General features: G+C 40.8%; 1 protein-coding gene across 1 annotated transcript; it reads left to right on the top strand.

The window, feature by feature from the left end:
* The first annotated feature begins 14,279 nt into the window (after positions 1 to 14,279).
* Positions 14,280 to 38,812, top strand: ugt8 (UDP glycosyltransferase 8). Its single transcript, XM_031302760.2, has 6 exons — positions 14,280 to 14,515; positions 19,426 to 20,258; positions 26,620 to 26,762; positions 31,949 to 32,025; positions 35,071 to 35,290; positions 35,506 to 38,812. The coding sequence occupies exons 2-6, from the start codon at positions 19,428 to 19,430 to the stop codon at positions 35,885 to 35,887; spliced, it is 1,653 nt and encodes a 550-aa protein (XP_031158620.1). The 5' UTR covers positions 14,280 to 14,515; positions 19,426 to 19,427; the 3' UTR covers positions 35,888 to 38,812.
* The last annotated feature ends 33,277 nt before the right edge of the window (positions 38,813 to 72,089 follow it).

The following is a 72,089-nucleotide window of genomic DNA, read 5'->3' on the forward strand; positions in this document are numbered from 1 at the left end:
GTGAGTCACCTGGGTCCACCTGAGCCGCTGGCTGGGTCACATGCGTAAGTGTGACAGGCATGAAAAATGAGAGATAGAAAAAGCCTATTACATATCAAACATGTATAAAAAAAGACAGCACCTGCCCTTATCTTTGGAAATTAAAGAGAATATTGCTCCTGCTTTTGTCTTACTCTCTGACATCAACGATATCAAGGGTTCTAATTCAGAGAAAAATCATGCATGCATGTGTGCAGCATGGTGGCAAACCACTCATTTAAGCTGGTGTGTGAGTATTTTCTCTGGTGCATTATGTTGACCTTGTTGTTTTTGCAGTATAGCTTCTGAACAAAAAGCCTGTTTCTCATAATGTATGTGTGTGTGCATGCATACATGCTTAATTTTGTGTAGGCCTATCTGTTTGTGTGAGTGAGTGCAAGTGCAAGCATTTGCAAATCACTGCTGCTTGTGTGGAGCCATTTGTTGTTATCTGTGGTTAGAGGCAAGATATCCTTCTAACAAAACACTCCACCTAAAACCTACATTACATTAGTATACCGAAAGACTAAGACAGACTTTTTACATTGAATTCTACTAATTTCTGTCATTTGTGACATTCATTCCAAAATAAAAGCAGTGATTTCAACAGTATTGTATCTATCTTCAAATATACTGAAAGGGTGATGTCTAATTAGTATAAGGATTCTATGTGCGAGTGGAATGCACAAGTAATTCTTTGCAGCAACTTAACCTGGCCAGGGGTGGTTCTACGTAGAGATTTGGGGCTTTATTCTGAAACATATACATGAATCTAGGGACTGGCGTCTATTGTTATTATTATTTCCATTACTCCAAACACACAGCTAACTGTCAATACACAGCTCTTGCCTTCTGTAACAAATGAACAAACCAAATATATTTTAAACAATGGAACTCATTCTAGACTGTAATGAATTGCTATTGTATTTCACCTTAGTCAAATACTTCAGGTCTCATACCTTATAGAACTATAAATTCAGCAAAGTAAAATTTGCATCTGTTAGATTTTATGGCAAAATAAATGGTCCTTCCAGGTTTAAATACTCCATCCACTTTGTATTTGACATAAGAGCTAACAAATGAACGTGGTAAATATTAGCTGCCACTGAATGAACAAACTGGGTAATGTTATGCATTAATGCACACCTGCGTGACTGTGCCATCCGGCGGCCCACGTTGTTTGGGATCCCGGATAGGGCCAGTCACTCTGGTTCGTTGCCACTACCTTGTGGCAGGTGTTTATTACTCCAAACAAAAAGCACATCCAGGTCTGACTGCTGTGGACCATCTCCCTCATACCTGCCCATAATTAGTCCCCTTCCGGCGAATCAGTGGTGCCCCTCGGACAGCTATGTGCATTTGTGTTTCGCAGAGCGAGGCCTTGGCTATCTCTGCTAAGCAGGTAATGCTATCGCGAAAACCCCCACTCACTGGCAATGATCCTCCCAGTATCTTTAGTGTATTTACGGTCTCAGTGGCGCGGGTGATGAACGTGTGACAAACACCACAACGGGCCCCGTGACGCTTCTTGGACACAAAAAGAAAACGAGGAGCGCATGATCACAGCGCATGATCTCAAACCAATGAGGGTGCCTATAGGGAGAAAATGTGGGGGTGGGGGTAATGAGATAATAAGGAGGGAAACGGCGTTAATAATATAAGCCAGAAATATGACTTACATCTCTGAATTTGTCCCATCTCCCAGCGAGCCACTTATCATCCAAAAAATTGCCGCTGTCGGAGCGAGCGGAGACGTGTCCGAAGGCGACGGCGTACACACACAGCAAGGCGACGCTCAGCATCTGCGGACACACATCAACAGCACGGAGATAGGACATCGGATCAGGTTGGAGGACACCGCAATCGCAGGCAAAACAGGCAGTTCAATCTGCATCACATCGGCATTGAATACTGATCGTCAACACTAAATAAAATGATGCGGAGGTGTTTTTTCTCCTACCTTGTCGCATCAGCTGCTATCCAGACTGTATGTGCTCGCTGCCGTTTTCTGTCACTAGTTATGACAGCCCTCTACTCTCTCTCTCTCTATCTCTCTTTCTCTCTCCGCACCGGCTCTCTGTGCGCAGCAGTAAACGGGAACGCGCATGGCACCGTGCGCGGGCCCTGCGCTCTGTCCCTCTTCTTTCTCTTTTTTTCTCTGCCTATCCTCTCAGTACGGAGGAAAGAGTTGTGGTGGTTCACTGTGGGCTGTTATCGGGCCACCGCAAAAGTGTCTTCCACTGATTACCTCTTATGAAAAACACATTGGGCAATCCTGTGATAAAGGTAGGAAGGATAATTGCTTCAAATCACAGCAAAATAAGGGTGTAGGAATGTTTACCTGATGGCATGTAAAAAAACAACAACAAATAAAACAAACCAAAAGCAACCATACTGTGTGATCACTATTAACTGAGACACTGTAAATAATACACATAGAAAGATTGTGTGTGTTTTTTTTTTTTTTTAAAGAAATACTGTATGTATGTGCATATGTGTGTCCTTTACTTCTCCCATGTTACAGCCATCACATGGGTGCTGCTTGGGCTTGTTTTGTGCAGTCGTGACTTGGGAGAGAGTTCCACTCACATTCCTGGCAGAGGTTAGCTCAGGACTGTAAATTGATGCTACAAGATAACACGGCCTCCATAAGAAATGTTTGAATGGTCCACGCTGGAAGATTTGTGGAGCTGGGTGCAACTACCCTTTGTCAGTCTAGTCATTTCTAGGACATTTAGCATAGCCCCAAAATATTCTTCCTCAGAGAGGTTGTATGGGATTGAAGGTGTTTCAAGGGGGTACATTTGTAGTTGGTGCACTTGTTTTAGACTACGATACTGCAGTGACTGCTGCAGCTTTGTCACAGATAGACGTAGGGGCAACAACACTAAAGGAAAAAACAACTTAGTAAGGTGTTGTTGAGCCACTACCAGCCACAAGAACAGCGTAATATGGCACAAGTATCTATACTGGAGGACTGAATACTATTCTTAAAAAGAGCACTGTCTTACATGTCAGGTCAGTATATCCCATAGCTGATTAACTACAGTACATTGAAATCTGGTGTCAATCATTATTTACTTTTCTATCCCTTCAGTGACCCCTCGTACCCTGTATGGAAGCATCTGCATTCACTGCGATGTTTCTCTACTAATTTATTCAGATTTTTTTCCCTTTCATTTGTTAACCATTCTGTAGTGAACAAGATAAAATTATGAACAGAGAAGAGAATGCTGTGGAAGTAAAAGAGCAAAAACCTTGCAAACATGGAGAGTAGAGTGTATTAATATTACTTCCAGGCTCTTCACGTTGAGAAGAAGGAGAAGCCTCATGGTCAGGTGGGTCACAGCAACATTATGCACAGTTGCTGTAGAAACCAACCTTGACCTCAGCTTCACATCTTCATCTTCATAAGAGGCTGCGGAAAAAAAATGTGTGTGTGGGCATGTGGAAAAGATGACAGGGTGCAGCTCTATTTGAAAGTCAAATTAGAACTATGAAGCATGCATGACTGCATCAGAGAGACACACAAGAGTGTATCACGGGGCGTGTGCAACTGTGATGCTAAATGGTCAACTTCATACACACAGGTACAGACAGTAAACATTTTTTTTGATGTGAGTTCTGTGTTCACTCAAACAGGAAGTGTGCAACATGTAAACAGGAAACTGGTGGTAGACACACCACTGCGGTTGGAGGCATTGGCCTTCTTTGAAGCATGCTTTGTTCTCTCAGATCAAAACAAGGTGATCTAATCTTGGTTATGACAAGATAGTTGTGAAGATGAAGACGGTCATTCTTTTATGGCTTACTATTAGCTTGTGCTTTATGACAATTGTGCAGATTGAAGCAGTAAAATAGGTGTTTTGTGTGTGTGTGTGTGTGTGTGTGTGTGTGTGTGTGTCTTTCAGCCCAGGGGTTCATATATTATTCAGTCTCAGACATTAAAGATGTAGATGTGGTCAGAGACATATGCAGGAGGAGTTACACAGAGTGCTCACACACACACACACACACACACACACACACACACACACACACACACACACACACACACACACACACACACACAGATTTCTGTTGATGCTTAATGAAACTCTTTGTAGATTTTTCATTCCATTGTAATTCGGTTTTTATTTTTTTTTTCTCCTGTGATTAAATACACAATCACACATTGTTGACTCAATCTCTTCCCAAGCGGGGAGAAAAGACAAGTAAAGGAGAGGGAGAGAAAGGAAGGAGTTGAAGAAAAATAGGACAAAATATGTGTGTGTGTGTGTGTGTGTGTGTGTGTGTGTATTTGGACAGGAGAGGAGAGGCATGAAACGTGTCTCAAGGAGCTGAGATTTCACAGCCCAGTGACTCTGTCACTGTGCACCTGCTCACTGAGACGGTGGGAGGGAGGAAATGAGAGGAACACGGGAGGTGAGGTGAGGAGGTTTGGGGTAAAAGGGAGTTGAAAATCCATCAAGAGAGAATTATAGGGTGAGTGTACCAAAGGAATTTGTTCAGCAGAATAAAAAAAAAAAAAACTGCACAGAAAAGCCCACCATACCATACCTTATCATCACAGATTACTGTGAGAGTGCCACTCTCTACTTTACCATACAATAGCATATTATGATATATGGCCAAAAGTATGTGGATACCCAAACATGACATCTTTTTGTGCTTGTTGAGGTTGGACAATGATGTTGGGCCATAATAATAAATATAATAAAAAAAATAATAAAACTGAGGCCTGGCTTGACGTGTTTGTCGGGGTTGAGGTCAGGCAACCTGTCTTCTGACAAGATTACGTTCCCATACAACTAAACTGCATTCTCAATTATGTTTCAAAGGAAATGTATTTCCTCCCGGATTACTTCTGTTTTAACACAACCTCGTACCAGCGACAGGTGCACGTTTTGAAATGGTCGCAGTTTTAAAAACGTGGTTACCGTTGTAAATTGAAACAAACCTACTTGTTTAGGTTTAGGAAAATATTGTGGTATGGGCTAAAGTAAGTATGTTTGTTATGCAACTTAAGTTACGTACATAATAACATAATTTTTAGGAGACAGGGCTGAATCAAGGCTCTGTGAAGGCCAGTCAAGATCTTTACAACCCTTATTTTTTTATGAAACTCACTTTGTGCACGGGGACCTTGTCATGTTTAATCAGTAAAATGGATCAAACTGTTGTTGAAAGCTGTTCCAAAATATTATAGGCTGTCTCACAGTTTTGTTACACATTTTGACTTCCAGACAAGCAGAGATATTTCTAAATATATTAACAATCAAGTGACCCAGTAAGCCATTACAGTGTGAAAGTGAGCCAGTATTCACAATACCAGGACCCTGGAACAGGTCTTTTTCACAGCAGACATTTTGACCTAGCAAAAGCAGGAAACGCACAGGTGTGTGACTGCTAACATTAGTGATGGATCTGTTCCATTAAATTTCCCAGGAGGCCTCTCCAGTGAGCCAGCATATACAATACCAAACCCTTGAACTGGCTCACCTACATGGAGTACAGCCACTAATGTAATTAATAACGTTAAGCTTTGACATGTCAAAATATCTGCTGTTAAAAAGGTCTACTGAAGCGGCTGAATGCAATTCAGCCATCATTAATTGTATTATCTACACATGTGTTTTTCCTACCGTGACACGTAAAAATGTCCTCATCAGAAAAAAAGGCCCTCTGTATGTTGCAGCAATAAGATTTTCCTTAATTGAAACTAAGGGGCCTAGTCGATGAAAAACAATTTTATATACTGTAATGGTATGAGTGTCAGTCAAACAGTAATGAGAGGGATTAAATTACAATGTTGTAAATAATGGTGTATTATAATAAAAATATCCCTCTCTCTTGTCTCCTCTGTTTCCATCATGATGATCAGAACTTTGTGGGATAGGTGTATAAGTGAGTGAGCCTTGAATATGGCTCTGTATGTACAGTACGTGTGTGTGTGTTTGAGAGAGAAAGATTGAGAGAGAGAGGGGTGTGGGGGGTGAGTGTGTTATCTTGCAAAGCAGACGTTTTGGAGCATAGTTGTGACTATAAGGTCAGTGTGATTCCTGTGTTTTAGCCCCAGGATGAAGAGCTAATAACAGAGTAATGACAGGGAGGGAAACTGCAAAGAGGAGATAAGGCAGACAGAAACAAAATGGCCATCGCTGAGAGGGCTGATTACAGAGCCAGCATGCCAGCATAAGAGAGGAATAGAAGAGAGAGAGGGAGAGAGAGAGAGAGAGAGAGAGAGAGAGAGAGAGAGAGAGAGAGAGAGAGAGAGAGAGAGAGAGAGAGAGAGAGAAAGAGAGAGAGAGAGAGAGAGAGAGAGAGTATACTACCTAAATGGCTGTGCTCTTGTGCTATCTAAATGCATCCGGCTGTAATTTTTCATTTCAGTTAGCATTCACATATAATGGCATCTGTTTCCCACTATCGTAAATGTATCAACAGTCCCAAGTTTCAAATCAGGGGACCTAACAGGATGTCTTTGATTTGAAACTGGGAGAGCCAGAGTCACATGAAACCTGTTAAAGGTGGTGCATTGTACAGAGAGCCTTTGTATTTATGTTCAGGGAATAAACATACACAATTAAGAAGAGACTAATAGAAAGAGTGCTGAGGAGAATTTTGTGATAGTCCCACACTATTATGAATCAACTGAACATACTGCAGATTGTTTGGTTATGGTAGTTCTCCCCCTTGTGGTGATTATTACACATTACACCAAACTGACAAACACGGTTGTGACCTGTGACTATGAAGCACACTACTATTATTCAACTGTAACAGGACTTGTGAAGTACATAATGTAAACTGGGGCACCAAATCCAATTCATGTAAACAAAATGAAAACTACATTTCAATCAAACTTCAATTTTAATCAGTTAGTTCTTCAGCTCATTTTGGTGCTTCTAGTTTTTTTGTATTTGTCTAAATTATTTTAGTTTAGTTTTTTCCCACATTTTTTGTTGTTGTTTGTTTTTCTACTTAGGTGGAGGGGGTGGTCTGTTTCTTAAGCTTCTTGACCTCTCCTGACACAGTTCTTATTTTTTCATTATCTGCATTTTTTGCAGTTTTATGTTTGTGCAAAAGAAAAAGTAAAAAGGATCCCTCTTCCTTTCCCGCTCCAGGCAGGTCAGAGTGAATGGTAAGCTGCAGTACAGTTCCTACAGAAGAGCAGTCTCTCTGGTCATAATTCCTTTCTCTCCTAAAATATACATAATAGTAATGCCACAAAATTGTAGAGAAATATGCTAAGCCCTCCTATAAATTTGGGATTTCAAATTGCACTGCAATCTAATACAGCAGCCCTGTAATACATGAGGCTTATAATGTTCAGTTTGTGTTCACACTGTGTGAAAGAAGTGTATGTAGATAATGATTGAGTGGTCCTGAACAGCTTAGTGGATTGCATTATTTTAAGAGGTACTTTTAAGGTTTTGTCAGCCAATATTTACATACAATTGGACCAACTACTTCTGCAATCTAATACAATACCACTAAGTAATTAAAGCCTCAAAAATGACCACTGAGTTGAATCTCACGGACACAGTGTCAAAATGAACACAAGAATGACAAAGTTTGGATTTATCATATGGTTGTGTAATGTATTCCACCTAATGAACTGCTAAGTCAGTGTACATTGAGAGCTTCATACGGCTCTTACAACACCGACAGTGTTTATAATACACAGTAGACAGTTTGCAGGTTCTCATCCCTGTTCCACAAACCTTGTAGTGTCCAGAAAACAGAATGGGATCTATGATCTCCTCCTTTTCTTTTGAACAAGCCACAAAGCTTTATATGACAGCTTCCCATTTATCGATTCACATTGTCTCTTTGCATAATTGCAGGGAAATTGTACCAGATAGCAACAACAATTGGTTTTCTAACTCTATGGAACATGCTAAGTTTAACTCTCCAAACATGTTTAGCAGAATGGCCAGTCTGGTTTCAGGATGGCTCAATCCACAAAGTCCTAGACTCCATGTTGTCTCTAAAGCATGAACCCTCATCTCTATTTACTCATGGACAGAAAGATGAACAGTTAAGTCAGTTTACTTAATTATCCTTCCATAATCAGTCAACATATTTTGTTGTGTTACAGATGTTAGGTCTTAGTAATAGTTTCTAAAGGCACTTTTGTTTACAAACTCCGATAGTGTTGAGGACATTTCAATTGGTTTATTCTGTGTCTGAACACTTTTGTAACTTTTTAAAACTAACAATTTGACTTTCCATTTCCTCACTGATAGGCCAGTTGTGCTGGGATATTTTGAAATGGACAATGTCTCAAGTTTGCTCCAAATTTCTGACTGCTCAACTAATGTTATTAGCTCCTAAACACACCTGAGGGGACAAGTGTAAAAATCAACATATCACTGTTTACTTGTACACTTATTTTCCAAACTGTACCAAAACTAATTCACCTATAACCTTTTACCCGTAACTATTCTATTGCACAACATGCTGCGTGTTATAGTTGCATTCATCTTTTGACATGCGGACAATGTTAGAAATAAATGTTTCAATTCTTGGATTCAATGTGTCTTTTTTAGATCCCTAATATACCACAGATAAATTTACTACTATGAAAATCCTGGACTACAAGACACATGATTCACTCTTAAGCGTTCAGTTTTTATGCTCCACATATCTGGAACAAACTTCCAGAAAACTGCAGGTCCGCCACAACTCTCAGTTCTTTTAAAACAAAGCTGAAGACTTTTCTTTTTGATGTTGCCTTTCTTTAAATAATTGTTAATTTCTTAATTTCTTATATTGCACTGTAACTTTTATTTTCGTATTTTATCTGTTTCCTAAGTCCTTTGGAAGGCCCAGTTTGGAACTGGTAAAGTCCTCTGGGAGGCCAGGTTTGGAACCTGAATTGCAACATTTTATTCTCATCTTTTATCTGTTCTTAATTTTTTTTAAATCGTTTTTAACTGCTCTTTAATGTTTTATGTAAAGCACTTTGAATTGCCCTGTTGCTGAAATGTGCTATACAAATAAAGCTGCCTTGCTTTGTCTTGCCTTAAAATAAACTCAATTTTAATGCAAGTAATTGAAACAAGTCATCCAGTTGCTCCATCAAGAAGGCTGCAAGATCCGCTTGGTAAACATGCCCAAATTCTCCTATGTTAACCTCTTCTACTCCACAAGAATGGTCAGCTGTGCATGCTAGAGCACATGTACAATGTTGTCTGGCCCTACAGACCTCCAGGCTGTTCTCCAGCAGCTACACATAAACCAGTTTATTCATATTCTGCCAATGTTTGGCTGTCCTTTCCCTGTGCTGACCAAGTCATTACAAATCGTGACTACTGAGACTCCTGGCTTCCTAATTGAGAAACAACGTTCTTAGTCTATGCAGAACAGAAAATTCATTCCTTGTCTTCTGTCAGAGAAAACACATCTTCCACATCTTAGCAAAAATACGCCTTCTGACGGAATGTTTCCTCCTCTCTACTCTACGCTACAGCTCTCTATGAAATAATAATCTATACAATTCCCTCTCTCCCCTTAGATTTGTATGTATTTATTTTAAAGGCACTCACTCCACATACTACATACTGTACACTCAGTTTATTAGGTACACCTAGCTAAAACTAATGCAGTCTAATATAGTCTAATTGTACAACCCTTGAATATCAATTAGGGTAGAGTAAATTATAGAAACACATCTCAGTATAACGCAACACGATTCAACAGCACTACAAACTGCAACCTCCAAAATGATCATACAGTTGAATCCACACCTCTCTAAAACCTTTATGAAGATAGGATTTATTGCAGGACCGCATTAGCTTTACTTAGCTGTTAACTAATAATCTGACAACTGTTTTTGTTGGGCAGTTCTTAAACTCATAGGTATGTTTTAACACATCTTGCTTTATACTATTTGTGGCATTAGTTTTGGTCAGCAACATTTGAATATTATGGAGAAAAAACAACAACTTTTTTTCTTTTTTCAGCAGTGCAGTGTAATTTCACTTACAACTTCTTAAGGAACAACAATGCATTGTGAATGTCATTGATATTGTAATGTCACGATGAAGTTAGAACTCCATCGTAAGCTATTTTGAATGAAGTGAGTGACATGATCTATGTTTATTTGTGTATATGTCATTTATTTATGCGTTTTAATTTATCTATTTTTTTCTACCTGTTTTGTTTGTATCCACCTGTGGCACCTGGCCAAACTCATATTGACAGAGGACACCTTGACCCTGTCAGCCATTAGGGCAAAACAGATACAGAATACTGCTCCGTTCCCCTTTTTAGAATCAGATGCTTCAGTAAATAGTTGATCAGAAAATAAGATATTCATACTATACAATATGTCTGGTATACCTTTTAATCAAACCAGTCATTGTGGTTAACAGACTCTGCCGTGGCACAAAGAGATCTACAGTTTAACCAGAGAATGGCAACCCTATAAACATTTTAAAAATCTAATAATTCAAATTGAAACTTTGCGTATTGTATTATATCTACTCTAGATCTGATACAATCTAAATTCAGTGCAATCTGACAGCTTTACATGTCACTCTACTGACAACAGTATGGCTGCGCTGCACGATTATGATCAAGATCATTTCCATAGAAGGTAAGTGCACAACTCTTATCTTGTAACAGAGGCAGTTTTTGTCAGCTATGGCAGATCATGATCTAATATCTGACACCAGAATGTGTTTTGAGCAATGAATGATGAAACACTGGCATCAGATACAGAAACATGTATATACCTAGACTCTCACAGCGCTGTGGAGATAGGTCTGGCAAAGACTACCCACAGGGGTATATTACTTTAATTGTAAATGTTTCAAACTTTAATCCTAAGGCATCTAAGTCTGTTCTGGAAGAGAGGGGATCCTTTCTCTGTTGCTTTTCCTGAGGTTTCTTCTTTTTTTCTGTAAAAGTGTTCTTTAGGGGAGTTTTTCTTTATCAGATGGTCTAAGGATTGGGGGGAGTTGTATGCTATATTGTAGCGCTTTGAGAAATATTTGTCATTTTGGGCTATATGTAGGGCTTTTTTTGACAACTTGACTATTATGTATCCAGAACATCAGCATTTTTACAAATGTCTCATCTGTACTATAACTCCTGAAGGAGCTCTCTTATCAATTAATCATCTGGCCATAGGAGTGTTCAAGTCAATTTTATATATATAGCCCAATATCACAAATCAGCCTTAAGGGGCTTTATAATCTGAAGAGGTGAGTGAGGAGGGATTCCTTGTGTGTAGGTAGTGCCATGCCTCATAGGGATTACAGTATCTGTATGAACTGCTGTAGGTCATTACCTAAAAAAACATCTAACAAAAAAATCTCGCAAATATAGGCCTTTAAAAAATAGTTAGGAGCTTCACATGTAATACTATTGTTTGTCCACTAGGGAGCAGAACAGAACACGAATGGAAGCAGAGTCCTTCCAAATAGAGTCCAGTTCACAAAATAAGAAATTATTCAAAGATATTGAAACTCTCTATTCTCCAAGTATTGTCCATCTATTTTATTGTTGGTTCCGGTGCTTTATATTGCCTGTTTAATTCAGTTTTATTACTTTCATTGATTTATTTATAACTAGACAAGCACAACTTATTTATTTAGTAAGTTTGTGATGAATTAGCAGTCCCCCCCCAAACTAAGGCATACATCAGAACATTTGCCTTGTGTGTCAGTTTTATTGCCGAGCCCTGCACAATGCAAACTCCTTCTGCTTCCTCATTTTTGCCCAATTTACTGCTATGTCTGTTGTTGTTTGCAGACTCCTGCCCATTCTCTCTCCCAGCTCTCTCAGTAGCTTTTGACTTCTCTCAAAATATGCAAGTCTTAGCATGCAAGCCCCCACTCTCTATTCTCTCTTTCTTTTTTCTTTTGTCTCACACACACACACACACACACACACACACACACACACACACACACACACACACACACACACACACACACACACACACACACCTCTCCAAGGGAGAGTTCTGTCATGCTCTGTAGATTGGGTGTCCCAGGGTGATTAACTATTGATATGGGTCTCAGGTAACACACCTGATATCTGGGGACAGAGAGAAAAGAAGGGACAGGGAGAAAGAGAATAAGGAGGGGGGAGAAAAGAGAGAGTGAAACAGAGAGAAATAGCATATGTGGGCAAAGGGGGTAGGAAACACATGGTGGATTGGAGGGTTAGGTGGATGATCAGGCCCAGTAGCCAATAGCAGAGTGGCATATTGTGATGACTTAGGGCAAAGCTGAGGAAATGAGATGCCAAGGACAGTGAATGTATCAAAAGAGATAAACAGTGTGTATGTGTGTGTGTGTGTGTGTGTGTGTGTGTGTGTGTGTGTGTGTTGAGGGCCTATGCATAAACAAATGGATCACTGTTTGAGAAGAAACCTCCATTTGTCTTACAGACATCATGACTCTGCTGTCCAACCCCCATCCCCCAAATTTATTAAATGTGCATTCCTTTTAGTTAATTATGCGTGTGTGTGTGTGTGTATGTGTGTGTGTGTGTGTGTGTTTACCATATAAACAGACTTTGTGTGACAGTCAAGTCCCTATGTCAGCACATGACAATGAACTTACCACTTAAATCCTTTATTTCTGCCTCTTTTCTGCATGTTAAGCATCTGTCCTCCCACTGCCTGTGGGGAGTTAACCCAAGACCCTTTCCTAACCTTTTCTGCAGGAGAACTGTAATAGCACAGCAGCTTTTCTCTACTTCATACCTACAGTACAGGGTGTGTATAATATTGCAATAGTGCAAGTGAAAATGAATGAGTCATGGATGAAACAAGACTAAGCTATCTATAACACAGTCTTTACAATCATCAGGTGGTATGTTTTGAATAATTAGTGGAGAGGACTGGTGGTGCAGATGGTGTAATAATGTGGCTCAGCAAAACAGTTTGCTGTGGATAGCTAATTATCTTGCTGATTATAAAGATATATTACAAAGCATTTTCGCCAATATGGTTTTAGTAGAACAGAGTGCTGAATTCCAGCGCCATCAGGAACATTATCTTCTAGCCCTCCATCATCAATCTTTTAGAAGCACACACACACACACACACACACACACACACACACACACACACACACACACACACACACACACACACACACACTACTCCTATAGTTTACTTTGCTTTATAAATCAGGTAGAAGCCATTAAAACGAATAATTTCCAGGTTGTGAAAAATCCCCATGTGACCACTTACTTACACTTATCCATTTATTACGTAACATAACTGCAGACTTGATGACTACTTTCTACTTACATTTAAAGCTACAGACTAAACGGTTTAATAGAATGTAATTTTTTTTTTACATTTGTTAACAGATTACCCATATGTATTATTTTTTAAATTGATAAATCAGTTATTTAAAAGTTATTTATATTATTTATATAACAAAAATGTTAAATATTCTCTGGTTTATGCCTCTCAAATGTTTAGATTAGCAGCTTTTCTCTGTTTTATATCATTGTAAACTGAATATGGAGTTTTGTTGCTCACGTCACCATGGCTCTGGTAAATTGTGATTGGCATTTTGTTGAGATTTTACAAGCTAGGCCACATAATTAATAATTTCATTGCAAAAATGAATCGACAGATTAGCCCATAATGAAAATAATTGTTAGTTGCAGCCGAACAATTTACATAGGTATAAAGCTGGTATAAAAGGTGCCTTATTAGGAAATGGTAATATGCAATAATAATATGGTGTTGGTGAATTCTTAAAAAAAAAAACACCACTAAATGTCGGGTTAAAATGCGTTGTAACTCGCGTTACTGAGATTGTAACGGGTATAATTACTATTACTGAAATGTAATTAGTAATGCATTATATTACTGCTTTACAGCAAAAAGCAATACATTACTGTAATTGTATTACTTTTGTAACGCGTTACTCCCAACACTGGTAGTCTACAACTACACAACACAACTCAGTAATAATTAACTTTTGAGATAAACACTCAAGCCTCTCTCTCTCAGAGGCAATCTATTCCTATAATCTAATCACAATGTATAATTTATCCTTAATTTAATCCTACAAATAGCCTATGTCAGTCAGAGAAAGGTAGCCAGTTGTTGGCCTCCTTTATCAATCCAAATTTACCTACATAGCCTATAGGCTACATTCATCCCAATTGTTGACAGTATAAACACAGATAGAGTCACCTGTAACAGAGACATGGGCCGATACTCCCCACTCACCCTTATTGTGCTTTACTCAACCAACCACAAAATCCCCCCCCCCATCTCGCACACTGCTAGTCCCGCCTTTCACCGTCCCTGTGAGAGGGACTGGGAGTTTAATGTTCCCTCTGCTCGTCTTCGATACTCGGGGACACATTTTACTTTACTGTCATTTTTTCCTCACCACTTTTTGTGTGTTTGACTTCCTCGACACTTTAATTTGCGTCCTCGAAAATTAGACCTTGCCTACTGCAGTATCACCACCCCACCTGACCCGAGCAACATTCAAGCCACAAGGTAAGGTAAACACACGCGAACTAAGTGCGTGACACAACAGGTGTATCGTAAACTCAGCCTGGTTTACAAAACATCTTTTTCATACTTTTTTCCACGCTTATAGTTCCAAAGAGTAACTTGATATTATTTAAGTTGACAGCAACTCTACCGTGTTGTTTGATGTTTTTACTGAACGCTCAGGTGAGAAGGTAGAAACCTCCTGAGAGCAGGCGTAGCCAGGTTTCTGTGTTGCGTTCGTGTCCTTTGCGAATGGATTGATTCGGATATTATTTTGATCTTTTATTGCATCACCATGGGTATATTTTATTAGGCCACAGTTTTACTTTGATATTTTTGCATTGCATCATAGCATTTTAAAAGCGTTTTTACATGCTATTTTTGCTTTCTGGATTATCAGATTTAGGGTTCTGTGTTAGACCCTGTTGAGCTTTTTAATTGCAGATATTTTAATTGCATATTAAACTCCAAAAAAGCCACACAAGCAAACACTGTCATTAAACACCCCCATCCTGCCAGGCTGTAGGCCTAATGGCATGCGTTTACAGTTATTATCAGAGTTTTATTTGTGATATAGAGATTGTACACACAATTGTATGATTCAGTTACAGCTGTTAGGAGGTAACTGCTCGATCTGAATCCCCAAATTATGTCCAGTTGGCTATCCTATATGATCTGAAAAGTATAGACGCACTACACTCCAAAGCCTATTTCGCCTAAATGCAGTGCTTCTTTTTGCTTCTTACACCAGTGCACCTGTTCTGCTTGTTGCACCAAACCTAAAACAATCTCCAGACATGTTTTTGTGGTATTGCTTGAGCACTCAAACTATTTGTGTTATGAGGTGTGCCTTTACCCAGAGGTTAACCTTTTTTTTTTTTTTTTTTTTTTACAGTAAGGGATAAAAGGATAAACCCATCTAAAAGGAGGCTGGCTGCCACAGTTGGGAAATTGTGTACTCAAGTATTAAGGTTGTCAATCCTAATTTCATGATAAATTTCATTTCAGAAATTACCATTATGGACAGAATATATTGTGTATGGATATTTTACTACTTTTTACCTCTACATCCCTGTTTGCAACCGTTCCTCAAATTCATCAGTGCTTCTTTTTTTTGCAGTGCATTAGGTTAATGAGATACTGTGGATGGTTACTGGACACCTTGCTGCTTTGTCTCAGTCCCTTGCTTTATTTGTTATACCAACTGTCAATACTTGGTAAGACAGAGCCTGTCGTACCTGTTCTTGTGTGTCGATGGTTGTGTTGTGGCGGAGGTAAAGAGAGTACAAAGTCAGCAGGGACATGTCAAGAAATATGGCAGATAGGTGGAAGGAATGTGGTTGAATGTCTATCTGGTCTGTAGAGTTCCATTGAAAACAGCATTGGACTGACTAGAGTTAATGTGAAATTGGGTTCCTCATGATGAAAGCCCAGTAGGCAATTTTGCAATGATAATTCAACAAGTAGGCTTTATCTATATCCAATATAAAATGCTGATGATAGATGCTTAAAGTTATAAGGGCATGCAGAGAGACCATGTTGCCATTATAAACAGCTCCTCTTAACCCTTAGTTTGGCAAAGTCAAGTGTTTTTTTCCGATTCACTTTATTTTCCACCAAAGATCTAAAAGCTTAATTTAACTACAAATTGCTCTGGGCTCCACCATTCATGTTTGATTTAATAACATACTTTGAGCTAATTAATGCTAATGTGACACATGCACTAGTCTTGCCAATCTTGGCCTTTAAGGGACATTTTTTCTTTTGGGCGGGGGGGGGACATTTTAGGTCTTTATTTTAGAGGAGAGCTGAAGTCATGAAAGGGGAGATAGATGAGAAATTACATGCAGCAATGGGCCACAGGTCGGAGTCGAACCTGCGGCCGCTACGTTGAGGAGTAAACCTCATATATGGGCGCACGCTCTACCAGGTGAGCTACCCAGGTGTTCCAAGGGGACAACATTTGGATTATTTTGCAACAAGCAAACCTAAGATTAGTTACGCTTTATTTGAAAGATGTGAGGCAGAATAAACTGCTTGGACTGAGTTGTGTTAGACTTATCATCAATTCTTGGAAGTCATATCTCCCCTCTCAACAAGGTGCAATGAGCTAATAAACCCCCAATGTGGAAGCAGCAAGGCTGCTCCTCCTGCTGCGCTTAACCAAGAAAATGTTGGTCCAGATTATAGAGTGATAGTCACTGTATAATTACCTTCTTGTGTCACACTAAATAGATTTAAATAGCTTCATGTGAAAGTTGTAATTGGTTTGATTTTCAATATTATACAACTGAAAGCTGCGATACAAGGCATTTAATTTGAGATGATAGCAGCGATATGATCTAGTTTCTAATTATTTAGATTTTTTATTATTATTTACATTTTGTTTGTTGAGGCCTAAGTGGTTTTGTTTTGCAGTTAACTCATCTGTGAGGTAGTTTTTACAAAATCTTTTGAGTCTGAGTTTGAACTGTCAATATAAAGCAGACCAGTATGGCGAAAAACGTGACCTATAACACACAATGGCACATTTGCATAATGATATAAATGAATGTCATTAAGAAAATATGTAATTTGTTTTTATCATGTATCTATTATTGTTGATACTGTATATTTAAGGAGAAGAAGATGGAAAAAGGATTGAAAATATAAAAGGTGAAAATACAGTGGATGCAGAGTAAAACTTAAAAAGAAAGTATAAATATATTTTGCTGTTGGCTTTTGCTTGTACACAATATTTATGAGTTGGAGTTAATAGACTCACAAGTAATAAAATAAAATAGAACAATAAGTAATGTTAATATGATATGCATGCAGGTAGAGGTATTGGTTGTAAATTTCACTCGGCTATAGGTTCAGACATTTGTTTCACTAATAGTAATGTAGCTGTTAAACTGATGTCTCATATCACAGTATCAAATTGATATACCTCCCAGCTCTAATCTGCTTAAAGTAACTTCCTTATTTAACTTTAAAATATGTTTCTTTTTATATAAACTATTGTGCCTCATTCATCTCCACTTTGTCTTCACACCCATTTCGCATCCTTTAATTCTCTCAATCCAGATCATTTCCTCAGCCCTCCCTGTGCGCAGGGTAACCAGACTCCATTGTTAGTAATTTAAGTCATGACGCATCACAGTCCTTGGTAGACAGTGGCTGGTTTCTATAGTTACCGCCAACAGTCTGGGGCTGAGAAGTGTTTGTAACGATATCCTCAGGACAATGCTAAACAAAATGGTGGCCACATTGAGTCCTCTTCCCACCAGGCCTCAGCTTTGTCACATACAGCAAACATCTCCTCACTATCCGCTAGCTGCCTGTCCCCTGAACACACTGTAAAACAACGCAGTCTCTGTAGACAGCCCAGGCTCCACAATGGGCAACAAAAACAAACTGCGCCAACCTGCACCACGAAACATAACAAACTGTTCCAGCCAATAACCAACAAGAAGGATTTGGGTGTGGGGGTTTAGTGTGCGGAAGGGAGGGGGAGGTGACGGGATGAGGAGGAGGGAAGGGCGAGCTAGCCTCAGTTTTGTTTGACAATACTTCGAACGTCAACAAGAAGTGACGTCACCCAACATCGCTTAGAGCACCTTTAAGATGCTATCAGGAGATGGTCAGCGGAAACATTATGGGCCATGCCATTTGATATAGATTCAGACGTAACCTAAAGAGCTATTACACGACGATAAAGCGTGATGCAAGATATATCTTGTGCGGCTGAGAGACTACAACTACATACTGTTCTGAGGATCGCAGGGTGCTGCAGCCTATCACAGAACACATTGAACGAGAGGCAGGCTAAGCCCTGGACATGTTGCAAGTGTGACACATACAGATGCAGAATCACATCCACACCTACAGGCAGTTCAACTGTCCTATTTCCCTAATCTTCAGGTCTTTAGACTGTGGATTGAAATCCACACAAACACTAAACCCCACACAGGGAACAGCAAGGTTGGACCTCTCTCAATTTATTTATTTGCTTAACTAGGTGTATGTTAAGGTTGATTACTTAGTACTATGCTAACACATGTGTAACAATTGTGCAAGATCCTTCTTTACAAGCCCTCAGTACATCAGTTTATTTTGGCCTTGTCTAAAGTTATGAGCAGATAATCTGAAGCACCATATTTAAACAGATGTATGCTATCTCCAACATTTCAAAATGAGAGCTTGTAGGCTACACATTATGTAAATAGGCCAATAAATTAGTCTGCTGTCACACTGTTATGTTGTCTTTAGTTAAACATTTGGAGTACTCATTTTGCTATTAGGCACAGACACCAAAGTCACAGTCACACTTTGATCATGGAGTATCATTTATACATTTCCCTACCAAAGGTCAGTACATTTGTGTGTAACCCCCTGTGCAAGGAGAGCATGGGTTAGTCATTGTAAATTAGGAGAACCTGAATACTCATTAGCTGTCCATAAAGAGGTGTCCAGGGTTGATGATTAATCCAAGTTAGAGGGAGAGTGTAGGCATATCGAGCACAGGCTATGACATGGTGGCATGATAATGGTTCTTTGTGGTTGCGTTTGTGAATAGAGTTGCTGGAGGTTAAGAGTGACGTTAGTGCTGCTACCCACACCATGTCAGTGATGGCTGTGCACAGATTGAGGAGAGATGAAGAGGTGTTTAGAGCATTACATTAATTTCCAGAGTTGCCTCCTTGCATCATGGGTGACTGAAAAATGTGGCCCCATTTTCCCTAAATAATTCTCAGTATTAAATACATAATGGCTGTATGAATAATTTCTTTAACCCAATACTAATCTAGGATGTTTCTATACCTGCTGAGCAACATTGATTAATATCTGTATTATGACACTTCTTTGTCCTCATTCCTTTGTCCTTATTGAAATGTCAGGCGTTAACATTGTTCATTTCTTTATAACTTCAGCCATGCTTCTACCCTCTTCACTACTACTCCTCCTTGGCCTCCTCACCTGGAGTCCCAGTGCATCATGGGCCGCTAAAGTGATCGTGGTCCCACCCATCATGTTTGAATCACACCTCTACATTTTCAAGACGCTGGCCACGGCTCTGCACCAGGAGGGCCATGAGACCCACTTTCTAATTTCAGAGGGTCGTGGGGTGCCCCCTTCCCCTTACTACCACTTGCAGCGCTACCCAGGAATCTTTAACAGCACCACGGCTGACAATTTCCTCCAGTCAAAAGTCAGCAACATCTTCTCAGGCCGCCTGACATTTCTGGAACTGTTTGATATACTTGACCACTACTCTCAGAACTGTGATGCTGTCGTTGGCAGTGTTGAGGTAATGACCCGCCTCAAGGAGGCCAAGTTTGACCTGCTGCTGGTAGACCCTAATGAGATGTGTGGTTTTGTGATCGCTCATATCCTGGGTGTGAAATATGCCGTGTTCAGCACAGGCCTGTGGTACCCTGCAGAGGCGGGCGCCCCAGCCCCACTTTCATATGTACCCGAATTCAACTCATTGCTGACAGACCGCATGTCTCTGGTCCAGAGGATCGCCAACACAGCTGTTTACCTGGTGCAGCGCTTTGGAGTCCGTTATATTGCATTACCCAAGTATGACCGGATTATGAAGAAACATGGAGTGAAGCCTCAAGTGGCTATGTCTGACTTGGTGCAGGGCAGCCGGCTGTGGATGCTATGCACTGACCTGGCTCTGGAGTTCCCCAGGCCCACCCTGCCACATGTGGTGTACATAGGAGGCATCCTTACCAAGCCCCCCAATCCACTTCCACAGGTGAGAATTACTGAGAGACACACAGGCAGCTGACAAGCACATGGAGAGATTTGCAAAGACAGACAGAAGTTTTTGTGTCATGGTTGTATGGTCTCATGTACAAGAGTGTAAGAGTAGTAGATTATCAATGGCAAATCAAGTGAGAAACTTAAAATAACCAGACGGCAATGTCTGTTTGTGGCTAATCCAACTAAGTAAATACATGACACATCAAGGTACTTCAGCACATTGATTCAAATGTCATATACAATCCATAAATCAGTCCTGGTCATTAATATTAAACATTTCCCACAGTGGCCTAATGCACCCAGAAAAAGGAGAAGGGATAGTTATTACCCATATGGAAAATTCTCTGATGTCAGTATGACTGGAACATAAAATGAGGGTACTGTGCCATTGGTGACAAAAGCACTGCAATTCAATGGCGTATTCATGGTAACAGAGTAACAGGTAACTATGACATTATGCAAAAGTAGTATGTTTTTTTGGGCAGGATGGAAAGCCATATTGTTGTGCTTTACTCTGTCTTCACTCAGAGAAGTTTATCCTTTTTGAATTACATATAAGTATAGTTTCGTGCATTTACACATTTGTCTTTTTATTAGACCATTAACCATCACACTTGCACACATGAACGTTTCAGGCTCTGCCTTTCTCAGTATGTATGTTCTGTGTGTGCGCCCTAAAGGACTTTGATATAAAAGCAACAGGAAGAACTTGTTCTTTCATTTGTTTTATTATTTTTGCATAAATCTATCAAATTTCTACCAATTGTTTTTTATTGATTAATGTCAGTTAATTATTCATGTTTTTTTTGTCATGTTTTGGGCAAAAGTGGTGGTAACTCTTACCTCTTACATCTAGCTGTAATAATTCCAAATTTTACTGTACAATTAATTGTCTCAGAAATAATTGCGATTAACAATATAATTGTCTCTTTCAGTCAAATTTAAAAATATTTATTTATGTATTACTTTTTCAAAAATATAAAGTTTTGAATGAATCCCAGTATATATCTTTTGGTTATATCACTGTAATGTGACCCAGATAATGTAAAAACACAAGTACACAGCCTTTGAAGTAAACCACGCTTCTTTATCATAAAACATTGAATTTATTTCTTGAATGAACATAAAATTGACAATTACAATCACCAGTCATACCTCTTAGGACCTTAGCTAATGTTAGCAATTAATTGCGGTTAAACAAAGAAATGTCGGATTACGTAAAAAGAAATTGCGATTAGACAATTATGTAACAATTGTTACAGGCCTACTTACATCCCATTCAAGAGAACATTTTTGTTAATGGGCGGAATCAAGCCACCACTTTTGTCACTCGTGTATGATGAAGCTCTTTGTAAGTTCACATACAGAAAATACACAAACACGTTTTTCTTCGTATTATCTCCCCTCTCCTGTCTTAACAGTCTGACTGAGTTTCAGTATGTTTTGTATCTACCCTTGCTTGTCCCCATTGTCTCGCCTATCATTAGTACCTCTTATTATCAATCCTGCTACAAAGCGATCCTTTATAGGCGACGATGCTGGGGTGAGAATGGGTTTGGGTTGGACGCGGTAGATTTTCAGCAGAGAGGGAGGGGAGTCATGGAGAGCAGAGGCGGGTGGTGACGGGCGGGTTAGTCCAGCGTCCGGACGCTGAGAGAGCGGGCCGCCGGTATCTGCTGCGGGGGGTGTTGGAATGCCACTTCAGCCAATAAGGAGCATTGTGGCCTTTTTGTGTGGAGGGAGTTATAATAGAAGTGGAGGGAGAACGAGGCCATTGTTCTGGGCAGAGCTCTGGGGACACTGAGACTCTTTTATAGGTTCACTGAGGCTGCGTTGTAGGGACAGTAGGGCTGCGCTGCTGGGACACAGAACCCAGTGTACCCCTGATGTTGCTCTGTGCCAGGGCCAGCCTTAGCTGCCGCAGCTGGACCATTGGCCTCCCTCCCTCTACTTGTCCTCCACTTCTATCCCTCCAACATGGCTTCTCCCTCACCTCACACTGTCAGTCCATACATTGTCACTTACCAGAAGCTGCCAAACTTTGCTAAGATATGTAGACAACTCCTTTGAGTGAAACCTAAAACAGGAACAGGGTGCGAGGAGGAGGTGGAGGAGGAGGAGGAGGACATTGTCTTTATTCTTCCAAAGGCGTGTCATGTTTTCACTGCCTCACGCTGTCAGTAGAAACTGATATGTACCGCAGGCCTCCTTCCTTTTCTTTTGATTTAACTATTGTGCTGACATTTAAAATGTTCCAGAACCTTTTTGATAGACAAAAGCTACAGTATACCAATGAACATAGGTAGGATAGTTAGCAGATGTAAACTTTTACATGTTTAATCATGTAAACAGTGCTCATGGGGTTTTTAGTTTTCCAATGAGATAGTTGTAGTTTTCTTCCCTAACTTTAACCCTGTCACCCAACTTCATTAAGGAAATGATGACAAAGTAATGTGATAAATTGCATTTACCTCATAGAGATGTTACCATATTAACCAGTTTCAGACTTGCAAATACTGTTCATGTCAATATCTAAGTTGTAATTACGACTGGGAGCTCTCTGATATATCCGACTTGGATCTAAATAAAGGAAGTGTCTCAAAGCAAACAAACATGGACACATTACATGTCATTTAGCTGAAGCTTTTATCCAAAGCGACTTACAGTTGCTACATATGTAAGAGGCCGCACACCTCTGGAGCAACTATGGGTTAAGTGTCTTGCTCAGGGACACATTGGTTGATGTATCACAGTGGGAATTGAACTCAGGTCTCCCACACCAAAGGCATGTGTCATATGTGCGATATACTCTCATTTAATGTTAACTTGATGAATGCTCATCAGTTCATACCTCCACTTCTGATTATCAATTGTAAGATTTGGGGCTATTTCTTCTAGAGAAAATAGGTAAAAACAAAAGAGTTGTCAGTGAGGTCTGTGGATTACTCAAAGTAACAGGGATCTTGTTTCTAGAAAGACCCGCTGCTGTTGCGTTTTCTTTGCGCATCACAAAAGAAATTCACTCAGCCATGCTTTTCCGGTGCCGTCAGAGGTTCTGCCGGATGTCCCTCAATTTCAGCCAGATGTCCCTCACCTTCCGCTTTCTTTGTGTTGCCATTCTAAACTCCGGTCGATTTGGGAAAACTTCCTCCGAGCTAGAACCAACAATCAAATTATATTCATCTTTTTTTTGAGTAGAATTCTGATCACACACTCAACAGCCGTTTTAATTCCAGAGCTCGCCTCCCTACTTGCACATGTTCCATCAAAACAAGTTCCTTCCCGAGGCTATTTTGCAGAGGCACCGTTTCTGCGTCTGGCGCTTAGTGCCGCCCAAGACGATTGTGATTGGTTTAAAAGAAATGCCATTAAACCAGAGCATGTTTTTCTCATATCTAGGAATGTTGTCACTCTGACAGGTCTGTCAATGCCCAGTGTTGGGAGTAACGGCGTTTAAGTATAACGGCGTAATCTAATTAATTACTTTTTCCCATCGTTGCAACAGCTACCATAGACTGTATATAAGAATGGACCAACAGATCCCGTTGCTCTGGACGGAGACCAGTGAAGGCCTTTAGAAGCACTTTTCCGGTGAGCGCTGAGCGTTACTGCGCAGCCTCCAACTGAGAGAAACAACGTAAATGTGACGTGAGCAACGTGTCTGAAAGTTGGAAGTCTTCTGGTAGCTGTGCCAAGAGAAATCTCAATAATTCCCAATCTTGCAGAGAAGGAGAGCGTAGGTATATGTAAGGAGATAACATGGATACAATACAATTATTGCTAACTAAAATGCTAGTTAACATAAGTAATTAAACTTAAACAGCTAATGTAAGTCCAAACTGCCTTCTCCTGTACTATACGGCAATTCCTCTACTATGCGACAGTAAATCGCGTGGTTATGACACAATCGTTAGCCTATTTTTACAAAAACGTATACTATGGATCCATAACGTGAGGTACAAGGTAATGGAGCCTTTTATACGTTGTTGTGTTTCTTTATAAATAAACAATGGACAAATAAAGTCTTTAAACACTTCAGATGTAAAGTTATTCGCTGTCAAAGTGACGTCAAAATGAATGGCAGTCAATGGAATGCTAACGGGGGGTGATCGCTTTGTAGCATCAAAATGGCGCCATAGGAGATTCGAGCTCTGAAGCGAAGCTTACCCCCTTGACAGCTACCAGACAAGGGGGTAAGCCTATCCTTGGACCGCGAACCTCCTATGACGCCATTTTAATGCTACAAAGCGATCACCCCCCGTTAGCATTCCATTGACTGCCATTCATTTTGGCGCCACTTTGACAGCGAATAACTTTACATCTGAAGCGTTTAAAGACTCTACTTGTCCATTGTTTATTTCTAAAGAAACATGACAATGTATAAAAGGCTCCATTACCTTGTACCTCACGTTATGGCTCCGTAGCAGATGTTTTTATAAAAATAGGCTAACGATTGTGTCATAACCACGCGACTTACTGTCGCATAGTAGAGGAATTACCGTATATAGTCAGTTTCGGCTCACATTAGCTGTTTAAGTGCAATTACTAATGTTAACTAGCATTTTAGTTAGCAATAATTAGCCTGTGCCTATGTTATCTCCTTACATATACCTACGCTCTCCGTCTCTGCTAGATTGGGAATGATTGAGATTTCTCTTGGCACAGCTACCAGAAGACTTCCAACTTTCAGACACGTTGCTCACGTCACATTTACGTCGTCTCTCTCAGTTGGAGGCTGTGCAGTAACGCTCAGCGCTCACCGGAAAAGTGCTTCTAAGGGCCTTCACTGGTCTCCGTCCAGAGCAATTGGATCTGTTGGTGCATTCTTATATACAGTCTATGGCTCTGACTACCACTAAACACAAGACCGCGACAATGGCGACGAGCCAGGGAAATTCAAAGGTAGCGTTCTCGAACTGGAAGTACCGGCACTACTTCTCGCTCATTGAAATTAAAGCCAAGAATGTTTATGTAACATGCACGCTATGCCCAGGAAAAAAGACTTTATCCACGTCTGCCTCAAGCAACTTGAATCTTATGAAGCACCTCACATCAACACATGTGTGCTAACACGACACTTGTTGCTGCTGCTAACCCAACCCCAAGCCCAAATGCAGCTAGCGTGAGCTCCAGCAAAGGAGACGGAGCCACTCTGTTAAAACAAGCAACGCTCGATTTTTCAGGTCAGCAACAGGTGACCAAGGCCGAGCTGAACACATTGATTGCAAGGATGTTATAGAACATAATAGCGTTATAGAACATAAAAAATAACCTCACAGTTACTTTGCTGAGTAACTAATTACTTTTACAATGTGGTAACTGAGTTACTAACTCAATTACTTTTTGGGAGAAGTAATTTGTAACTGTAACTAATTACTTTTTTAAAGTAAGATGACCAACACTGGCAATGCCAGACCACCGTTCCCATAATACACCAACATTTGTGTAGTTTTTATTTTTATATTAATTAATTTATCAAGGTAATGCACACAGTTTTCATTTTGTACAAATGAAGGGTTTGTGAAAAATGGTGATCTTTTGCAAAAATATGCTACTGTTCAATTTTTGCATTTGAAGCAAATTGCAACAGGCAGCATTTCAGATTGGTTGCTTTATGGACTTTCAACATTATTTATTAATGTCAGAATATCAAATGATAATGTGTTATGCAATACTAGGCACCAAATTGCAAAATGCAAGCTCAGCACATCCTTACTTGCAGTTCTGAGGCATTAACTTAAACACATTTAACAGCTTCATGCATTAGACATTCTGTGTCTTGCTTGATAAACTTCTACTGTGGACATTTTTATAAGTTCATGGATTTGAATTGAATTAGTGTAAATTTAGTTAGTTTAATTTTAAATATTTTCACCAGCTGCAATATGATACGATGGCACTTGTTAAGGGGGTTTATAGTCTGGGACTCTCTGCTTATATGCCTTTTGCTTTTCAAATTACAACATAATTAAAAAAAGTGCAGTAAGATCTATGACATCTCACTTTAATTTATCTTTAACAACAGTGTTCAAAGTTTATGCGAAGGGTCTGTTTTATTGGTGTCAGCTATTTATATTTAATGGGTTAAAATTAATCTGAGATGGAGCCCAGCTGTTAAATTGCAATGATCACATTATGTCTCCAATGTGGGTTATTTGAATGCTTGCAAAATACATATGACTGAATCTACTATGAAAGAAGGGACTGGTGAGGTAAAAAGGGAGGAAAAATATGTGCTTCATAGCATAGTAGTGTTTGCATTGTATTGTTGTAAATCTTTTCTCAATGGCGAAGAAACAATGTATTTTGCTCTTTTTTGTTGCTGTCATTATCTTTTTCTCATATTCCCACAGGACTTTGAGGTGTGGGTGAATGACACAGCGGAGCATGGCTTTGTGGTTGTGTCATTTGGAGCTGGGGTCAAGTACCTTTCCCATGACATTGCTCACAAACTAGCAGGAGCCCTCGCCAGGCTGCCCCAGCGTGTCATCTGGAGGTAAAGTATCTTTTTTTCTCACTTATACAGGACACAGCTGTCACTCTGACAGGTTTTCTGGTGAGCTTCAAGTTACTGGATTTCCTCCAGTCGGCACTCTGGGGCCTCTGAATGTCAGAGGATATCAGAATTTTATTTTATTACTTTATATGCAGCCCCATAATCAGCTATGTTACTGCTGTTCAATGAGGCATTGTAAAATAAAGGCAGCACGTTGTTCCTCGGTCTTTGTTTTTAGACCAATGTCCATGTTACCACCTCACACTTGTTTGAGGGTGTTATCTGAGGTCATCCAGTTGATTTAATTTAGCAAAGTCACATAAGAGTGATTTATCCAGAACATTTGCTCAGTTAAACACACTATTCGGTGTCTCATGAACATGCAAACAAATAACGCATGCTTGTGTTATGTCTTACCCCGATTTTCCACTGGGCGCGTCTGTGCTGCGTCTGGCTGCGCCGTGGTTTTGTTTTGTCCTCCGCCACGCGCCATACTACACCAGGAGCGTCTCAGAAGCGGAGCGTCTTGCTGCCTGACCCGCAGATTTTATTGTCTCTACAAGTGCTTTACAGAACAATCCTGTGTTTATTAAGCTAGTATCTACTTTCCACTCCATGCACTCCTACAGTTAAACTCCATGCCTTCTCTTTTCTGGCGTTGTCCTTATAAAAAGGATCTGTGATGTCTTATCCTTGTTTTTCCACCTCCAAGATGAATCTCTCGTGGGCCATGGCAGTATAGGAGACAAATACAATATTGGGGGGTGTGTTTTGGTAAATTGACTGGATGACTGTGTCACTTCCTGACCGGCTGTCTGAACGGCCAGCGGCTCGCGTGAAAATAGACCTGGCGTGTATCTTAAGCAGAGCGGAGAGCCGCTTCACGCACACTTCTGGGACGCGGCGCGGCTGGTGAATTATCAAGAATTGATTTGAATGCCCGCCTTGCTTGCGGGGGTCGTGACATGCCCACTGGAAAATAGGGTTTAGGGTTCCTGTTAGCTACAGTGGTGTGATAACATGACATTGTAGGTCATTTGCTGCAGCCATGAGGCAGGCTACATGTGTCTGTGATGGGGAAACTAAAAATGTCGCAGTATCTGTGCATGCATGTGTCCGTCACAGTGTATACACCATGAATGCAGATGTTCGTGTTCAGGATGAACTCATAACAAGAGGTCCTTCACAGTTTGTGGTTGCCCAGTTAGAGAGATAGGTGTGATTTAAATGGTTGGTTATGTAGTGACACTTGTAACATTAATGATACACTGACTATGACCTGAGCAGGAAACGAAAAATAAGAGAAGGGGCAAGTGGGGCTGATAGAGGAGAAAAGAAAAAAAGTGACTACTAGTGTCACAGTGCTTTAAAATTCCATCCATGAAACTGTTAATCCTTTACTCTTATCTCAGTATATTTAAGAGATTGTGATTCATTGACCACATTCACATTGTTTTTGTGTCATTTCTGTTCCATAGAGGGCAAAGGACTAGTTAATTAGATTAAAAACTGACTGTCTTGAAGTTGCATAATCCTTATGAGACAATGCAATTTGTTTATATAGGTATATCTTTTCTGGGATGTCCAAGGAATGCATAATTAAGAACTGCAGGAACAAAGCCATGATCCTAGTACATATATACATGCGGCTCCCAAACCGGACTTTTTTTTATAGGTATATGGTGTAGCTGGGTTAATATTTAAGTAATCTTTTTTTTTTAAATCGTTTTTTAACTGCTCTTTAATGTTTTATGTAAAGCACTTTGAATTGCCCTGTTGCTGAAATGTGCTATACAAATAAAGCTGCCTTGCCTTGCCTATACATGAGAGACATGTGCCTGTGTGCAAAGGTAGGTGAAGGTGAAGGTCTTGTACAAACACACTACACAATTTACAATTATGCCATAACTGATAGCATGGCTAAGTAACATTTGTTATGTATCTCTGTGCCAGATAATTACTGTTTTAAAATGTTTTTATTTGGATTATACTGTAGATTTCAATTCCAGTTTTACTGTAGTTATTTTTTAAGCTTTTTTAGTTTCAGTTCAGTTTTTTTCTTCTATTTTGTTACAGTTTTAGCTCTAGTTTTAGCATTATCCCAAGCACTCCAGTTATAAGTTTAATATTTTATGTTATTATTGACCCAATGGAGATGGATTACTCAACTTTGAATATTGTTGACAAGGGATCCTCTTTTTTCAGTTAATACATTGTAACCAATAATAGATTCCTTTTTTTTGTCATTGCACATCATTGTACAACAAAATTCAGTAGCAATCCTAATGATGCATTGGCACATATCAAACAGTAATTAAAATAAAATAAAATAATAATAAAATAATAAAAAATAATTATAATATATATATATATATATATATATATATATATATATATACACACACACATTAGGGATAAAAACTATGTATTTGCTGTGACCTATAAAAACAGTAAAATAGCTGAGATATTGCACTTCTGGATATTGCACATTTGCTGAGTTGTAGTGACCCTATATACAAGTAATACAATGGGGAGTAAATACGTACATAAAAATATACAAAGGTGCAGTTGGAACTAATTATCAATCACGTTGTTCCATTAAATTTCCTCCTGGCACAGTGTGTGACATTCAAATGTGTGCAAACGAGTGCAGTAGTTTACAGACATTTTATTTCTAGACTGCACACATGACAAATAACATAAAAATGTTGGATTATGTTCAGAGTTACCCATTAATTGACACCTCAAAGAGAGGTCAGAAGAATGATCATGTGAGTTGGAGAAGCGTGAGGATATGAGATAAGGAGGAAGGAGACAGAATTAGAAAATGTATTGTTCTTTTTTTCCAGAAAAAAAAATTAATACATTAGTAGAGGATAATATGAAGTTGATATGAATCACAAGGCAGAGGAGGAAATTAAGTAGGTAAAGGTTACAAAGATGACAGAGATTTACTTAATTAGGTAGGAAGTCTGTTGGCGGACAGTAATTGGAATATAAATCAACCATTGGGAGCTAATAGGGAGAAAAATCAAGCTCAGGTGGACTATGGCCCCTTTAACACAACCAAAGCAAAAATACCCGCACTCTTGAACTGTTCCCATTGTATTTGCATGTATTTACTAAAGCCTTATACCAACATTTGACCCTGTATGCCTTAATTAACACAGGAGTAATTTAAGTGTGTGACTGCTTATCTTCATTGGTTGTCTGTACTCACTTTTTGTGCGTGTGTCTGCAATATTTGCAATTTTTTTTGCATGGAAAAGAGAATAGGAAGCACTAGGTAGTGTATAGAGCTGGGGGAAAAGCAGCATACCGTGGCATGCTAGGAGCAGGGCTCAACAACAGACACTCATATGACTGAATTTGTGGGTTTGGAGAACTCCATGCATTTTAGTGGCTAGAGCTGGGAAAAATCCCTGGTGCGATCTAAGAGGATAAGATTGTGGTTGTCAGAGCACTTACCAGATTTTTGGGCAACAGGTATTGTGTGTTGTTATGAGGGGTGCTGGAGTTGCCTTGGCATGCAACATGTGTGAGTAATAATTTGTGATAATTTGTGTAATTTGTAATCATTTTCATTTTAGTTAGGAAAATGACAAAAGCTAATCTCAAGCACTGACTGTTCACAGGAAGATATCAGATAATGATCCTCCACATGGAGGTATCTGACCAGGTCTATAGGTGAAGTGAGACAATGATCTTAAACTTGTAGCTACAGGCAGGAACCTCTTGTAAGCCCCAATACATTGCATATGACATTGAATGGTAATCTGGCTTTCAGTGGCCCTGCCAAACAAATGGAAAAAGGAAGAGGGCTGATGAGAGGGACAGGGACCAGGCCAAATGAATTGTGTCATTGATAATTGGCTGCATGAATGTAGGCTTTGATTGGCAGGACAGTGAATTGGTGCTTTGTTGAAGAGAGAAAGAGAGATGAAAGACTTTGGGTTTGGGAGGGAAGGAGACAGAGATGGACGGATGGGGGTCGTAATGTTGCATGCATATGTATTGTGTGCTGCATTTGTTGGAAAATGCTTCCGCACACACAACCACAGACACCAACAAACATACACACAATGCTGTACACATCCACCACTATCCATAGAAGACAAATGGTTGAAACCTAAATGTCTGGGTGAACAAGCGAAGAACTTTTTGTTTATGGAACAAGATATCACTGTTGAATTCCCCTTTGTTCACTTTCTGCATCATGTAAATATTGGACTCAATTTATTTAGCCCTCTGTATATAGTATCTGTACAGTATATATTGTACCCACTATACATATTGTACATCCGCTGCCCTCACTATGCATGTCCCTCATGCTGAGAAGTATCACCAATGAAAGAGCAACATTTGGTACCTATTTAAGAGTACAACACTGTATTCATCTAGTAGAAACACGAATAGAGTCCACAAGAGCAAAGGTAAAAAGAGTAAAATACATAAATTAGCCCAACAGAATGTTCTATTAGCAACACATTAGCCTCAGACAGCTAGTATAATGGCTATCTTGGTTACTAATAAACTGATAGCAGAAAAACTAAATTACAGGAATTGTTTAACATTTTGGGAAATACAGATTCACTTTCTTAAATTCATGGAAATTTGTGGTAACCACCCCCTGTAAAACACGTTGATGTCATTTTTACACTTCGGTTTTTGTACAGATTAAACAAATGAGATATAGCGTGATAATTAGTGAGCCTTGGAGGTACTTGTATGTGGCCTTTGTTAACCCTTGGACAGAGCCAGGCTAGCTCTTTACCCCTGCTTCCAGTTTGTGTGCTAACATGCTAAGCTAAGCTAACTGACTGCTAGCTGTAACTTCATATTCACTGTGCAGACATGAGTGTGGTATCGATGTTCTCTTTGACCTTTCGGCTAGAAAGCGAACAAGTGTATTATCCAGAATGTCAAAGTCTTCTTTTAGCAAATCAACAGTCACAAAACAGTTGAAATAAAAGTGTAGGTCTACCTACAGATAATGCTCCAACAACGGTATTTAGGGAGTAGATAAAAGACATTTGCACATATCTGACAGATATGAAATAAATATAAAATACTGTGTGAATATCCAGTGAGGGATTTTGTTGGCTTTCGCACACTGTAATGACATCATAATCTACTAAAAGGTAAAATAAAATATATCATCATTATTTTCTTTTTTTCTTCCTTAGATTCTCTGGAGTTCCACCCAGTAACCTTGGTAACAACACCAAGCTTGTTGATTGGATGCCTCAGAATGACTTATTAGGTGAGTACATTTCGATGACACCACATACTATACCCCTTTTATTTCTCTTATTAACAGTCAAACTGGCTAACTGGATGCATTGTATATAATCATATGAACTGAAATGTATTTGTCTGGATCAAGGCATGTTTAACACATAGCTGTTGTTTGCTGTTTTTATATGAGATGTTCCTACTGATGGTGTGGTGGACTAGGTTTTGTGTGGCTGGGTTCCTCCCATACCTACTTCCACCACAGTGGTGGGTAGAATGTGAATGTGTAAGCCACTATGTGCCTGTCAGGAATGAGAAATGTACAACAACATTCAGATATTGACAGAAAGCATTGTATTCTGCATTGGTGTAATAGCACCGTGGTTAGCCAAGCCTGTGAATACTGCGACATTACGCCTGTGTGGCTTTCTGGTAGGTCAGTAAGTGGAAGTTTAAAGGGACAGTTCACCACAAAACAGTACAACTTATTAAGCTATTACTGTGTTGCACCAAAGTGCATTCATTGGCATTAAATGTACATTTTTATTAACTACAGCATCACCATTCCTTCAAAATATAGTTATCATCACCAATATAAGTATATGTTAAATATATATAACAGTTGTGGGTTAGTTTTAACTGAAGCATGCTCTCCAACTAAATTTATCTATTGAGAGGAAATAAACTGGTTATAGTTCAAGTCTATGAGTTTCTGTGAGTAACTGTGTTCTCTTTGGATAGGAAAGTTGCTGTATATAAAAATTATTCCCCACCTGCCCCATACTGGGTGGTCTTTTTTTCCCTCCTCCAAGCAATTGGGTTCTCTACCAGAGGCCTGGGAGCCTGAGGGTTCTGCGCAGTATCTTAGCTGTTCCTAGGACTGCTATTCTGGGCAGAGATCTCAGATGTTGTCCCTGGAATATGCTGGAGCCATGTTCCAGTTTTGGGGTTACAGCCTTGAGTGCTCCAATTACCACTGGAACCCATGTTGCCTTCACTTTCCACATCTATTCTAGCTCCTCTCTAAGCCCTTAGTATTTTCAAGCTTCTAGTGTTCCTTCTTCTTGATGTTGCTGTCACTTGGGATTGCTACATCTATCACAACTGCCTTCTTCTGCTGTTTGACGACCACCATGATGTCTGGTTAGTTAGTCCATCAACATTTGATCAGTCCCACAGGATCTTAACTCTGTCATTTGTCAGCCACATTTAGAGGTGCCTTCCAGTTTAACCTTGTGACTTCATTTCACAACTTACACTCATTACACTATGCCAGCCACTTGGTTATGGCGTTCCTAGTCTCGCTTTGCCAGACCTTCCTGCACAGCGCTGCGGAGGAGGGCCTGGCGAGTCCATACAGCATCCCGGGATGGGAGAAAAACATGCTCTGGTTTATAAACCAATCACTACCGGTGCCGCTGCAAAATAGCCTTGGGAAGCAACTTGTTTTGGTGGAACGTGTACGTTCAAAAGTTATTTTAATCGTGCAACAGAAAACTCATATTGGACAGATAGTGCAGCTAGCTGTCTCGTTTTTACCCTGCAGAGATCTGAGGAGCAGTTAACCATAGTCCTCACATATCGACCAGAGTTTAACATTCCAACACAAAGAAAGCGCAAGGTAACGGACATCCGGCGGAAAAGAGTGACATCTGGTGGAATTTCCCGGAAGTGGAACCTTGTGGATTTAGACTATGTTCCATGTATGCTGTACCTGCCTGCATCTTACACCCCGCTGTTTTGTGTTGGACTGGCCCCGGCCTCTATTGATGATGTGCTTAGCCCCTGTACTTGTGCTGCCATGATAAGTACCTTTGTGCTATCTTTCAGACCAGCCTTTTCCAGTCACTGGTATGATTTCCCAGAATCAGCCACTTCTTCCATCTGTCGGTGGTACATGCCATGCAGGGGCTTGTCCTTCCGTGATGGTTCCTCTTCTTCCCCTGCCTCTTCATTTTCGAGTTACTGCTGCCTGAGATATTCACTTAGCAGGTCATCACTTGGAGCCATCTTCCTGACGTACTCTTGGATCTTTGTTGTTTCATCCTGGACAGTGTCTCTGACACTCACTAGTCCTTGGCCACCCTCCTTCCGCTTAGTGTATAGTATCAGGGTGCTGGACTTGGGGTGAAACCCTCTGTGCATTGTGAGAAGCTTTTTTCTCTTGCTATCAGTGGCCTCTATCTCTTCCTTTGGCCAGGTTATTAAACTGTATATATACTCAGCAAAAAAAGAAACGTCCTGTCACTTTCAACTGCTTTTATATTTTAAGAAAACTTAACATATGCAAATATTTGTTTGAACATTAAAAGTTTTAACAACTAATACATAAACTGAACAATTATCACAGATATGTGACTAACAGAAATGGAATGTGTCCCTGAACAAAGGGGGGGTCAAAATCAAAAGTAGCCATCAGTATCTGGTGTGGCCACCAGCTGCATTAAGTACTGCAGTGCATCTCCTCCTCATGTACTGCACCAGACTGGCCAGTTCTTGTGGTTGTTTTTGCCATCCTGTACCTGTCCCGCAGGTGTGATATTCGGATGTACCGATCCTATCCAGGTGTTGTTACATGTGGTCTGCCACTGCGAGGACGATCAGCTGTGCTTCCTGTCTCCCTGTAGCTCTGTCTTAGTACTCACAGTAGGGACATCTTTTTTTTGCTGAGTTTATATATATATGACCCTGATTGAGAGGGAAATTAATTTTTGCTGTGTTTTAGGTGAATTACATCTTTTTTAAATTGTTGAAATGGGTATAGAGAAAGTAAAGCTTTTACATTAAAATTCCTACCTTAATAAAAACACTGACTAGGTACTTAGTTAATTATAGAAATGATAGAGACACATACTCACACAGATCTTCTGTGTTCCTCTAACTGTAAACCGCTCTCCCCCCACATTCATGTAGTGGGGTGTAACAGTGAGAGACTGCTCAGTGTGCAGCAGTTAGTGGGATCTACAGTATAAACTGTAAATAATCTAGCAAATAAGGCACCCTGTCAAAAATGACTAATGAACATAATACCTACACATGGAAAATAACATCCCTCATTCCACCTGTCATCTAGGTCACGCCAACACAAGGGCCTTTCTGAGCCATGGTGGCCTGAACAGCATCTACGAGGCCATGTATCATGGGGTGCCGGTGGTAGGTGTGCCCCTGTTTGGAGACCACTATGACACCATGACTCGTGTGGCAGCCAAAGGTATGGGTATCATGCTACACTGGAAGTACATGACCGAGGAAGACCTCTACACAGCCCTGACCAGCGTCATCAAAGACACCAGGTTAGATGTATAAGCCTTGTATGCACAGTCACACACACACATGCTTTGTATATTAGTGTTATTGTTCATTAGTGCCATCTAGTGACCACATATGGAATCATCTTCATCTCTCTTTCATATGGTTGTGCTCTCATGACTTTGTGCCCTCTAGCATGCCCATAAAGACTTGCCTCTTTATATCCTTGTTTCCAACCTCTGTCTCTCTCCCTACCCAGGTACCGCCAACAAGCACGTACTCTCTCCAACATTCACAAAGACCAGCCAGGCCATCCTGTGACCAGGGCTGTCTACTGGATCAGCTACATCCTACGTCACCACGGTGCCAACCACCTGCGCTCCGCCGTATACGAGGTGTCCCCCTACCAGTACTTCCTGCTGGATGTGATTTTCACTGTAGGGGCTGCCTTGGCTCTGATCGTCTTTGCCCTGCGACGGTTGGTAAGATTGCTGAGGGGGAAGGCTGGGGACCAGAGCAGAGGAGGTAGTGTCCCCAGGGATGATGGTAACATGGCCAATGGACATTGCCATAGCGAGAGCATGGCCAACGGGAAACACAAACGCAATGGCTCCTTGAAAATCGAGAAAAAGCTGAATTAATGTTTTGAATGACCAAAAGGGATGAGGAAGAAGTTGCCCCAAGGACTCAGCTCTAGGTTTAGTTTAGTGGGTTAATAAAACCTTTGAGAGAAAGCTGTTCTTAGGTCTGTGTTGAGAGGCAACTGCTACTCAGAGTGAGCACGATGCTATAGGATACACAATGCATCATGTGGGAACAGAGCAAGGCATCGGGTGCTCAAAATCTGTGTGTGTGTGTGTCTGTGTGTGTCTGTGTGGGTGTATGTGTATGTGTGAACTGAAGCAAATTTAATGAAAACTAATAAAAGAAGCTGCAATACAACACCAAATTGGAAAGTCATTGAGGATCAAACACAGGAAAGACACATTGGGAGGACATTGTTTTTTCATGTGCGTCATTTCTCCTGCAAGTTCCCTGTTATCTTCCTGGCTTCCTTACCAATGGAAGGATGATGAAGAAGGGAAATCCTGAGCGCCAACTACTCATCCTCAGAACAAAACAAGCAAACCAATGGATAACTTTTGAAATAGTTAGGATTTAATGTTTTTAACTGCAAACTCTGCTTCTACGTGTGTCTGGTAACCTGTAAATAGAGGAAACATCTTGTCATTACTGTACAAATACATTTTAATGATGGAGCTTTTTAATCTAATTTTTAATTTATTTCATGTGTCAATAGTGTGATAGCATTATGGTAGATGTACACTCCCTCGTCTAAGTTCATATTGGTGAAATAAACAAAACAAAGACTAACAGCTTCAGTCATTATAAGTCTGCACAGGTCTATGCTTTCTGCAGTTTAATCATCCACAGTATTCATGGCGGTCTTGTTTCAAACTAATCAGAGTGTTGAAAATATTTTAAATTTCTCCCTTTTCACACGGTAGTGCCATCCTGTGACTGCACTTAGCTGTGCAGCGCCACATTATCTCCTGACTGACAGTTTGCTCTGGTAGAGTATAACTTAATTGAACTTTGTTGGGCTTATCAGTGTGAAAAGGGTGATCATGTTATCATCCAAATATATAATAATGATGATACCGGGGATACTGTGGATAGGCAGAGCCAGATCAGAAATGTGCTCAGGGATGAGTCAGAGCATTATTGATTTATGATGTCTTGCTTCGTTAGTCCCATATCTTCATTCTGCATCGTATCTCATCTATTTATTGATTAATAAGGATTCATCACTTGATTGTCATTTTTAGTGCTACACTTGACTTTGTGCATCATTCCTCTGATTCATTCAATAGATAATTTCTAACATACTGTATGTTGCAAATGCTAGTTTTAAGTTACACAGTTCAGGTAGAAATCCATTCATTGCTTCTCTTCTGCAAGTTAAAGTCTGTTAGATTAAGCTATGGCGGTCTATGTACAGTTAGACCTTATGTAGGTAGACCTTATGTAATTATATTAACTTTTGAATGTGAATGATTCACATTCTGTATGTTTCCTTTTATAATGCAAATACTTGTGTATGCTTGACTACATGTGTATGTGTGCTTGTTGCTGTTTTAGATGTGTGTGTGAGTGTATGGATGAAACAAGACAAATGACGTATACTTTAGCCCACAAACAAAAAACAACCACTGGCTTTTTTGCCATTCTTTGAAGTCACCATTCTAAGTGTATATAGTGTAATAAGACTGAAGTTGTCAGTAGCTGTTTTTATCATCTTATGTGTCAATCCACTCCACTTTATTTTACTTAATCAGATAGAGGAATGGTGTAAGGAGGGTGAAAGAGTGACTTAGTAGTAGACAACAAAGGTAAACCCAACTACTTCTACAATGAATAATACTGTGTCAAAAGTGACACTGATCCCTGCAGTGAAATAGTCTTTTCTTGAACCCCCGTTGAAGAGATCAAAGTACAGGGCGAGCTGGAAGAGGATCTTTGGAGTTTGTGGGGATTCAGTATCTTGCTAATGGACATTTCAGAAGGGCAGGTCCTCGTGGACAGGGGACATAAAGATCTCATTAACATGAGACTTCCAGTTGAACCACCAGGCCACACTTTCTGTATTTACCTCCATTGTTCCAGCAGCATAGCCCAGACATCTACGTTCTAACGTTTTAAATTGCAACCACAACTGGCATTCTAGCAAAGAGAGTTTACCAAATTAATAAAGCATAGCACATGGACAATATATGTATGTATTTAAAGGAAACAGAATAAATGCTATCACTTAACCTGTCAAAGTTGCTGAGGACTTAACATCCAACCAACATATATGCTCACAAATCCTGTATGATAATTGAGAAAAGCTTCATGATCTTCCTTTCCCTGTGAGCTACAAATACACTTGCACAGCCCGACCCCACCCTGCTGAAAACAGACTATTATACTTGAATCATCACCATTATCATCATCTATAACAAGTTCAGCTGTTGGGTATGGTAGGTAGGCCTGCAGGTGCTACACAAGCTATGAACAGGGTCTGGAGAGAAACAAAAACATTTTTTTCATTGTTTTTTTTTCCAGTATTGATGTTATAGCCTACATAGTTAAAGGTCCACCCATGCCCATCCTTTACTACTATTTTTATTGTTTCTGTACTTACTCTGCAGTCTGACGTGTCTCTGTTCTTGTGACGTTTACATTTCATCAGCTTTAAGTTTTCTTTGTTCTGTCTTCAATAGTGCACTTGCTTGTTCCATTTGTTCACCTCTTTGTCTTACTCGTGACTTCCTGGTGTATTCTGCTGTCATTGTATTCTTGTCTTTTTCTTCCTCCTCCTTCCCCCATTAAATACTAGATGTTATTAGATAGACAGATAGACTCACTCACATTTTAAACCTTGATTTTACTTTGATTTTAAAATGACAAAGTCCTAAATTTTTTTGTTTTCTTTTCTTCATGTGTATCCATGTTGTAAATAGAACAATGTAAACAAAAAACTAATGCTGAATAAAAAAAATACATATTTTGTTTGAAGAGATGATTGAAACTTTTTTCCCCCTAACCCTAACGCTATATTGGGTTGTCTCTATTTTTGAAATATAAATTTAAAGGAAAGCCAAGAAAACGTTGTACTGTAATGACTTAAGTATGTCTAACTAGAAGGGCACCCAGAGAGCGCAGACCTCCGCCAAGGCATGTCCTATCTCACAATTTTAATGCAGTGTGAATTTTCCCAGTCGTGAACAAATCTTTCCAATTATTCTGACACATGAATGAAGCACAAACACCCTATCTCACAATGAAAATCGGGTAATAATAATTATATGTGTCTACTCCTAGTTGTAAATGTTTTGTTGCATGTTATCAGTGCCATTGTACAACAATATTGAACAGACAAGCCCATACAGTCCTTGATTTTGAGACCTGACAAGCCAGATGTTGATTACAGATGCTACTAGTCTCAATTTGATAGGGAATGTATAGGTTTTCTGTTGGGAATTGTTACCATGCACCAAAGAGGTTTTGTACGTATCAAATTGTAGAATCATCTAAAGCAGCCAACTGCTCAGATGCATGCACACAAGCCTGGGGTGGATAGAAAGGGTTATCTAATGCTGTATGCTTGTGCTGAGTGAGGCTGGGGTAACAAAACACCCAGCCTGGTACCCTGCCTCGCTCACTGGCCCTGTTAATTATTCACACCGCCTGCAGGGGCCCGCAGACCTCACACACACACAACACACACACACACACACACACACACACACACACACACACACACACACACACACACACACACACAGTCAAAAGCATCTGCAGATATGTTTAATTTACGTTCTTGCAGTTGTTTTCTTTTGTTGTCGCTGGTGGCCAAATCGGCCACTGTTCTGTTAACTGAGACAGGAAGGGGGGAAGAAATGGAGGGCAGGCCTCTGCTGATGAGGAATCTGATATCACAGAAAGCATAGTGGGCATCATTCATGACATCCTCCATTCATTCTCAGCCACCCCTCCCTCCTCAGACCTTGTAAGTGCCTATTATCTACCTTTCCTCTCCACCTCAGCAGACAATCATCAGGAGCAATTAACCACTTTGTGTTGGACTAAGTGGGCTTACTGTATGGAGTAAGAGTCCTCCCTCTTTGCACAAGATCCAAGTGATAGATTTGTCAATAGTTTGACAACAGTGTGTGCTATAATCTTCATGTGAGAGTAAGGCTGAAAGGATATAGTGGGGATTTTATGTTGGACCGAGCTTGTGCATGGTTGTGTGTGTGAGCTTGACGCCTCAGGGTGTGTGCCAGTTTTGAAATTGTTGACTTAGCATGAGCTTGTATAAGCTTAAATGAACGATGGCCTTCCTTCAGTGTTTATTCATTTCTGTCACAGCGCATATATACCAAGAGCTCTACCTATGGATATGTCTTTCTCTATCACTCTGCCCAGAAGCATATCACATTCCTTTGCAACTTGTTTGAGAGGATTGAAAGACTTTCCCACCACCACATCAACCCAGAGCAGAACTGACCTTGACCGTATACGTTATGGAAAAAGAGAGAAAGATCAATTGATTCAATGGAAGTTCAGTTAAGCTAGTAAGATCATTGCACAGTGGAAAATAGTCTTATTTTCCTCTCAAGTGAGATCGAACTGAGGCATTGAATGATTGCCCTTACCTGCTTAACATTTACATTTTCACATTTGAATTGTGTTGCTGTGAAACCTTGTGTAAAACAGCATTTTTCCCCTGAACAAAAATAGCCCAGATCCTTACATGTATTTTGGGATTTTGCTGCTCTTATTACAGCAGAGCGAGGTGCTACAGTGTGTGCATAATGTACTTTGCTCTTAAAGCTAAAAATATTTGCTTTTCTTCGTGCGTGTTGCCTTGTCGCCCTCAAGAGGACTCCTCCACCTCATCCTTTACCTCCTCCTTTATCTCATCATCATCATCATCATCATCATCATCATCATCATCATCATCAACATCAACATCATCATCAAAAAGGCCAATGAAAGACTGCAAAAGGGTTCTCTTTCACTCTTTGTCTTTCATTGACTTTCTTTGTCCTTTCTTAGTCCAGTGAGAGGTAAAAAGTAGGATCAGCCGAGTGTTTCATGTTCTGAAAGGTTAGGATCAATACAAACAAGGGCAGCTTCTGCTTGATAATTGAAAATGGTCAGTGTAACTAGTACTATGAGATGGGTGTATGAGTGCGAGTTTGAAAGTGAGGCAGAAACTATCCTGCAGGTTATTCTTATGTCCAGTAGAGGGTAGTAGTAATCCATAATCAACTGCTGTGGTCACTGCATATTTCTAACTCTTGTCTTTCTATCCTATTTTTCTCTCTGTACCCCTCTGCCTTGACCAACAGCTGATAGAACTGTTGACTAAAGTTTTACCTTTATAATCTCTGAGTTCTGATGCAAATATCTTGTAATATGTAGTGTGTGTGTGTGTGTGTGTGTGTGTGTGTGTGTGTGTGTGTGTGTGTGTGTGTGTGTGTGTGTGTGTGTGTGTGTGTGTGTGTGTGTGTGTGTGTGTGAGAGTGTGGCTTCCTGCAGTTTCTTATGTGGAGGTGGGCTGCAATTGTCATTCTGGCCCAATATATATCCAGCTGGAACTCCTATTAAATCTCAGTCAAAGTTTTTGACTCTGCATGACTTTTGAGCCCTTGGTAGAATTCAGCTCAAACATCAGAGGCCTTCAAGTGCTGTCTGTGTGTGTGTGTGTGTGTGTGTGTGTGTAAGTAAGATTTCAAATGAAAGTTAAATGATCCATGTGGAGAAACAGGGTCCCTTCGGCAGTTTCAAAGATAAGACGAAGCCAAAAAGAGACCAATGGAGGTAGTAAATAATTGCAATAAGCAATTATAATTGGCATGTGCTATATTTGTGAATGCAGGCCTTCTGTGTGTGCATGCGTTTACACAAGTGTGTGTATATATATATATACATGTATATATATGTGCATGTGTGTGTTTGCGTGCATTTGTACGTTTGTGCTAATGTGTGTGTGCGTGTGTGTGTGTGTGTGTGTGTGTGTGTGTGTGTGTGTGTGTGTGTGTGTGTGTCAGGGTGTTTGGGATAGATGGAGCCCTGTCACTGTGTCACCATGGAGATAAGAGAAGCCTGACAGCAAGGGAGAGAGAATGACAGCTTTTATATCAATCATAGTGACTTATAACTGTGTGTGTGTTTGTGTGTAAGTTAAGGGGTTAGGAAGGGGTACTAAGCTAGAATAAAAAATAAATCAATGTCATGCGGTTTGTACTGTATGTCAACAGCTGTTTTCAGGTTGGCCTCATCTCTCTCGGTAATCTCTAAACTCCAGTGACCACGCACACATGATGCTCTGACACACAAAGAGACAGATGCCAGTGTGTGTCACCCATCTCTAAGTGCCTGGACAACGACCAGAAGGAGAGAGTTGGCCAAATGTTGTCCTGGCACACAACTCTACATCTTTCAGCTTCTCTCTGATCTAATTCTCTGAGTCTAATTTACTTTCTGCTCCTGCCTGAATTCCTATTCCTCCTCTCAGCTTTACTTCTTTTTCCCTCCTCATAGTAATTTCTTCCCACTTACTTTTCCATCTCTCTCAATATTCACTCCCTGCCTCCAAAAACTGTCCAACCCAGGGCCTCAGTGAGCCTGTAAGCTGATGCAGCGTATCTGTGAGGAATTGGGAATTCAATTGGAGAAAATCAGGCTTTTGAGTTTTCAGCCAGATATTTAATTATGGGACTGAATTATAGCTGTGTCGCTGCAGGGACACAGCGAAAGATAATGTGACTAAATAAACAATAAATAAGCACTAAATAAACATAAAGTCAATGCCATGCTTGATTAGAAACATAACACCCACTGCTGCCCTTGCTAAACTTCCCCTGCTTACTTACTTTAGCCAACAAAATCCAAATAGTGTCCACTACATGAATGTGTTTCAGTGCGTTAATACCTTGAAGCATATCACTAATATTATCTGAATCCTTTACCCCGCAGCGGATCTCAGACTGTAGCTGAGAGAGAGGCCAGCAGTGAGATGAAACGATAGAGAAGGAGGGGGCTTAGAAGATAGCAAGATAGAAATCTAACCTCCACTGTGATTAGGGACTGACCTCATAGACCTGCTGTCTGCACTAATAAAGAAACAGGAAGACACACACACACACACACACACACACACACACACACACACACACACACACACACACACACACACACTACTATGTCCCTTATTTTGAACTCAGTAAATCACTTGTATCTTATCAGATGATCATTTATTTCATTTCTCTCTTATGTCTTTCACTCTGGGTTTTCTCGCTTTTTTATATTTCTGTCTGTTCTCCCAAAAGCTAAGGAAAGAGATAATCTTGTCATGATCTGTTCTCAGAATCTACTGTTCACGCAGTCTCTTTCATTTTCTTCGCTCCACTGAAAATGTTTTCTTTAAGTTAAAATATAAGTTCAAACAAGGTAAACTCGCCCTGGAGTTTTTCAGCCGTCACTCGTCACAGACATTTTTGCCTGGTTTCAAAAGAAAAGAAACGCTTGCTGATGTCATTATTGTGATTCACCTATTAAGACACGATGAAAAAATAATAATCAGTGACATGAACTGGCATCCTAAGAGCACTGCACATCTGAGAAGGGACAACAATGGACACCTATCTGAAATAAGTAATGGCTGATAACTGTCGGTCAGTGATAAGACATACTGACAGGAAATTTCATGAGCCATGCTCTTTGCTGCTGCCGTGTTCCTGAAGGCCTCATCTGATGTCAAGTAACTGTGTTACCAGACTCGTCAGATATCAGATATCCGTACTGTAAAATGTAACTCATTTTAAAGTCTGGGTTAAAGCAGGGGATAAGGTGGTTATATTCTCTCAAACTGTATATCTGTTGGAACTATGTATTCATGCATGCACGCGCATGTGCAGACAGACACTCACACACACCTCCATTGAGTCAGTCAGCGAGCTCTCCATCATTGCCAGCGGTACCCTGGTGCTCTTTTGGTTGGTTGCAGGTTGATGGATGAGTCTCCCTTGAGCAGCTCTGTTAAAGCGCCTCTCTATCAGGCTACAGCCGCATGGGCCCTCACATTTGATTAGATCCCAATGGAAGCCAGTTGCTCCCTGTCATCACTCATACAGCATAGGCTCGAGATGCAACAGAGACAGCCAATGGAGCATAGAGCTTGACACGCTGAGGAAGCCATTTCGGTGCAAAGAGAGGATATTATGTGACTCATGTACAACTCTGTCTCACATGGGTGGCGGCGCTGCACTTGGCTGGAGAGGAGAGATAGTGTGAAGGAGAGGGATACTCATAAAGAGCAGTGTTATTTCCATTCTTCATGGGTTATGTTCAGAGTCGAAAGCCCCATCCGAGATTCTGTCAATCAAATTGCCCACCTATTAATTTAAATTACACCTGAATGAGAATAAGAACCATTACAGCACTTCAAAACTCAACAGCCTTCTGTCACTTGTCTCTCTCTCTCTCTCTCGCTCTCTCTCTCTCTCTTTCTCTCTCTCTCTCTCTCTCTCTCTCTCTCTCTCTCTCTCTGTGTTTTCCCTCTCTACGTCTCTCTCTCCATCTCTCATCTCCCTCCGTTGGTATTTACATGTCAATGACTTCTGTGTAAGTGCCTCTCTCTTTTTCGCCTCCTATTTACATGTCAGTGGCTTTCGCTGCTTGATGGTGCTGCCTTAAAATGAAAGTAATTTGCTCTGTGACAGTCAGACCATTTTACCAGCTATTACTCTCATCTATTCTGGTCAGTGAATACTGATGACAATGAAATCAGGGAGCTGTGAAGAGCTCATGTTAGTGACGCTGGTTGGCAGTCCTTCCCATTCACCTCTAAAAGAGTTGTTTAAAATGATATGCAGCATCTTTGTCCTTTTTTGTTGGTCTTATGCATTCATTTGAAACCTTTATGCAAGTTAATTGCTTTAGTGTAAAGTGTCTGCTGAAATACAGGGAGAACAATTCTTTCTGACTTCTCATCTCGGAAGCGGTTGAAATAGACATGTTGTTTATTGCTCCAAAGCTGCCTGGTCACTGCAGCCTTAAGTCAGGCCTGACATTCTTTATGAACTACACAACAATGTGAAAGCCATTACACTTCCAGTAAATTGCTTTGAAAACTTGATAGCTGCACAAAAAAAGCAATTTCAGCATGAAATCATGGTACTTCCCAGTGAGGGCCGGGAGATAAGTCTCAACTGATGATGCAGTTTAAAAATAAAGACTAATTTCCTTTTAATCAGCAGCATAGACTGCGCCGCCCAGAGTGTTAAATCACTGTTGCAGAAGTGATTTGAGGATGGGGGATGAGATATAGTGATGAGAGGGTGCTGACATGCTCAGGGTCTGCAGCTCACATGTGTGGATGTGGATGGACAGACACACGCACACACCAACTCTCTGCTCTGTTGTTTTTAAGAGTTCCATTGGCCATTAATGATTTAGTCTTACAGGCAGGACAGAAATATAACTGCTTATGACTGAAATATTGATGGAGTTGTATGAATTATTAATAGGGCTGATTTCTGGAATAAAGATGCAGTTGACCTACTGTAGTCAAAGGTGAGATACAGTGGTCCTAATGTTTTGTTGGATGCTTGGTGATGGTGTCCCTGGTTGATGCTTTTACTTGTGTGTCTGACTTTCTTTGTTTTTGGGGAAAGTGTGTGTTTCTGTGTGTAGGAATGCGTCTCACCAAGTGGCTTTGTGAGTCTGCGACAAATACTCATCTGTTCCTTGAGATATGCATGTATGAATGAGACAGAGTTGTACTGAGGCATCCCGCCAGTGGTGTGTTTATACTTTAAACAACTACATTGCCCACAGATTGTTAGTCAGCCGACAAAGTAGCAGCCTAGCTACTCTGCACAGTACTCATAAGCCAACAACAACCTGCGCACTTTTAAGTCTGTTTGTGTTTGTGCTGCCTCCAGATGGATTTAATTTGGCACTGAAGAGCGGGTAGTTAGTGCAAATCTTAGTATGCTCTTGGATCCGACAGACAGAGTTTTGGAATAGAGACATGTCACGTAAACAGCCCAAACCCTGCTTGTTTTGATGGATGCAAAGGATTGATTTATATTTGTTTACATTGGATACATTTATCTGTTCTCTCCATATCGTTCAGTTACTAATTTAATTTAAGTTAATAACTAACTTTTTGTTCTCTTCCTTGTTCCCTTGGAGATTCATAAGGTCCTCAGGTTATCTTTCATCAGTTTGAATATTCAGTCTACTCTCGTCTCCTCGTTTTGTGGCAGTTAGTAATTGGGTAAAAAAAAAAAAAAAATTATAAAATTAAAAAAATTAAATAAAATTGGGTTTTACTGCTGGCTAAGTTCTCAGGCTTGCGATTGTCCTTTCTCAACTCTTCACTTCGTCCTCATTCCTCTCTCCCAAGTTAGTGGGGCATTGGATTGATTTTTCACCATTTAGTTTCATCTTAACATGACCCTCTGCAGACTGTTTGACGATGTTGGGTTTTTTATGGAGCTGTGATAGATAGATATGGAGTTCTGCAGATGAGTTTGACTTGCAGCTAGAGGCAAAGGGGACAGTAATACATGCTAATGACTCGCAAAAATGAGGCCCTAGAGGTGCACGAAGAGTTTGGGTGACAGGAAAAATTGTCCAGCGCAGGCACGTTTCAAGGAAGGACAATGAACAAAAGGAGATTATTCGTAAGCATTTAGGCCTTAGCTAGGTTTGCTGGCTTGGGCTGATTCGTCCTTCAAGTGGGTCAAGAGGACAGGGGTGGGGGGTGTGTGGGGGGGTGAACAGATAGAATCTCTCTCCTTAAGGGATGGATAGAGGCTGATGGGATAGAGAGGCAAGCACGGAGAGGAAATGGAAAAATAGAGGGATGGAGATAGGAGTGAGTGGTGGAGAGAGACTATAGAGTGGGGGATGCTGGGGAAGGATAGATAGATAGACCGATTGGGAAGAGGAGAGAATGGAGGAGAGGTGTTTATTCCTCTGATCCGAGTGGGAAAATAAGATAGCAAAGACTTTCAAAATTTCACCCAAATAGATGGAGCATATAATACACCAGGTGGATAAATATCTCTCCGCTCACAACAATCTTTTGCAAAGCTTAGTGTTTAAGTCACATTGTGGGCCACAGGGTGAATACCTGGGTTTAGATGTCAGGTATAGATGAAACAGATTTAAGGCTGTAAAGAGATTAGCCATAAGCTATCGCTGAAAGCAGGGGGCTTTGAGTAACATCATGCACAATCACAGTGGAAGTCTGCAGAATTTGGATTGTGCAGGGTTGAAAAGTGTGTGAGTGAGTGAGTGAGTGAGAGTGTATGTGTGTCTCTAAATGATGAGGTTGAGACCCCAAGCCACCAGCTAATGGTTTCCATAGATTTATTGGCAGCACTGGGGGTACTCTGTTTTTGACTTACGAGACAAGTCACAACACATCACCTACTCAACCAGCCTACAGACATCAGACTTAGCACCAGATGTCTGAATGGCTGTCAGGATGTACATGGGAATGTGTGCAGGAGAGGAATGAAAATGAAAAAGACAGGGCAGTAGAAAACCAAAAAGTGTTAGCTAATGTGAGTGACAGAAAGGCATTAAGTACTGGTTCAGTGAAACCACAACAACTGGTGTTCGGTGGTCGATTCCACCCATGGATATTGGACATGGCTTACTATGACCACCTGTGAAATCACAGCACAGAGCATTTGAAGCCTTTAGGCAACGTACTTTGTCTCTCCAACAATAGTGTTTTCATAACCAGCCAACTGGGAGGAGATCTAAAAAGAGAGGCAGGAGCACTAATCGATAGGAGAGGGCGGACCGGTGTCAAACGGCAAATAAACAAACAAGCCATTATCCTGACACACACACCAGGATATGTAAAAATGCAAAGACACTTAGTAAATGTATTATAAAAACTGAGTGTTAATGTGCACAACTGTATGCAAGTGGCAGAAAAGAAACCAACTCATTCCTATTCACACTTTCTCTCTCTGCTGCTTCTGTGTGTGTGTACACATGTGCATGTGTGTTTGTGTGTTAACAATCTACATGCATACAGGCTAACAAGTGTGTGACAGCTTCACACATTTATGATAAATGTGGCTGAATGTCCTGTGCAGGAAAAAGATGGTGAAAATAAAAGAAAAAGCATGAGAAGAGGAGAGAGTGTGGCTGGTGTAAACACTGATATTACTGTATTGATCAAACCCTCATATCTGGTGGCAGTTAGGTGGCCCACGGGCATGACTCTGTGTGTGAGCGTGTTAAAGTGATCTGTGCATCATCTGCTGTGTGTGCACGGGTGCATTTGTCTATGTGTATGCATGCTTTATCTCTCTCTCTGTCAACAATTTGTGTGTGTGTGCATGTGTGTGTTGAAGTTTGTTCTGGGTAGCGCTGGTTACAGAGCGAGGGAGAAAGAGAAGTGCTATCGATTTTTAGCCCAGCCATGCGAGAGAAAGATCTGTTTGGGTGGAACTGTGATTACCTCCCTTTCTCACCCATCTCTCACTCCCTCTCTCTCCCCTTACCCTTTCACTTAGCATACATGCAGTATCTATCTATCCGTCCAACATCTCACCCGTCTCAATCGTTAGGCCTAAACAAAGCGTGTGATGTGCTCTCGCTGTCGTCTATTTCTGGATGTCAGCACGTCTTGGAGAGAATATGTTTTAAATGTTTTGCAGCTTAGAAATGGTGTGTTTATATTCTAAGTTTACCACACATGCCACATTGGGATTTTGTGTATTTGCATCCACATGTGTGTGTTTGTGTCTGTGTGGGTGCACTTTCTAAAAGAATGACAATGGTATCTGAGATTTTAAAAGATTTAGAAGTAAATCAGTTGCCTGGATACTGGAGTCTGTTTGGTTGCATACAATTGCACACACACAAACACACACACACACACACACACACACACACACACACACACACACACACACACACACACACACAGTCAAACATTTTTCATGTTCAGAAGGCATGAACATAATGTAAAACATGCCCCATTTACTTTGCCAAACCTAATCCTGACTGCAACATATGAATGGACTGACTGGCGCATCCTGACCCTAGATCAGTGTGCATTTGTCTGTCTGCACATCTGTCTGTCTCTCTGCTCACTAGCTTGTCAGTCCTCCTCTTGGCCTGTTGGAATGGAACAGACGGCAACACAAAACCAATCTGTGTTTCTCAGTGTGCGTAGTGAGATAAACAGATAAATGATTAGTTGCAATAGAGGAGAGGGAGTCTTAGTGTCATCATAATGAGGGGGAGAGGGATTGGGATTAAAAGAGCCGCATTGTGTCTAACAAATTATTGGGTCTGTGTCTGTGCCTGCCTGCCTGCATGTGTGGTTGGCTGGTTTTCTCATTACAGGATTAAAGAGCATCTGGTTCAATGTTCCTACTCAACCCTGCCATTCAAAGTCACGGGGGAAATAATAAACTGTTGTCTCATGTAGGTGAACTGCATGCGCTTGTCCATGTGTGTTACTGTAATCATGCTTGTCCATGTGCTTGTGCATGCATGTCAACTGGGAGAACAGATGTGTATTGAATGGAACTAGACACAGGCAAAAATGAAATTGCTGTGTCTAGAGCCTGTGTCACAGAGAGTGGAGAGGCTTGTATTTTGGGCTCTCTGTGTGAAAAACTCTTGACTCAAATCTATTTCTGGTTATATAATGAAAGGTGGACTGCAAAGGGCTTAGCTGGATCTGTGAGTACAAAGTCAAGAAACTGATGGGAGAGAGAGGTGGAAGGAGAAAGAGAGAGCAGGGAACTGCTTGTGGAGACAGATAGAGATAGATAGATAGATAGATAGATAGATAGATAGATAGATAGATAGATAGATAGATAGATAGATAGATAGATAAATAGATATTTGATGCCTGACCATACCTTTGTCTGAAATCCACCCATTTACTAAATTAAAATTTAATTTGAGGTGTCCGAATTCTAAGTGTAAAATGTATGCCGTATATAGTGCCCTCAAAAAGCCCCACAACTGGTAAAACTCCCACAGGGCAAGCATTATGGACAGGGAATATGGAATGAGTGACACACAGCCTATATGTTACAGTATGCCACCTTGTTCATGTGTGTATTCATGCAGCTGTGTTGTACACTTTTATCATGTGTTTATGACATTCATTAACTGTCTATACACCAGTTATAAATGCAGCATAAGAGGAGTTATAATTGTTGACAAATCAATTAGAAAACAATTAAACTGCACATAACAAAATAACTACAAATGGTAGGTATATATTTAAAGTTTTAAGGAAAATGATTAAATGATTAAAGAAATGAGTGAATCAAAGACTAAATGAACATCTAGGAATGCCATCAAAAGTGTTTTAAAATGTATTCACTTTACTTTTCACTCAACCAAAACATTATACAGGAAAAACATAGAATAAGTGCATACCTTTTATACAATTGTATAAATTGTATTTTAATTTTTTGACCGACACAATAATAATAAATCAGTGTGATTGTGTTGTTGATGGTGGTGCTGTGCTAATAAGAGTTTATGTCAGTATTTTTGTGTTTGTGTATGTGTGTGTTTATTGCCTGTGCCCCTATTAATCAGAAGCTATCACTTGTGCCTAATGGAGATAGATTATCAAGCTGAGGGACGTGACTGTCCCTAGAGAATGCCTGGTTTCTCTGTGTGTGTGTGTGTGTGTGTGTAATAAATACCCCAATAACTGCGTAATTTTCTGCTTGACTACTAGAGCCACCATCGTTTGTGTCACCTGCCCCCAATAAGGAGGGTGAGGGTGTGTTTCTGGATACACAGAGGTTAAGCGCACTCATTTATTACACTCTGTGTATGTGTGCATGTGTGTTTGTGTGTGTGTATACACTGTGTGAGTATAATTATCTGAGACTATATGCTTGCTGGCGTACTCCACATTTATTTACCAAACAAACAAGACTTTAACAGCACCTGTACAAGCTTTTTCTACACGGCTGGAGGTAGAAAAGAGCTTGCCACCAGCTGCAGCAGAAGGCTTTAATTCCTTTGAGATATATCTATATTATCCTCGCCGCTCAGGATAAAATATCAACTACATACTAATGTTTCTCCCCTGCTTCCTTGAAACATGTCTTTGCACAGCTCCCTGGGATACCTCCTGGCCTCTTTGTATCTTGGAAACGGTTCAGGTGTATTCAGCCGAGCAAAATTACCACATCAAAGGCTACAAACTACAGTTTGCGTTAATTCGGCAGCAACAATATAACGTAAATGGTTTTAGTGACAGGACCTAAACAAACTCAAACTGAGCGTTGCCACGCATAATCCCACACTGGCACGCTCTCACAAGGAAACACACTTGTGTAAACCCATTTAACTTTCATTAAGTATCACTCAAAATGGATGAGAGCTCTCATTTCATGGAGTACTGCCACATACTATATGTGACTGTCTCTTTAACGTGGAGACAGACACACACGCTCACACATGCATAAACCCTCATATACATATTCCTTGGTCTGATAGTGGTTTTAGGAAAGCGAGAGAGATTATGGGGCGACAGATTAATAATAAACAGTTGCATAAATTGGGATAAAATCAAACAAAAGAAAGAGAGATCATGCCAAATGCAATTTCTATTAAAAGGTCAAACCCAGAGCAAGAAATGAGCATTTTTGTACTTATTGTTTATATATTTTCAGTCTTATTTAACAAAGCTTTGATGTCTGCACAGAGAGGAGGAAAGTTTAATGACATGTCCTCCAATATTATTTGGACCGCTGAACTCATTTGAAGGTCAGCTAAGAAAACGTTTTCTCGTCTCTAAGGGAACAAAATACTCTGAGTACCCAAATAACAGCCTCCTTGCTTATTGTTCTTTTTCTTTCTTCTATTGATTGTCAGCTGTCTTCTGGGTAGTCAGACTTGCTGATGACCTTTAAATTCTGTGTGTGTGAGCCTGTGTGGTGTGTGTGTGTGTGTGTGTGTGTGTGTGTGTGTGTGTGTTATTACCTCCAGTCCAGCCGCAGCATGTGCTCCCTTTGTGTTCTGTCATGTTATCACATTTTCTCCTGTTCTTCTCATCGATTACCTGTCATCAGGCTGAAAAGTAGACTTTTGTTTCACCAGATTAGCAAATAGTGTGGGCTCTCTCATTTTCTGTCAATAATTTCCTATTTAATTTTTTATTTTTGTCTCTTCTATTTCTAAACTATAAGAATCCTATGTCATGCTAATATTTACCTGCTTATCTCTATCTGTATGGACTTTCACACTTTTCTTTGTGAAATACTCAGTGGCTGTAGTTGTTTTTTGCCTCTCTTCAGCTGTGAGGTTGTTCAACGAGGCGGCGTAAGTTATTAAATACATCCGTATATCTGTTTCTGTGCTCTGTTTTCAGTGCCGTATAGTGGCCCATGTCCTAGAAAGTGAAATCAAATCAGACCTGTCATAACACATCTGTTATGCATGGCTTCGTTTGTTTGTGTTTTTGCTGCGTGTCTGTTTGTGCATGCAAGTGTGTGCATGTGTGTGCACTTTGCGTGTGTGTTTGTAATGTCGGTGGTACGCATGGCTGAGCGCGGGCCATTTCTCTAGCTGGGATGCTAAACTGCAGAGGAAGAGAAGGTTAAGTAGGAAGGTCAACAGAGTAGAGAGGGGAAGATATCCATCACAGAACCCAATACATTTCTGTGGACACCGTGGCTATTTATTTCTATTTCTATAGAAAAGAAGACACTTTCGGCAGGTAAGCTGGCAGCCTGCCTGGGGCCAACTTGACACATCCTCTGCAGACATTTGAAGGAGAACATAGAGCCCCAGAGTAAACAAACTGACTGGGCAAATCAGCTTGAAAAGTTGTTTGCTTGGTTGCAGAGGCAAGTCTATTTATTCTTTCAACTAAGAGGTCATTCTGTGAACGTTATATAAAGGTAAACATTAAAACCATTGGGAAAACATTTTCCTAACCTTAAAGGCCTAACGGTTAGAGTTTTTGGTCTGTTTGATTTTTCTCCCACTGTTGAAACCAATTATCCAATGAGACAATAAATATATCTCCATCACTAGACAACGACCTAAGTGTCAGCTATTCAGGACACCATCGTGAGCATTTGCATTAAGAACAAAACGTGTTAGCATATGTTCCATTTTATATTTGTTTAACATGCATACATGTACTTTATCCTGCATACATGTACTTTTTATGTACGTTATCCTCAAATGTAGTGATATGATTTAGGCACATTATAACATCAAAGTTGCATGGGTCTGTTGTAAAAAAAAAAAGGGAGCAGTCAGATATATCTGTAGGTCACAGTGTATCCATGCCAGTTCTGGCCCAGTCGTGCCATAATCAACAGATCTAGAGGGAGTTGGTTGGTGAATAATCTATCAGAACACAGGCCAGTCTGATTACAGCAGCCAACAGGTGGTCCACTGGTTTGCATGAAGGGTTGGTGATTCTGAGAGAGATGAGCTGCTTGTACACTGCTTCACTAAAGCAGCAACATCAGAATAAAATATATATATATATATATATATATATATATATATATACTCTTTAGTCCTAGCTTGTTAATTATTTCATTTTTTAGTCTATAAAATGTAGTGAAAAATCACATTTTTCCAGTTTTCTGAGGTAACATCTTAAAATTGCTTGTTTTGTCCAACCAATTTAAACCCCAATATATATATATATATATATATATATATATATATATATATATATATATATATACGATTAATGAAAATATAATTAATTGATTAATTGATTACTAATTGTTTTAGTTCAAATGTGCTTGCTCTGTTGCTCTGTAGTCTGTTTTTAAATTGTCCATTATTCTGCAAATCAAATCGCTTTTTTTCAACATGCTACATTTTCTCAATCCAAATAAAAAAACACATTTTTTTCTCCCTCTCATACCTTCTTTTATTCTTTAAATTCTTTTCTCTCTCCTACAGTTTCTTGACTTAATCCCGCTCCACCTCCCTCCCACATGCGCTGTCACTACCCTTCTTCTGTTTTTTTTTAACCTCTCTCTGCTTCTGTTCTCATCTCTTCTTCCCTTCCCGTCTCCTCCACCTCTAACACCTCTTGTCATTAGGGCTAACTCCTGCTATGTCAAGCCACGGCTTCATCTATTTCTATCTCCTCTCAGACAAGTGTTACATATACACCAACTGTTTATGAGTTGCCCTTCTAGGGATGGGCATTGGAAATTAGCAATAGCTATAAATGCTGTGATGCTGTACATTGGAGATTTGTTGCACAAATGTCTGTCTTAGCATCTGCCCCTATTCAAATAAACATGAAATAAAATGAGTGTGTGTGTGTGTGTGTGTGTGTGTGTGTGTGTGTGTGTGTTCTAGGGACAGAGGGACATCTGTGTGCATGCACATTTACTGCATGTGTGCTCAACATCTGTTTTGGTTTAAATCTGACGATAGCATTAAAATTCCCATCGCCAGCATGCACAGTATATTGTCACTGTGGTCTTTGATGTTTCTGAAAACGATAAGCAGAATGGTGCTTGATATGGAGACGACAATGGTGAGGTAGCTACTGGCTAACAATTGCACATTAAATCGCTATGGAGACAACTGACATCATAAGTATCAAATTGTAATAAAACTGCACTAACTTATTAACTTTGGTCAGATTGTTAAGGTCATGTTTTCACTTTAACTTTTGCTAAGTGACCATGATAATGTAAGCCTTTAATGATAAGAAGTGATTAACTAGTGTTTAGCTGAACTTTATTTGTCTTCAATGTGGGCAGGCGCAGGTCACAAATGCCAGCTCTCCTCTGGAAATACTGTAGTTCCTCAGGTATTATAGGGCCATGTTGTTAATGATTATGTGAACTTTATTGAGTTGGAGTTAGAGTGACCTTTAGCTTTTAGAAGTATAGCCATCTGAGCTGCTGGAAGCGTTTTGTGCCTACATGCATTCTTTAGTCCAAATCTAACAACAGCCCTAATAAGTTTGCCTTGAGAAAACTGCAACTTTTGTTTCAACAGCTGTTGTTCATGTAGATAACAATTCTTACCAGACAGTATAGATTATCCATCCATCCATCCATCTTCTTCCGCTTATCCGGTAACGGGTCGCGGGGGTAGCAGCTCCAGCAGGGGACCCCAAACTTCCCTTTCCCGAGCCACATTAACCAGCTCCGACTGGGGGATCCCGAGGCGTTCCCAGGCCAGGTTGGAGATATAATCCCTCCACCTAGTCCTGGGTCTTCCCCGAGGCCTCCTCCCAGCTGGACGTGCCTGGAACACCTCCCTAGGGAGGCGCCCAGGGGGCATCCTTACCAGATGCCCGAACCACCTCAACTGGCTCCTTTCGATGCGAAGGAGCAGCGGCTCTACTCCGAGCTCCTCACGGATGACTGAGCTTCTCACCCTATCTCTAAGGGAGACGCCAGCCACCCTCCTGAGGAAACCCATTTCGGCCGCTTGTACCCTGGATCTCGTTCTTTCGGTCATGACCCAGCCTTCATGACCATAGGTGAGGGTAGGAACGAAAACTGACCGGTAGATTGAGAGCTTTGCCTTCTGGCTCAGCTCTCTTTTCGTCACAACGGTGTGATAAATTGAGTGTAATACCGCACCCGCTGCGCCGATTCTACGACCAATCTCCCGCTCCATTGTCCCCTCACTCGCGAACAATACCCCAAGGTACTTGAACTCCTTCACTTGGGGTAAAGACTCATTCCCTACCTGGAGAAGGCACTCTATCGGTTTCCTGCTGAGAACCATGGCCTCAGATTTAGAGGTGCTGATCCTCATCCCAGCCGCTTCACACTCGGCTGCGAACCGATCCAGTGAGTGCTGAAGGTCACAGGCCGATGATGCCATCAGGACCACATCATCCGCAAAAAGCAGCGATGAGATCCCCAGCTCACCAAACTGCAACCCCTCTCCACCCCGACTACGCCTCGATATCCTGTCCATAAATACTACAAACATGATTGGTGACAAAGCGCAACCCTGGCGGAGGCCAACTCTCACCTGAAACAAGTCCGACTTACTGCCGAGAACCCGGACACAGCTCTCGCTTTGGTTGTACAGAGATTGGATGGCCCTGAGCAGGGACCCCCTCACCCCATACTCCCGCAGCACCTCCCACAGTATCTCCCGGGGGACCCGGTCATACGCCTTCTCCAGATCCACAAAGCACATGTAGACCGGTTGGGCATACCCCCAGGCTCCCTCCAGGATCCTTGCGAGAGTAAAGATCTGGTCCGTTGTTCCACGACCAGGACGGAATCCGCATTGTTCCTCTTCAACCTGAGGTTCGACTATCGACCGAACCCTCCTTTCCAGCACCTTGGAGTAGACTTTACCGGGGAGGCTGAGAAGTGTGATACCCCTGTAATTGGCACACACCCTCTGGTCCCCCTTTTTGAAAAGGGGAACCACCACCCCGGTCTGCCACTCCTTAGGCACCGTCCCCGACTTCCACGCAATGTTGAAGAGGCGTGTCAACCAAGACAACCCCTCCACACCCAGAGCTTTAAGCATTTCTGGACGGATCTCATCAATCCCTGGGGCTTTGCCACTGTGGAGTTGTTTAACTACCTCAGCAACTTCCACCAGGGAAATTGACGACAATCCCCCATCATCCTCCAGCTCTGCCTCTACCATAGAGGGCGTATTAGTCGGATTTAGGAGTTCCTCAAAGTGCTCCTTCCACCGCCCTATTACCTCCTCAGTTGAGGTCAACAGCGTCCCATCCTTACTGTACACAGCTTGGATGGTTCCCCGCTTCCCCCTCCTGAGGTGGCGAACGGTTTTCCAGAAGCACCTTGGTGCCGACCGAAAGTCCTTCTCCATGTCTTCTCCGAACTTCTCCCACACCCGCTGCTTTGCCTCTTTCACGGCAGAGGCTGCAGCCCTTCGGGCCCTTCGGTACCTTGCAACTGCCTCCGGAGTCCTCTGGGATAACATATCCCGGAAAGACTCCTTCTTCAGTCGGACGGCTTCCCTGACCACCGGTGTCCACCACGGTGTTCGTGGGTTACCGCCCCTTGAGGCACCTAAGACCCTAAGACCACAGCTCCCCGCCGCAGCTTCAGCAATGGAAACTTTGAACATTGTCCACTCGGGTTCAATGCCCCCAGCCTCCACAGGGATGCACGAAAAGCTCCGCCGGAGGTGTGAGTTGAAAGTCTGTCGGACAGGGGCCTCCTCCAGACGTTCCCAATTTACCCGCACTACCCGTTTGGGCTTACCAGGTCTGTCCAGAGTCTTCCCACACCCTCTGACCCAACTCACCACCAGATGGTGATCAGTTGACAGCTCTGCCCCTCTCTTCACCCGAGTGTCCAAAACATACGGCCTCAGATCAGATGAAACGATTATAAAATCGATCATTGACCTTTGGCCTAGGGTGCTCTGGTACCAAGTACACTTATGAGCATCCCTATTTTCGAACATGGTGTTCGTTATAGACAATCCATGACTAGCACAGAAGTCCAACAACAAACAACCACTCTGGTTTAGATCAGGGAGGCCGTTCCTCCCAATCACGCCTCTCCATGTGTCTCCATCATTGCCCACGTGCGCGTTGAAGTCCCCCAGCAGAACTATGGAGTCCCCCACTGGAGCCCCATACAGGACTCCATTCAAGGTCTCCAAGAAGGCCGAATACTCCGAGCTCTTGTTTGGTGCATACGCACAAACAACAGTCAGAGTTTCCCCCCCCCACAACCCGCAGGCGTAGGGAGGCGACCCTCTCGTCCACCGGGGTAAACTCCAACGTAGCGGCGCTCAGCCGGGGGCTTGTGAGTATCCCCACACCCGCCCGGCGCCTCACACCCTGGGCAACTCCGGAGAAGAAAAGAGTCCAACCCCTATCCAGGAGTATGGTTCCAGAACCGAGACTGTGCGTAGAGGTAAGCCCAACCAGATCCAACTGGTAGTGCTCCACCTCCCGCACAAGTTCCGGCTCCTTCCCCCACAGAGAGGTGACGTTCCACGTCCCCAGAGCCAGCGTCTGCTGCCCGGGTCTGGTCCGTCGAGGCCCCTGACCTTCACTGCCACCCATGTGGCAGCGCACCCGACCCCAGCGGTTCCTCCCACAGGTGGTGGGCCCATGGGTTGGAGAGACAATATAGTATAGTATAGATTAGTATACATTATTTTAGCAGAAACAAGCAGAGCAATCATCTTGATCATAAAGTGAACTATAATCTCCTAAACTGTCCTTACATTGACCTGCCGATTTAAAGTGGCTGTAATCCATATTTTTATGTTAACAATACATCAAATACGTACGGTATAATGTCAAAGGCCAAGCTCGTAGTAGAAGAATTGTTATCTCACCTGACTTGGCAGTTTTTCTCAGCTCAAGAGTTTTTTGGCTTCTTTCACCACCTGGTTGGTTGGATCCTAAAACATAAGGCTTTCAAGTGGGGGAGCGAAGTTTGTAAGGGGTTAAGGGGAATACACCAGACTTTCATCCAGGAAACAGATGTTCGTGTCCTAGGAGTACTACTTAAGGGGGTTGGTGTTTTAACCCAAACCACAAACATTTTTCTAAACCTAAATAGTGGTTTTGGTGCCTGAACCTCATCGCCGCATGACTATCAACTTTTCGACTAAACTAACTAACTGTAACGACCGCTAAACCTAAATGGTCGGCTAGACTTCGGCACGTGACTGGTCGGCAGTCGCCATCATTTCGTAGAATTCCATACAAAGTTTTGCACATCATACGGTATCATACAAACCCGTTAATACGAATGCGAAACACGAGAATCGAAAAGAATAGAATCTTTAGAAGATGTTTTATATATTAGTGTTGTGTTTACAGGCCTCAAGTACTGCAGGTTTAATTGAGTTTAGTTAAATGATTGGTGCATTTTTTGCCATTTTTCACATTTTGGGAGCATTTATCAGTATACCAGTCATCCAACTGAGGACAATGTTTTTGTTTGTGAACTGTAATATCCTGACCTTTTTTCATTTCTCCAGCTTTTCCTTTATGGATTATATCTATTTTGAAAATAGTATAATCATTTGAAACACCTGATCTAAATGATCGCTAATCTGTCACAAAAATGTTCAACCTATGTTTTTAATACCTGCTGTGGTTCACTTTATTTTGATGCTGCAAATTATTAGGAAACACTGAAAAGTAAACAGCAGGAAAGTATAAAAGTAAAACACAGGGAAGTATAAAAGTCTGCATTAAAAATGTTTTTTTAAAAAACTACATAATGTGTGACACAAAGCCAGCCATATATCCTGGAACAAAGCCCATGTCCCACCATATCCATCTCTAGTGTCCCCAACACAACACCCTGCTGCTTGGTCCTCATAAATCCTGGATAGCTACTTTTTTTTGGCAACTCATTGAGGTCAACAAGTTTACTGTGTGTTTGTGTCTGTTGAGGCTATCACACTCTTATGTCTTTGCTTTTTTTCTCTCTATGGGGTCGTCAAACACTTCACTGTAATCCCTGGAGACCTTGATGTATTTAGTGTGTGTATGTGTGTGATAGTTAATGCAGGACCTCTGCCTGCACTGGCCAAAAGATAGCGTGGCTTTCTTTTTGACCTCCCTTGTACCCTTCCCTCAGGGGCAAACGATCCAATCAGAGGATAAGCCTATTTCCAGAACCTCCCCCTGGGAGCGAGAAAGATCCAATCAGATAAGGGTTCATCTTAGATCAGAATCAACAGAGGAGGTGGATAAGGGACCACACGGACACACAACCATCAAAAGAATGACAGAAAAGAAATAGACAAACAAACAAAAATGTAGACACAACAAATAACCCTAAACAGATGTTGCTTGTCATATAATGAGTGAATAAACCGCTGTTTTCTAAAACACACTCACCACGAGGGGGTTTACATCGTGTGTGATCAGATTAGGTCAGAGTGGGCTTCTGTTTTGGCAGAACCCCTCTGTCATAATTCCCAGCAAGTGGGATACCAAAACCACTAAAATGACAGAAATACAAAAAGCTCTCCCCGATAAAAAATACCAAAAAATGTAATGCAGCAGTCTTGGATGTAACATGCAGACAGGGAGAGGATGGTAAATATTGTGAAGATTGCTTTAATATGGCCAGGCTTTGTGTCTTCTCATGCTGTGTGTGCCCTTGGAAATGTATGTATTTACCTTTTCGTTAATATTCTATTCAACATTTTTTAGCAAGTAAGCATTGCATAAGCATAGCATTTCCTTTTCCCCTGTGAACATCCATCATTACAGTCCTCTTGCATGCAGCATGTTGCACATACAGTATTTGTGTGGGCTGTGGGCTAGTGTGTTTGTGTGCCCTGTGGTGCAATTGTCACCAATGTCACTTTCATCTGGTTGTGCTACTCTACTATGTCTAATGCTTTAAAGATACAAAGAGACTGCAATTCCCTCTTTTGACACAGTGACACCCAAATATATACACATACACCCAAACATTCAGTACTGACACTGAAAAGCGTAGTTTGCCCTACAGGAACAACTGTGATCTATGAAGCATCTCCTTCTGTTTAATTGTTTGGTTGCCCAGAGGATGGAATAATTATGCATGCTGCAACATGCCTAAGTGATTGTCTTTGTACACATCAATATTTGTATGGGGGAAAATATGTGTGCACAATGGGCTTGGCTTGTGTGTGTGTGTGTGTGTGTGTGTGTGTGTGTGTGTGAGAGAGAGAGAGAGAGAGAGAGAGAGAGAGAGAGAGAGAGAGAGAGAGAGAGAGAGAGAGAGCTGTTGTTGTGGTCCACAAAATCTGAGGAAATGTTGCTATTGGGGGCTTTTACCTCGTTGTCCGTATTGTAGCTTCTTCTTTGTCAAAAAATAGTACATCCCCTAGAATTATTTCAGTAGGATGTGGGCGAAGTAGACAATTTCATATTGTTATTACAGATGTTTTTGAATCTATATACTCATTTTTATAAAACTCTGGCTGCTATACATTGAGAGTTAGTGTGAATTTGCATGCCTGTGTGTTTTTCTGCATTGCTAAGGGCAACAAATGTCCTTTATCACTGTCAAAATGCCAAATAAGTTATCAACACCTCCCCGCCTGCTGCTGTGACATCTATGCCCACACATACAGACACACAAACACCAGACAGTATTACTCAGACACAGAAAACCGGCTGAAGTAACACTATGTACATTTTTATATGAATTTGGCATTTGAATGAAATGCACCATTTGTTGTAAAATGTGTTTTGGTGTGTGTTCGTACACTTGCCTCTCTGTTTATGTGTGTCCTGTATGCATAAATTCTTTTGGCATTTCACTGTCAGTTGAAAACTGTTCTCCAGTATAAATGTAGATTTTCACCTCTGTGACACACACTCACTCAGCTGTATTGACTGGTGTCTTACTTAGAAAGCCTGAGGCAGTTGAGTTGGTTGGACTTCAAAAAATTCTCTCTGGCAATTTATAATGTCTATGTTGGACAGTAATACAATGAATTAATCAGCATTGCCAAATGAAAGGGAATTGTCCTGAGATTAGACTCTTTTTCTTTTTTTTTCTTTTTTTTTTACGGTGTTCTCAAAGATGGAAAAAAAACTGAAAATCAGTCACAGGCATACAAAATGTTATGCATATACAGAGATGATTACAGTTGTGTTGTGCATGATTTCAATAGAGCAGAGCAAAAGTTTCCCATTGCAGTGGAATGCACGACTTCTAATGTAAATGACAAACTTACGAATTTTAAAACGTTAAAATCAATTGTCCAATTGTGTTCAGTCAGAGTGACTATCCAAGCAATAGACACCACAGAAAACCTATGTCTCTGCAGTGGTGGTGCAGTGGTTTAATTAGTTACATACTGGTAATGATCTTTGTGTGTGTTTGTGTCCTTGAGTCTCACCATCCATCCTGGACGCCATCACTCTGCTGTTCTTCATCTCATCTCTTGCCTCTTCCTGGTTTTATTTTTTACTTCAAGATTTAACAGACAAATGTACAGACGCACACGCACGCACGCACACACACACACGCACGCACGCGCACGCACACACACACGCACGCACGCACACACACACACACACACACACACACACACACACACACACACACACACACAGACACACACACACACACACACACACACACACACACACACACACACACACAGAAAATATCAGTAATGGAGGGTCTTCACTGCAGGGGATAGTAAGAATTGTTAAATATTTAACCCTTTCCATCTTGCTCTCACACATATATTCTTCTTTCAATTTCAATTCTTTTTATGGTTTGCTAATGCAGAGAAACTTTTCTGTTAGAGATTATTTGTTCATCAATCCCACTGGTCCCAGTTGTATGGTCATTAAGGTGACATTAATGTAAGTAATTTGATAATGGAATATAAATAATATAATAAGCAAAATATGTACTCTACTCTTATAGCTTAATATATCCTGACAACTAAATACCAGACAAGGAAAAGGTGAAGTGTGCTGCGACATACAGCAGCGTGATGTCTCCTCCACTGAATCCCTTATTTTCTATATTGTGCATATAGCCAATGACTGCAGGCAAAAAGAGAAGATGTTTGGATCAGTGAGAGCAATCATAAGTAGCTGCCTAACCTTAACTTTTATACATTAACTATAGTTTATAATTTGCACTAACCACATTTATCTAACTTAAACTACACTGTAGGTAACGTGCACAGAAATTGTAGGTGCCATTAAACGTTATAAAACATTGTAACGTATTCCAGGGTTATGCAGAATTGGTTTTTTTTAATGGTGACAGTGTTGCTAGGTGTGTACGTTTGTTAGTTTCTTTGTAAAGTTTCTTCGATAGAAAACTATCACAGTGTAATTAATATCTAATCTTTGTAATTTCTTTTACACAGGAAACCTCTGTGTGACTTCTTCATATTCCGCTTATCATCATATACCACTGTCACAGGATATCAATGTTCAACTGAATTACACAGAAATACTTACAAAATAATGATGAATAGAGTTAATCTTCAGCTTACCTTCTCTTGGTCCAATATGTGTGCTTTCTCTCTCTACATTACATTACATGTCATTTAGCTGACGCTTTTATCCAAAGCGACAATTGCTATATATGTCAGAGGTCGCACGCCTCTGGAGCAACTATGGGTTAAGTGTCTTGCTCAGGGACACATTGGTTGATGTATCGCAGTGGGAATCGAACCCAGATCTCCACCAAAGGCATGTGTCATATCCACTGCGCCATCACCACCCCTCTATCTTACTTTATTTATCTAGTTTCGCATTGCAAGACCTATATCCACAGCGCTGTGTCAGCGCTGGAGAAAAGTCTGGCAATACAAAATAACATTCTAGGGGAATAGGGGAAAAACATTGTGGCTTGTTTGTATTTCTTTAAAACCAAACAACGTCGTCTTGGGTGATGCTACACCCTTGCAAAATAGATAGCGGAAGGGAAGGATAATGCCGGCTGAAATAGTTGTGAGTCAGACTACTCTTTATCTCACTCTGACTGGTCAGATAGTTGGTTATGAAAACATAACTTAAACATGAATAACATAAAAAAAAAAAAAAAAAAAAAATCACGTTCACCAAAGCAGAGCAACATTCGACTCATGTTCATCGGTAGTCAGAAAGGGGGTTGGTCTGCACTGACCCCGTCAGATCAAGTGAGAAATGCAGATTTAAGCCTGTTAGTCTGCAGTCTGAAAGAGACGTAAAGATCTCTTTTCCACTTGAGGAATCTTCTGCTGCACAGCACAGAAAGTGACTTTAACATCAGCACCTTTACATTGTGCCCCATTGAGGATTAGATTACATTAAAATGTCCACAGGGCAGATCTTATGTGACAGACATGTCTTGCACATTGCGCATGTTCAAAGGTTAAACTCTAGTGAGCTATCACCGTTTCATTTCATTAATCTCAGACCCATTAAAACACTTATGACTTTCCTCCTTTCTTCTATGATGCTTTTAAAAAGCATATAGGCTGAATATTCCTCCAATGCTTCCACAAAAACAAGGCAAATGAAATTAGTTTTTAAAGAACCTAAAATGAACTTTGCATGGTTATTGATTAATAAATTAAGTGCTTTTGGCATTTTGTAGAAAACCCTACCAGCTTTGAGAATTATTGCTTAATTACGCCATTGTATTATTGAAAGCTTTCCATCAAGTTTTAATATCTTCTTTCATCATGAACGCGTGTGTTTGATGTGAGTCTTAATGAATTGGAATGTACTTCGTTATGCCAGTGATGCAAAATCAATGATATAGTAGCCTGAATATTTAGCGGGCAAGTGAGCTGTGAGATTTGGAAACTCTACGCTCAAACACGCATACACCTTGTTCCTCTTCTCCCTGTTCCTGCACTCACACACACAGGCAGAGGGGCTCTGTCTTCCATACATGTACAATTATAAGGCTTCTGTGATCATAGTAGTGATTCATTTATACACCTCATCTCTGTGTGTGTGTGTGTGTGTGTGTGTATATGTGTTTCTGGTGTATACATTTGTCTACATTCTTAGAATGCAAACTAACAAGTCTGGCTCAACGGGAGTTTTTTCTCCTTTTTTGACATTCATGGAAACTTGTCTTACTTAGTTCTAAAACAAATGGAAAGAACACATTGGTACCATGTAGTGGTATGTAACAGCAAATGAGGCAAATTTATGATAATAGCAGATATCTATGATTTAAATATATAGGTCAGATCAGGGCTCATTAGTGGTTCATACCAAGTTTTGTATCTCTGTGGGGAATAGTATAATAGAGTACATGTTTATGGATGAGATTCACTGCATGTATGTGCTGGATAGCTGCAGCATGACATGGGCTGTGTCCAACTGTTCATGCAAATCTGACATTGGTAAATTAATGACGAAGTGATACAGCTGGGGTGGTGGTAAATAAATTAGGCCTCACGAGCGAGCTTCCTTAGAGATTTCAGACTTCAGAAGGAAGGGAAGAAGAAAGGGACAGAGGCAGGGAGGAAAGAAAGTGATTGAGGCAGAGTGGAACGCACTAAGATAGATGAACAGAAACAATTCTGAGATTTTCTCACCCTTTCTTCCTCTTTTTTCTCTTCTTTTCATGTCTGTCCCTTCTAGCTTTCCAAACTCTTCATATTTCCTTCTCCCTGTCACCCCCCCTAAATGCTTTTGCAGCCTGCACTCCAAGTCCGTCAGTTTTCCTTTGAGAAACCAGGAGGTGAAAAGAAGGGAGAGAGACAAAAAGGGAAATAGAGAACAAGAGAGGGAGATGGAAGATGATGGCTCTCAGAATGTGCAATGTTTCAATGTTGATATGGGATACAATTTCAATAATATAATTCAATCGCAGATCTTTTCCTTTCTGCCTCTCTCTCAGGGAACCTCACTGTCAGGTTGTGTTTTCACTTGGATGGGTTAAACTGGGGGCTAATCCATCTTGTTCCGCAGAGGACACACACAAACAACATAATCTGACATTATGTTGCCTCTTGGTCATTGGAAATTCAGATGAAGCTGCCTACAGCTTCGAAAGTCGAGGCTTTCTCCTGTGAGAGCCGGCCCTAACTGTCTGCCAAAGGAATGAAAATCACAGTTGGGTTGTACACACAGTCAAGGTGACTTACACTTTCTGAAATACCTTGATGCACACACATACTTGCCCTTCACCGTCTCCTCTGAGAATATGGTCAGTGTATATTTGAAAAGTGCTCAACTGCTCTTCATTTACACGTCCTGCTCTCCATATCACTGCATGACAGAATTCCTCTTTTCACTGATGTTTCGTCCCAGTTTCTCTTCGCTTGACATTCTCATTCATAGGTTTCTAGTTTTTGGGAAGCTGTGCTACAAACCTCATCTGCAGGTATAAGCTGGCACTAATGGACTGAAGAGCTGGGGCTGACATAAAATAATAAATTGTGTTGGAACTGTCAAGGTACTAACCCGTGCCCTATAAGATTAGGTTGCACACCGGCCAAACACACTCTAGTTTCTGCAAGTCTATTATTTATTTCATCCTACCGGCACAATACATTTGTAGTTCTAGTTGTGTAGCTAAGCTAATTTACCATTGCCCCCTTCTTACGCTGTGCAACCCAGGCATCCTAGGCTAAGCATGTCAGCATTTTCAACAAAAAACACATGTGGATTTAAGCATGCTAACTAACTAACAATTTGACATTTCAGGTCATTTAAGCACTGCCATCATTCACATTAATGAAATAACCACACATTCATTTGTCAAATTCATATTCTATTCAGTTACCCAAATGTTTGTAGCATGAGCACCAATCCTTATTACCTCCAGGCTTAGGTGTAGACTGGCAAACAGAAAAAGGAGTATTCCAATGGATTTTACAGAGGGGATTTTTAATTATATCATAATTCCATAATATTCTATAGTGTGACTTCAAAGGGACCTTAACATATTTTCATATTTATTGTGTTATAATGTTTACTTTCTGTTGTAGCCTTTCAACAGTGGGTTTATGGCATTTTAGTTGTGTATCCTACACAACTAATTAATTGCATTTTATTTTTCCAGATCAGTCCTGTGCAGAGGTTCTTTAAAAATGTATATTTGTTTGTCAGTTGGTTGTCACAAGTGGTGAAGCACTAGTCAGAGTTGAATAATGACAGCAATTTTGACACACATTTTTCACATCCACATTATAAATGCCACACCCAACACGCCATGCTGTAAGAACAAAACACTGGGGCATTATCATCAGCCAATGGCACCAGTTTACCACCACTATACCAGTGTCCATGTTGTCCCCTTTTTTGCTTTCATCCTACTTGTCAATTTACTCCCAAAGCAGGACTGGAGAATTTCCCTCAAACTGGAGCAGAAAATTTTGACTGTCTGCCTTATAGCCCTTATCCCCCCTACTTCCCACTCCCAGACCTGGACACACTTTTCTCTTGCCCTTTAAGCTGAACATAGTGTGTGTGCCTGTGTAAATGAGTGTGATACAGTTTGTGTGTGTATGGGTATGTATTTAAGAGTGTGTGCGTAAGATAGAGGGAGGAAAATGAGGACATATGGCTGTGGAATCCCATGAGATCCCACCTAAAACACTGCAGTATTCAACGCATAAATCATCCAGACTGCTCTAAAACACACAGAATATACTGTACACACACACACACACACACACACACACACACACACACACACACACACACGCACGCACACACACACACACACACACACACACACACACACACACACACACACACACACACACACACACACACACACACACACACACACACACACAACTTTGCACAAGCCTTCGGTCAGTGTGATGATCACACACATTAATTTGCATTTACGTGCTTGCACACTTGTAGGCACATTATCTAGCGTATGTGTGTGTGTGTGTGTGTGTGTGTGTGAATGATTTGCATACCAGTGTACCATAATGGGGCTGCTCTACAAATCCTGGCCTCTAGCTCTGGTCCACCCTACCCCCTCTTTCTCCCTCTGTCTCTTTTTCAGGTTCAGCGCAGGTTCTCTAATGCTATCACTCTAACCATATGGTGGGAGCATCAGTTAAATTGCTGCTGTTTCAGCGCTGGCTGGTGCGTGTACAGATCAAACACACACACACACACACACACACACACACACACACACACACACACACACACACACACACACACACACACACACACACACACACACACACACACACACACACACACACACACACACACACACATGGCACTTCTCTTTCTCCATTTACCTCATTTACTGTATGTAACCCGGTTGCAGCTGAAGGACAAGAAGAAGCAACAACACCTGTCTTTGCAGGCCACAGAACACATGAAAGTGCTGCACATGGGTCTTTCCATTTGGTCTGAAGTCAGCCTAGATCCCGGCACTCCTGCTGCCCAAAGCCACTTACCTTCTACCACCAGCTATGCAGGAAGACTGCATGAGATTAAATTAAAGGATTGAATTTAATTCTTCATCTTATCAACACTGCAGTGTGCTGCAGATGCATTTAAAAAAAAAGGTCGGACCTATCCTGTTCTCATCACTCCTCATGTAAAAAATGTCACAGTGTTGCCCTCAGAGGCCAGAGTTTATCCAAGAGAGGACAGAACAACAGCACATCTAAATGCCTCATCTAATGCCTGTGTCGTGTATGTGTGTGCATGGCCTTATACGTGCATGCATGTGTGTCTGTTTCGTGGGAACATGACTGTGGATGTTTCCTCTCCCACTAGCCATTAGAAAGGGCTCATATAACCAGTCTCTGGGCCTAAGAGAGAAACACCCTCTATAAATACACACCACTTAAGGGCCTGTGGGGGACTCTGTACACACATACACACACAACACAAGCAGTAGTTCCATGACTGCCTATTAAGCCTTCAAATGGATGTTTATGCTTTTGGTTAATAGGAACAGACCTCAAAACTATACGCTTCAAAATTCAGCAAAGTAAAAAAAAAGAACAACTTTATGCTGAGCAGCAAATACATTCCCCCTCCCCAATGCTCCTGTTATTGCTGACCTTACCTATTTCATATTGTACTCATGTGTGGCTTTGATTACTATAACTAAATAAATAAAACATGTCATTCATACTGTGCTTACAGGACTGGAAGGTGGCAATTTGGGAGAACAACATTTTTTTTAAATAAGTTTAGTTGCTGCTCTCTTCATACATAACTGTGCACCTTTAGAGCTGGAAAGGAGATAAAACTGTGGAACAGATGTCCCTGTTGTCCTTCTGCCCTGTGTGTGTGTGTGTGTGTGTGTGTGTGTGTGTGCATGTTATGTTTGTTGCTGTGCACAAGCATGTGTGTGACTGTACAAATCCTTTGCCATTTGTATTTTTAGTCTTTTAGCACCTTGTTTTGGCAGCATGTTCACTACTTTTATCTGGTGCCTCGATAATGGCCTGAGCAGTATTACACACACACACACACACACACACACACACACACACACACACACATGGTGTATGAGCAGACACACACACACATCTGCATACACACTTTAAAGTTGAGTCCTTCCTCATGTCGATGGTCTTCAGAGATACGACCTCCTCTCTTCAACTGTCCCCAGGCATCACAGCCCCATTTCTACATCAGAATGTCAAGCCTGTTCATTTTTCTGTCTGACCATTTAGTGCATCCCAGTAGAGTTTCTGTCTGTCTGCTAGTCTATTTGTCCATCTCATCAAAGCTTGCTTTTGCTAATAGAAGCACCATCTGTCTATCTGTCTATCTGTTCAAACTGTCTGTCCATCTGTTTGTCCATGGCATGCCAGTCTCTCTTTGCCCTCGCTTGCCGTCTATTTTGCTCTTTCTCCAGTTATCAGTCTTTTTGTTAATTTATCATATAGTCCATTAGCCTGATTGTCCGTCATCAATCTGTCTCTCTTCTCTTCAATCTGTCTCTCTTCTCTTCTCTTTGTCTGTTTTTGAGAGCTACCAAAATGCATCTTGTTTGCATCCCCCATACCAGAAAGCATCATAAAATATAGATGCCAATAACAATATTTTACTTTGTCTGAAGATGCTGTGGAATCCCAGGTCATTACACACTGCATGGCTGATATGGTTGGAATGTATAGATGGTTCTTTAAAGTAAAATCCATACAATGTTATATCAGATTCATTTATTTGGAAATGAAATGAAGCTATAAAGATCCCCATGGGGATGTTGGATTACTGCTGCTGTTGTCAAAATTATCCACTGAATAAGATGAAATATTTGTAATAAAGGAATGTATTAAGAATACAAATAACTAAATGAACATAAATGCAACTGGAGATGGTAGAAATGTTAGTTTTGCAAGTCAAGATTAAGTGTCCAAAACATGCATCACAGGATTTAGGATGTAGATGCTCTGGTGTGAATCACCAGCTGTTATAGTGACACAGAGGGAAGACCAATAAAGAATGTGTAGAAATATTTAAAAATATGCTTTATTAAAAGGTTGATATTATTCATATATGAATAATGTATTGTGAAAATATGTTTGTATTATTGTTCACTGTAAATTGAGACTACAGTATGTATTGAGAAAATAAATTAAAGTGAACAATATTATTAACTGAAAAACAAGACTAGACATCCCTAGTTTAGACACCCACAGGTGAAACACACTGAGTGACCAGAACAAGTAAGCCATGCTGTTTCCACATACCTCCATGGATACTATGCTGTCAGTTACCTGTTTCTGTCTGGCTGCTGTGCGGTCGAGTGTTCATGGCTGCTCCTCCCTCCCACTCAGTGAACGCAGCTGTCAGCCACAGAGAGCAAATTCACCGAGCTGTGTGAGCAACTCTCCTCAAGGAATAGTAGCTGATGTCTACCCAAGAATTCAAGAGGTTTATCATGCTGCTTCTTTGCAAAATAAAGTTGCAAAAGTCACCAAATCCAGCACCACCGTGGCTCAATAAAGTTGGCAACACTGGTGTGTATTCAAGGATGCCCCATTGGGTTGCTTGAAAGGCATTGTGTGTCAATGACCTTTTATGTTGGTTAGTTAACATGTATATGTGTACATGTGGGAAAACCTTGTGCTAAAAAAATATTGATTGATTTATCAAAAATCATCAATCAATCACAATACTTTATTGATCTCCAGGGGGACATTTAGTCAAGTGCTCCATTCTTGAGTAGAAATATATAGAGAAATTCTAAGAAGAAATAGAAGTAAGAAATAAAATAGAACAATACATATTAAGAGTATTGCACAGTTTAATTAAATTATGTACATAAACAGGGATTAAGATTTGTAAATTTGAATTGACTACATGGTAGAATTTTTCGAAGATAAGCAGACATCCTGCTCTCTGTTCAGTATCGTGCAACATATCATAAGGAAAAACATAGTTTACAATTGAATAAACTATTGTGATTACAAAAGCATCTTCCTATCCACAAACACCACACCAGTTGAATAAATGTCAAACAATTTAATAAGTAAATAAACTTCATTAGGAAAATCAAAACCATCAAAGACAATCTTGCATTATTTGAGTTACTGTACATACATGTGCACAGAGCTATGCACCTTCCAAAACAGACAGAGGAAGGAAGCTTTTACACAGTGCATGGGGCCATTACCAGATCATATTATCTATTGGAAGAAGCATAACATCTTAAATGTGAAAACATCTATATATATCCCCATAAGCATTTGCTGTTGTTTTATGGAGTTACAGTATGTTGTGTATTGGCTCTATCCATGAATGCAGGTCAGACATTTTCCACAGCAGCAGCAGAAAGGGAACAGAAACAGTAAAAGCCCAGAGCAGTTCATTAAGACAATGCAGTACAACCAGGCAGCATTAATTCATTTCCCATACCTGCTTACTTACTTTCAGGGTCACAGGGGTGCTTGAGCCAATTCTCAGAAAGGCAAAAAAAATACCTTGGACCTTGGTTTGCTTGTGCACTGCAGGCTTGCGCATAAACAGACAAACAAATTTAAACCTGAGGGCAAATTTTGAATCTTCAATTCACCTGACTTGGATATGGTGATAGGGAAACCAACACAAACACAGGAAGAAACATGCAAACTTCACACAAAAGAAACCAGGGCTGAGATTTAAAGCTCGTTTTAAGCTGACATCATTAACCACTGAGCCACAGAGCCTGGTCACACATTATCCCCACTTATGAGACAACTTAGATGAGGTCCACTGTGGCAGGAATCGTTGTACACGGGAATAGAAAGCCTGCTTTGACAGGTACACCTTAGGGTGAACCTCAGGGGTATGACACAAAGGTTTAAGGTGCTCTGAAGCTCCATCGGCTCAGTTTAGAGATGTTGGCAGGGTGAGTTCCTCTCTGTAAATAGACAGAATCCAGTGCACAGCTTTTACTAACTCTTACTGGCTGACAAAAATGTAACAATGCTTTGTGTGTATGCGCACATGCACATGTGTGTAACTGTTCACGTGCATGTTAGTGTATTTAATCCTCTGGCTTATCTGTCCAATTCAACAGCTGTTAGAGTTTGAAATCCAGCCTGGTATCATTAGCAGCAATTTACCTTATAAGTACAACCTGATTACATGCACACTGATGGACACAGGGTAACACTTTACAATACGGTACAAAAACATTTGAGTCGTTACTTAAGAATGAGTGAGGAACGAATCTAGAACAAACGGTAATTAATAAGTGGTTCCTGAATAACTCAGAATGGAGGCCTATGATGATGAGTTAATAACAGACTGGGAGATGTTGATTAGGTAATGGTTAGTTCATCAATATCTGTGAATTGACATACTGACCTATACTGAGTAGTGACTAAGTCTTCCCACATTACTTCACGATTATCTGACCATCACTTACCCTTTCG

This window comes from Sander lucioperca, chromosome 4 (genome assembly GCF_008315115.2).
Source record: "Sander lucioperca isolate FBNREF2018 chromosome 4, SLUC_FBN_1.2, whole genome shotgun sequence".
NCBI classification, from domain to species: domain Eukaryota; kingdom Metazoa; phylum Chordata; class Actinopteri; order Perciformes; family Percidae; genus Sander; species Sander lucioperca.

Coding starts and splice junctions, on each gene's coding strand:
- ugt8 (XM_031302760.2), top strand. CDS start 19,428: ATGCTTCTACCCTCTTCACTACTACTCCTCCTTGGCCTCCTCACCTGG. Junction 26,763..31,948: donor CCCCAGCGTGTCATCTGGAG/GTAAAGTATCTT, acceptor TTTCTTCCTTAG/ATTCTCTGGAGTTCCACCCA. Junction 35,291..35,505: donor AGCGTCATCAAAGACACCAG/GTTAGATGTATA, acceptor CTCCCTACCCAG/GTACCGCCAACAAGCACGTA.